At 41.2% G+C, this 60,948-nt stretch overlaps 2 protein-coding genes and 1 pseudogene across 16 annotated transcripts; all 3 read left to right on the top strand.

Annotated features, from left to right (window-relative positions):
• Window positions 1-3,607: 3,607 nt before the first annotated feature.
• On the top strand, window positions 3,608-31,434 carry UPF3A (UPF3A regulator of nonsense mediated mRNA decay). 12 transcript variants are annotated; one of them, XM_053563685.1, is made up of 11 exons: window positions 3,609-4,286; window positions 4,530-4,636; window positions 6,330-6,436; window positions 11,987-12,085; window positions 12,208-12,318; window positions 16,100-16,155; window positions 16,245-16,403; window positions 21,597-21,683; window positions 22,033-22,190; window positions 24,364-24,665; window positions 31,138-31,434. In XM_053563685.1, exons 1-10 carry the CDS (start codon window positions 4,083-4,085, stop codon window positions 24,623-24,625), a joined length of 1,350 nt encoding a protein of 449 aa, XP_053419660.1. In that variant the 5' UTR covers window positions 3,609-4,082; the 3' UTR covers window positions 24,626-24,665; window positions 31,138-31,434. The 12 variants fall into 12 exon arrangements, 7 of the variants coding, with proteins under 7 accessions (XP_053419662.1, XP_053419660.1, XP_053419661.1 ...); XM_053563687.1 differs by lacking the exon at window positions 12,208-12,318 and having other exon boundaries at window positions 3,608-4,286; XM_053563686.1 differs by lacking the exon at window positions 31,138-31,434 and having other exon boundaries at window positions 24,364-28,240.
• Window positions 31,435-32,224: 790 nt separating this feature from the next.
• Window positions 32,225-45,124, top strand: CHAMP1 (chromosome alignment maintaining phosphoprotein 1). Of its 4 annotated transcripts, none has more exons than XM_053563874.1 (3): window positions 32,225-32,372; window positions 37,670-37,743; window positions 41,638-45,124. In XM_053563874.1, the coding sequence occupies exon 3, from the start codon at window positions 41,692-41,694 to the stop codon at window positions 44,134-44,136; it is 2,445 nt and encodes an 814-aa protein (XP_053419849.1). In that variant the 5' UTR covers window positions 32,225-32,372; window positions 37,670-37,743; window positions 41,638-41,691; the 3' UTR covers window positions 44,137-45,124. The 4 variants fall into 4 exon arrangements, with proteins under 4 accessions (XP_053419849.1, XP_053419847.1, XP_053419850.1 ...); XM_053563872.1 differs by having other exon boundaries at window positions 37,633-37,743; XM_053563875.1 differs by lacking the exon at window positions 32,225-32,372 and adding an exon at window positions 32,388-33,006.
• A 5,511-nt stretch (window positions 45,125-50,635) lies between these two features.
• LOC128566814 (52 kDa repressor of the inhibitor of the protein kinase-like) lies at window positions 50,636-59,586 on the top strand (annotated as a pseudogene).
• Window positions 59,587-60,948: the final 1,362 nt, after the last annotated feature.

Below are 60,948 nucleotides of genomic sequence, written 5' to 3'. Positions count from 1 at the left end.
AGGTATGAAAGGCCTGGACAGCATCTTCCAACGGGAGGAGGTTTCTTCTATTGTGAACATCTGTAGTGTAGCCACCCTCAGCAGTGATCTCAGCCAGGACTCCTGGGTCACTTGAAGCCGTTCCATCAGCACCTGCTGCTTCACCTTACACCTCTGTGTCATGGAGATGCCCCTGAACCTCGTAGACCAGCCTCTGCAGCTTCCAACTTTTCTCTGCAGCTTCGTCACCTCTCTCAGCCTTAAGAGAATTGAAGAGAGTCAAGGCCTTGTTCTGGGTCAGGCTTTGGCCTAGGGGAATGTTTGGGCTGGATTGATCTTCATTCAGACTTTCTTCCTATCATTTGTGTGTTCTCTGGGGCTGAAGCGCTTTTAAATTGCCTTCAGGAACTTTTATTCTGCATTCACAATGTGGCTAACTGGGCAGGAAGCCTGGAGTTCTGCCCATCTCAGCTTTCAATGCACCTCTCTCACTTCTGGCCATTATTTCTTCAAACATTTGTTCTGCGCTTTTCTCTCTTCTCTTCTTGGAGTTCCTATATGTGTATTTTGGTACGTTTGATTCCCACAGGTCCCTGAGGTTCTGTTGATTTTTTTTTTTTTAATTTGTGCTCAGACTGAATGTCAATTGCCTTATCTTTAAGTTTGCTGATACTTTCTCTTGCCTTTTCAAGTCTGCTGCTGAATCCTTCCAGTGAAACTTTTTATTTCCACCATTGTATTTTTCAGTTGTATAATTTCTATCTCTTTATTGATGTTCTCTATTTATAGATCACTCTCCTGGTTCCTTTAGTCCTTTGCCCCTTATATCTGGTAGCTCTTTCATCATATTTAACATAATTGATTAACATCTTTGACTAGTAATTCCAATATCTAGGCTCCTCAGTGATAGTTATTCTTTTTCCCCTGTGATTTAGCCATATTCTCTAATTGGTATGCGTACTTTGTAATTTTGTAATGTGATAGCTCTAGAAATCAGATTCTTCCTCGGGGATTGTTTATGTTACTTGTTGAGGGCTGTAGTTGTCTGTGTAGTGCATTTGCCAGATTGTTTCTGCAAATTCTGTATTCCTTGTTGTGTAGTAACTGAAGTTCTTACTATGCTGTCTCTGTGGTTAGCTTGTGACCTGTCAGGGATTTCCTTAAATGTCTGGATCTTTTCTTAAAGATTAAAAAAGTGTTTATGTGTCTAAATTTTCTGATGGATGGTGCTGAGGAACTTGCTATTGCCAGAGAGGGTCAAAACAAAGGCACACATCTTGCTGACTCTTGGGGAACTGCCAGACTGACCAAGAGGCATAATTCCCTAGCTCTGGAGGACATAGTCCCACCAAGAACAGACGGTGCAGATGGTTATGTGGTCTACTCACATCACCCTCTTGCCAAAGGGCTGCAGTTTCTCCATCAAGCCTTCCTGTTTGCTTTAAGAATCTGATTAGGTTATAGGATTATGAAATAGTTGATTCTTGTAAATTTTTTTCCAGCTTAATGGTTATTCTGGTGGAGGAACCAATCCCTAGAGCTTCCTGCTGTGCTGTTTTTGGTGACGTCACTCCTATGTCTTTTTTTTTTTTTTTTTTTGAGACAGTCTTTCACTATCTTGCCCTAATCCTCAGTAGAGTGCTATGGCGTCACAACTCACGGCAGGCTCTTACTCTTGGGCTTAAGCAGTTCTCTTGCATCAGCCTCCCAAGTAGCTGGGACTAAAGGCACCCACCACACCACCTGGCTATTGTTGTAGTTGTCATTTGGCAGGCCCGGGCTGGATTCAAACTTTCCAGCCCCAGTGTATATGGCCGGTGCTCTAACTACTGTACTACAGGCGCTGAGCCCACTCTTATGTCTTTTAAAACTGTAGCTAGATCTTTCAGTAGTGTGTAGATATTGAGGGAGTCATATAAAATTGTATATAGTAGTTGCCAAAATTTAGATTTTCAAAGATGATTATAGAATTTAAGCCAACTAACTAGCAAGTACATTTTGTGACATTTAAAAAGACCAGAATTGAACAGATACTAACGCTAAATTATAATTTTGTCCTACAAAATAAGTGTAATTCACTATTCTTTACAAATTCTGTATCCTATTATGTATAAGATAAAGAGTTTGAGTTTTACCTACTTTCTCACATACTTATTTGCTGTCATCTTTATCATTGTGGGTAAATGTTACAGGTTCTCTTGGCCAGTGTTTTCAGTTTAGTATGTTTTGTACTTTGCTCACATAGTAATAAGATTGAAAATCCATTGTGAAATAAGCAGGTGATTACCAGTAATGATATGTCACAGCTAGATTATGTATTTTTTTCTAGGAGTATCTGAAATTGGCCATTGCAGGACTGACAGAAATGCTCCATTTGTTGAGGTCAGCAACAGTTTTTACACAGTTGTACACATTTGGGTAGTGATTTATTTTGTGAAAAGACATGTTAAAATTTTGTTTCTGAGAAGCTTACATTTTAAAAAGTTGGTACAAGACAATTTTACTAAATCTCTCATTTTAAACCTTTTATCTCTTCACCACAATTAGAAAAAAGAGTCTTTGTGTAAATCCTAGCCAGTAGCTGTATAAGCAGAGAACACACCCCACTCTCTGTCATCTTAATGAGACAATATTGTGTGCTTCATTTGTTGAAAATCCTTTCTTTCAGACTCCTAGTCCTAACTTCAAAGGACACAGTATCCTACTTTTTCTTAGAAAAAAATATAGTTATTATAAAACATTTATTCACAGCATCATTCATAAGGTATTGTGCAGAAATTTTCCAGGCAACTGAAATGCTCCATTAAACAAAACTTTTTATCTCAACCTATCTAAAACGTATTCCCTGTATTTCTATCACCTTAAGCAAGCAGAGTAGTAAGAGCACTCATTTCTTGAGGACCCCATGTGTTACTCCAGAACGCTTCACTCCCCGACACAGATGGGTCTGAGTACTGGTGGGTAAAGCCGGCTCCCAGCCGGTCCCAGCGCCTGTCGCTGACCTGGGTGGAGTCGGCTACAGTGACCTGCAGAGGACCCACACTCATATGTGCTTTTTCATCTTTTTCAATGGCATTTCTGACTCTCCTTTGTCGGCCGCACGTGTGCTATTTGTGTGCCTCCCTCTCCTTAACTGGGGTCAGAGAATCAAGAGGCTGAAGTCAAAACAATTATTTTTAAAATAAGTAAAATCAAAGCGTTTCGTTAGTAAAGTGCTGAGGTTTTCCGTGTTTATTTGGCCTGCCAGAATAAAAGGTTTTTTGGTTTTCTCACTGATCACGTTTCAGCTTCTAGGTTTTCCAAGAGGTGACGACCAGCAAGCCCATAGGCGACAGTGCTGAGCGGGAGGACCCCAGTAGCAAAGTAAGGTGGTTTAGTTCTCGGTTGTTTTGTGTTTTAGGTACTTCTGGAGAAGGTGCTGTAAATGCAAGCCCCTTTGAAACCACACCCAACATGACCAAGATAATATATGGGAAAACGGGGTGGGAGGGAAGATGCATTTAAAAATAACTTGCAGGGCGGCGCCTGTAGCTCAAGGAGTAGGGCGCCTGTCCCATATGCCGGAGGTGGCGGGTTCAAACCTAGCCCCGGCAAAAACAAACAAACAAACAAACAAAAAAAAACATTCAAAAAAAAATAGCTTGCAAGTCATTTATTCTACTCGGAAGTTACTGCCTGAGAAACAAAAATACACAAACGTGAACTCGGTTCTGAGAACGCCTCAGGAACGAGGAGTCTGAGGCCTGAAGTAAAAGCGCTCAGCTAACCCTAACCTGCAGGTTGGGCTGCGAGGGTCCGTAGTACGCTGGTCCCAGACCCAGCCCCCCGCAGCGAGATGGACCCTCCTGGGGCCGACTCCTGGCGGCCTCGGCACCTCGCCCCCTGCCAGAACTCCCTACGGACCGCAAACTTTGGTGCCCCAGCGGGCTCGAGGTCCAGAACAGCGCCCAGAGGGTTTGTGCGCCTAGACCCTACAGGGGGTCACGTTGACGCCGTGGGGAACGGGGAGCGCCCTCGTCCAACGTGGCGGGGGAGGGGCGAGCTCGAGTTCTCGCGAGGTTTCGGCCTCTCTCCGGAGGCGACAAGTCCGCGGCGGACGCGATATGCGGTCTGCAGAAGGAGCCGGAGGCCCGGAGAGGACCGTTGCCGCGCGGAGCCCGTGCGGGACGGACAAGCTCTCAACCCCAGACGGCCAGTTCCGCCGTGAGTCGCCGCGGCGTGAGCCTGAGACACCGCCAGCCTCATCCTTGAGCTGTGGGAGCGGCGTAGGCAAACCTCGCGAGGAAAAGAAGACGGCCCTAAGCAAGGTGGGGGCGGAGAGAAGGTCGGGGCCAGGATGTGTCGGTGAGGCGAAACATCGCGAGAAGAGTGTGGTGTTGCGCATGGAGGGGCAGGACTGCGAGGAAATGGGCGGGATGAGGACTGAGCTTAGGGAGGGGAGAGACTAAGGAGGCGGCCGAGGGGCTGGGGGTCTGGAAGGTCGGGGCGTTGTAGGGGCGGCCTCCCGCGTGGCTGGAGCGGAGCGCCAATGTAGGCTTGCCTTTTCCCAGGTGGTCATCCGGCGGCTTCCCCCTGGTCTCACCCAGGAGCAGCTGCAGGAGCAACTGCGCCCACTGCCCGCCCACGACTATTTCGAATTCTTCTCGGCGGACCTCAGGTGCGGGGGCGGGGGCGGGGGCGGGGTCGTGTCCGTGGTCGCCGGGGGAGCTGTGCGGCTGGTGTGTGGTGGAGTCGTGGGCGCTGCGGTCCAGCCGCGTGCTGCCGGCACCGTCACGGCCCAGAAAGGAAAGTAGACCCGACCCATGTTACTCGGTGGGGCTAGATGTGCAGGGTATTCAACTGTAACGAAAGTGAGGCGGCTGGTGCGCTCTGCGCCCGGTGGTGGGACCCCTCTTTCGGCTTTCACAGCGGCGACGACGCGGCTCCCGGGCCTGGGCGCTTCAGACCTGCCTTTCGCCGAGTACAGAGGCCCAGGCTGGGACTGGAGCAGGGATTTTATCTCCGTCGTCATTATTACCCTTATTTTCATTATTACGATTTGTTGCTTATGGTGATTCTACGAACTTTATTTATTTAGTTTTGCAGTTTCTGGCCGGGGCTGGGTTTAAACCTGCCACCTCTGGCATATGGGGTCGGCGGCCTACTTGGGCCACAGGCGCCACCCTGTATAAACTGTTTTTGTTTTTTTACTTTATTATTTTTATTTTTGGATGAAATAAAAAGAGATGCGGTCTCGCTCTTGCTCGAGTTGGTCTCCAACTCCTGGCCTCGAGCGATCCTCCCCCCTTGTCCTCTAGAGTGCTGAGATCACAGGAGCCACCTAAAGTTTCTTTTTTGAATAAGTACTGTTACAACAAAAACGTCAGTCCTCTCAAAAACATCATTAATAAGTAAACAGCTTTGGTTACAAAATACCATACAGATGATTTTCAAATAACTTAAGTTTGGAAAAACCGGTACGGAGTAACTTGGTTTGGAATCCCCGTTCCTCTTTACTCACTGCTCCTCTCTAGCGCCTAATTTCTCCGGGCCTCAGTGTTATCTTCTGTGAAATGGGGCTTAAAGTTGCTCTGGGGATGGAGATTGGTGACGGTGAGATAGCTAGGAGGGTTTAGTTCTCTTTGTAGACTCCATGCCCTGTGCTGCAGTAGCTACTATTTGAAAATACCCAAAAGCGTTCTCTAGGTCAATGAAGAATCTCTTTTACAGTATAATGTTTCCTTTTATGAACGAATTGTGGCTAGCCTTGTATTCCAGTCATGCATTAGGAGTGACCCTTGAATAAACTTTGGTGTTTTTAACTTGGGAGGACTGTGTTTTCACTCTCTGTGCAGAGGAGAAGCTACCCTTTTTCTCCCAAGTAATTAATAAGATCTCAGTTCATGGTTTATTTTTCTAAAGAATATCCAAATTGCTATAATTAACTGAGAGATGATTCTTTAGTATAAACATTTTACCTGAAGTGGTTTGTTATATCCAGAAAAGGCAAAAAAAAAAAAAAAGGCTAAATTAAAGAAGTCTTGCAGGTCCTCCTGGCTCACGCCTGTAATCTTAGCACTCTTGGAGGCCAAGGCAGGTGGATTGCCCTGGACTCACAGGTTTGAGACCAGCCTGAGCCAGAGCGAGACCCTATCTCTAAAAGTAGCTGGGTGTTGTGGGCGCCTGTAGTCCCAGCTACATGGGAGGCTGCGGCAAGAGAATCACTTGGGCCCAAGAGTTTGAGGTTGCTGTGAGCTATTATGCCAAGGCACTCTACGGAGGGTGTGACAAAGTGAGACTCTTGTCTCAGGGAGGAAACAAAAAAAAAGTCTTGTGTCTCTTACTAATCATCACTTTATCTCTTATTTCAGTCTTTACCCTCATCTCTATTCAAGAGCATACATTAATTTTAGAAATCCTGATGACATCCTTCTTTTTAGAGATCGTTTTGATGGATATATCTTCATTGACAGTAAAGGTTGGCTCATTGGTTTTTTAAACTCTTTATTATATTCCTTAAGTTCCCAGAGACTAAAATAAGATCATAAATTTTGATTATGTAACTGTGATTGTGCATTGATATAAAAATTTTCGTAAATAAAAAATTAGAAAGTCTATGTAATAGTGATAACCAGTATTATCATATAAATGAGTTTCCTAGATGTGAGCTTTACCTTTTTATGTTCCAAAACTAAATTGTGTGATATGAATGTCCTAAAATGTATTATACACTTACATCTATGTCTTTTTTTTTTTTTTTTTTTTTTTTGAGACAGTCTCACTTTGGCACCTTTGTTAGGTAGAGTACCATGGTGTCATAGCTCACAGCAACCTCAGTCTCTTGGACTCAAGTGATTCTCTTGCCTCAGCCTCCTGAGTAAGTGGGACTACAGGGGCCTACCACAATGCCCGGCTATTTTTAGAGACTGGGTATCGCTCTAGTTTGGGCTGGTCTCAAACATGTGAGCTCAGGCAATCTGCCTGCCTCGGCCTCCCAGAGTGCTGGGATTACAGGCGTGAGCCACCACACATCCATGTTTTCATGATTGTACCATTACTCAATAATATGGGGAAGAGGATGTAATCGTGAACCACAGTTACCAGATGTTTACCTCTCTTCTGTTTCCAATTCCCTGTGCTTCTGGGATTAATGTGTTTTCTGTAGATTCTAGTTATTAACTCTTTGTCAGATTCATAACATGCAAATATCTTCTCCCATTTTGAAAGTTGTCTATTTGCTTTAATTGTTGTGTCTTTTTAGCTATGCATAAGCTTTTTAGCTTGATTAAGTTCTATTTATCTATTTTTGTTGTTTTTGCAATTGCCACTGAAGTTTTTTCGTGAAATCTTTCCCCAGTCTGACATCAAAGGTTTTTCCCACACTTTCCTTTTGAGATTTTTATCATCTCATGTCTTAGATTGAACTCTCTTATCCATTGTGAGTCAATTTTTTTTTTTTGTAGAGACAGAGTCTCACTTTATGGCCCTTGGTAGAGTGCCATGGCATCACACAGCTCACAGCAACCTCCAACTCCTGGGCTTAAGCGATTCTCTTGCCTCAGCCTCCCGAGTAGCTGGGACTACAGGCGCCCGCCACAATGCCCAGCTATTTTTTGGTTGCAGTTCAGCCGGGGCCGGGTTTAAACCCGCCACCCTTGGTATATGGGGCCGGCGCCTTACCGACTGAGCCACAGGCGGCGCCCATGTGAATCAATTTTTTTTAAGTGGCGAATGTTGTGGGTCCAGTTTCAGTCTTTTACATGTCATTATCCGGTTTTCCCAGCACCATTTATTGAATAGGGATTCCCCACTGTATTTTTTTGTTTGGTTTATTGAATATTAGATGATAAGAGACTGGTTTCACCTCTAGGTTTTCTATTTGGTTCCATACGTTTATGTCTATGCCTCTATTTTTGTGCCATTGCTATGCTGTTTTGTTCACTGTGGACTTGTGTAACCTGAAGTTTTGGTAGGGTGATGCCTCTGGCTTTGTTTTTACTAAGAATTGCCTTGGCCATGTGGATTTTTTCCTGGTTCCATATGAGACAAAGAACTATTTTTCCCAGTTCTTCAAAGTATGCTATGGTAAATTTTTTTTTTTTTTTTTCAGTTTTTGGCCAGGGCCGGGTTTGAACCTGCCACCTCCAGCATATGAAGCTGGCACCCTACTCCTTGAGCCATAGGTGCTGCCCCTATGCTATGGTAAATTAATGGGGATTGCATTGAATCTATAGATTGCTTTGGGTAGTATAGACATTTTAACAATGCTGATTCTTCCCAACCAAGAGCATGGTATGTTCTTCCATTTGTTAATGTCCTCTTCTATTTCTTTTCTTAGAAAAGAGGTTTCATCATTGTCTTTGTAAAGATCTTTCACCTCCTTTGTTAGGTTATTCTCAGTATTTCATTTTCTTTGAAGCTACTGTGAAGGGTATTGTGTCCTCACTTTGCTTCTTGACTTGACTGTTATGGTGTATACAAAGGCTACAACAGTAGACAAATTTATACCCTGAGACTTTATTTTTTTTATTTTATTTTATTTTTTTTGAGATAGTGTCACATTGGGTGCAGTGACATTATCCTACCTCACAGCAACCTCAAACTCTTGGACTCAGGTGATCCTCTTGCCTCAGCCTCCCAAATTGGTGGGACTACAGGTACCCCTCATGACACTAGGCTAGTTTTTAGAAACTAGGTCTCATTCTTGCTCAGGCAGGTCTTGAACTCCTAAGGTCAGGCAGTCCACCTGCTTCAGCCTCCCAGAGTGTTAGGATTACAGGCATGAGCCACTGTGCCTGGCCTACTCTGAGATGTTGTTGTATTTGTTGATCACTTCCAGGAGTCCTGTGATTGAGTCTCTGGGGTTTTCTAAGTATAAGATCATATCATCGGCAAATAGTGAGTTTGCCCTCTTTTACCCCCATTTGGATGCCTTCTGGGGTCAGGAGACACAAAATACACCTGCTGTTTCTGCTGTATAAGATGGGGGCAGGAAGCCACTATGTAGTTGCCATGGAGCCTGGTCTCATCTTCCTGATTTATTTGATCTCAGTCAGGTTGTCACTCATGCCAAGCATCTTGGGAAGAACCTGGACCTTGGGAAGAACCTGGACCTTCCAACAAGTACCTTTTGGCCACACCAAAGTTTTCCCAGGGGTGTGGGACCCAGCCAACTCTCCCCAGGGGTGGCTGCCTGAGTTTAGCAGCTGCACCAGAGCCAGCCATGTGCTGGGACTCTGGGGACTGGCCCTCCCACAATGGTGGGGTTCTGCTGGTCTCAAAGCTGGGCACCATTTAAGTTCACTCAGGCCCTCCCAAGGGTGCTTTGTCAAGCTCCCAACTCCAAAACAGCAGCAGACGGGCCTTCCCTGTCTCCACCCCTCCACCAAAGGCCAGCTGGCTTCTGTATATACCCAGGTACCTGTCTTCTGTTCCAGTCTTCTCTGCTCCTGGCCTCTTCCTTGGCTCCTGGGGTGCCCCACTGTCTCACTGTGCCCCTGGTATGTTGTTTTTGGGTGGAACAATCTAGCAAGAAGTGGCTGGAGTCTGCTTGCCCCAATCTCACCGAGAATGACTGGTGTGGAGATACCTCTAGTTTGCCATCTCGGCCCTCCCCCTCTTCTCTTCACTGTTGTTTCCACTGTTGTCAATCTGTGTACCTCATAGTTGTATGCGTTGTTTTCTGCCCTCCCTTCTCATTGCCAGCCAACTTTTTCACCCTCCATCCTATGCCCAGTACTGAAATGTTTTTTTCTTCACTCAGTGGTAACAAAGTAGAAAGGATAAAGAATGATTACGTCCTGGGCCAAGACATTTCCTATGAGTGAAATCAAATTTATTTCTTGAACTAATAGACCAGCGGTTCTCAACCTTCCCAATTGCTGCGTTACAAATGGAAAAAAGGGGTCACGACCCACAGGTTGAGAACCACTGTATTAGACCTTTGTGCTGATTTATCCAGTAATGTATTCAATTGCTTTTTTTTTAACTTTTAAAAAGTATTGATAAAATAAGTATAAGAAAATCTATTACTATACTGATTTCCACAGCTGCGGCACCATTTCACGTTCCTGCCAGAGTACACAAGGGTTCCAAGCACTCCATGTCCTCACTATAGCCAACTTAGTGGATTTGAAGTGATAATCTCATTGTGGTTTATATTTACATTTTGCTAGTGATTTTCTTTCTTTTTTTTTTTTTTTTGAGAAAGAGTCTCATTATGTTGCCCTTGGTAGAGTGCTGTGGTGTCACAGCTCACAGAACCTCAAACTCTTGATTCTCTTGCCCCAGGCTCTCAGGTAGCTGGGACTACAGGTGCCCACCACAACGCCCGACTATTTCGGTGTTGTAGGTGTCGTCGTTTGGAAGGCCCAGGCCAGGTTTCAACCCGCCACCTCCGGTATATGTGGCCAGTGCCCTACCCACTGAGCTATGCTAGTGATTTTTGATGTTGAGCATCTTTTCATGTGCTTGTTGGCCATTTTCATACTATCTTTGGGGAAATATCTACTGAAGTCCTTTGCCCACTTTTTAGTTGGGTTATTTGTTGTTTGTTGTTGAATGGTAGGAGTTCTCTGTACATTCTGGATGTTAATCCCTAAATTGGATATATGACTTTGCATATATTTCCACCAGTTACATAGGTGGCTTTTCACTCTTTTGATTGTATATTTTGATGACCAGAAGTTTTTAATTTTGATGTAGTTCTGTTTATCTATGTTTATTTGAGTTACTTGTGCTTTTGATACCATAGCTAAGAACTCATTACAAAACCCAAGGTTTTCTTCTATGGTTTTTCTAAGTGTTTTATAGTTCTAAGTCTTATGCTTACATTTGATTCATTTGGAGTTAATTTTTATATGCCGTATTAGGTAAGGGTCCAGTGTCAGTTTTTTGCATGTAGATATCTAGTTTTCCCATCACTGTTTGTGAAATGACTACCTTTTCCCCAGTAAATGCTTCTGGTATCCTTGTGGAAAATAATTTGACCATATTATAAGGGTCTTCTATGTTCTTTATTCTGTTCCATTGGTAAATGTGTCTATCTTTATGCCAGTACCATGCTGTTTAATTACTGTAGCTTTGTAATAAGTTTTGAAATCAGAGAGTGTGTTGTTGGCCACCTAGTAGGTGCCTGTCACATACCAGGCATTGGGGATGCAGCAGTGAGTGGACACTTTTCCAACTGCTTTCCTCTTGAATCTCGACTTTATTCTGCATAGTGGAGGTCTTCTAGATAAGTGAGACTTAATAATGTCATGGTTACCTGACCATAAGTTTAAAAGTGGTTACTCAGTGGTTCTAGTACTGAGGTAGAAGTGTTCCATTTGTTCATAAAGCACATAGCAGGTTCTCTAAGTGGACATTTCTCTGTATGTTTGTCCCTCCCCACCATGACTACAAAATCAGTTTCTAGTGACTTCCATTCTCAACTTTTTTTTTTTTTTTTTTTTGTGATTTTTGGCCGGGGCTGGGTTTGAACCTGCCACCTCCGGCATCATTCTCAACTTTTTTATGTGCAGCAACTCTTACCTAGAATATTGTATATCCCGTTTGAAGCCTGCTTTAGCTATGGATCTCTTCTAAGCAAAGCAATTTCTTTAGCTTATATAACAGATTGAGAACCACTTAAAATCAAAAAGTTTAAACCTGATTATTTAAAGGTATCCCATAAATTATTTAGTAGTGGGTGGAAAGGTCAGGTTTATTGAGGTACAAATTGCATATGGTAAAATTTGCCCTTTTAAAGTGAACAGTTAGATGGATTTTTGAATGTATTCAGTTAAACCACCATGATGACTTGTTTTATTTAGTAAATGATTGTTCTCCCTGTCACCAGTTCATATTTTGTTTAAATCTTGAGTTTGACATGCTAAGGTTATAGGGTGCTCGAAAATATGATTAAATTATAGTTTTAGCTATAATAAAACGTAATCATTGTTATTCCTAATCTTTAAGCTAGATCATAATTTTCTGAAGTGAATATAATAGAATTTCAAAATGGTTTAGATTATGTTTCCTGTTAAAGGTCTGGAATATCCTGCTGTGGTAGAGTTTGCTCCGTTCCAGAAGGTAGCCAAAAAGAAGCCTAAGAAAAAAGATGCCAAGACCGGGAGCATTGAAGATGGTGAGTTCTTTCCAAATGCTCGATTATGACCTGCTAAGTTAAGTACCCTGATCAAATATAATTCTTCTGCTGTCATTGGGAAAGATTATGTTTATTTCCTTTTTATTTTCTTAAATTTACAGATCCAGAATATAAGAAGTTTTTAGAAACTTACTGTGTGGAGGAAGAGAAGGCCATTGCCAACCCTGAAACTCTACTGGGAGAGATAGAGGCAAAAACGAGAGAACTCATTGGTCTGTTTTGCTCATCTCTTTTTTTTATTGAGATATTTATTTATAGCAGTGGTTCTTCAACTTCCTAATGGCACGGCCCTTTAATACAGTTCCTGTGGGTCGTGACCCACAGGTTGAGAACCGCTGATTTATAGAGTATGATTTATTTCTTTTTTTATGATAAAAATGGAAACTTGTTACAGTTTTGGCAGAAATATGGATTATTTTCCAATTTTGACAACAGAACGTCAAAGTAGCAGCTTGGGGAAATATCTCTGAAGATTTGTTGATGGAGAGCACCTGATTTTTTAGTTATGGTCCTTTTGTTTCAAGGTGTGGTGCTTCAGAGTGAGCAGTGGGAATGATACATGAGCACTCTGTACATATCTAGGAAGGAGCGTCATGCTCTTTGCAGAGAGCCTCTGGGGCCTACAGCAGTGAGGCTGTTCATGTGTGAAGTCATCCTGCTGCTCAAAGAAAATTATAAGTCCCCTGATCAAGCCAAGCAAACTCATGGAGCTGGTAAACCCAGCCATAGGACAGAACCTAATTGAATCTAGCCTTTGTAGCAGTTTCCCAAAAACTGACCGGCAGGGTCTCTTCCCTCTCAGTTGCTGCTCAGGGCCAGACCCACCCATCAAGACTTGTTGACATGACAGACTGTTTATAATTTATCTTCTTATTTGTTGATCTTCCTCCACATAAACTCCTCTTTCATTTCATCTTTCCACTTCCCTGACAGAATTACATTTTCGTCTTTGTAGATGTAGCACAGAGAAGTTCAAGAATCGAGTAAATGTTTATTGAACAAATTAATAAGAAAGGTTAATGCTATTGAAATAGTGCATTAATATTCTTCATTAGCCTAGTAATGAAGTTTTTATGTTTCATACCAGCTGATTTAATATGTAGCTCCAAGGATTTTTAATCACAAAAGTAAATATTGAAATGTGCAGAAGGTACGTTACTTGGGTACTGTCTTAGCTCCTGTGAGAGACAGAATGGTAAATAGGGTGAGAGGCCTCTCCCTTCTAGTGGGTGTGACAGACAATAAACATGGCAGAAATAATCCAGCCAGAGCATTTCAGTTTGTGGTGAGTGCTGCAGATGTATGATGTGAAATAATGGGATAGAGAGTAGCCAGGAAACCCCTTTGAGATGGTAACTGGGCTGTGCTGAAATGGTAGCAGCAACTGTGATAAGCAGAGGAGAGAGGGGCTGCAGATGCAGGCTGGGGCCTGAAGCTTTTGTAGGGCAGGGCACAGGCTCGTGTGGCTGGCACGGGTGGCCAGCATGTCTGCAGAGCAGGAAGCCACATTGTGCCGATGGGTGGACTGGGCAGGAGTTCTGGATATGTTCCCATTACTCTAGCTGCTCCACTCAGCATAGATTGTTGTCACAAGAGGCAGGGCCACTGGTTGGGAGCTGTTTACTGTCCTCTGGGAAGGGCTGCTTGGGCGAGTCTGGCAGATGCAGACTGGGCAGGGCTGACGGATAGATGAGGTTGGCGCATGAGGGAATAGGAAGAATTACTGCTCCAGGGTCTGACTGGAGCAGGTTGCACACGTGGGTAGGTGGGGTCCGTGTTGGTCAAAACCCAGACTCACTTTAGAACAAGTTTAAGAAGAACTGGAAAAATCAGGTTCAATGTTTTTCACAGAGCTTGCCTTCCTGCCCTTCCCATTTCTTTCTCACTTGATTTTAAATGTTCCCTTGTGTAGCAGTTGTCACTTTAGGGCCATTCTGGCAGCACGTTTGACCTGCATTCCTGCAGACATATGTGTCCTGTGCATAGCAGGGCCTCCCTCGATCCCTGGTGCATAGTTGGCCTGTCATAAACACCAACCGAGGGACAAATGTGCCTTCGTGGGTACAGCTCCTCATCCCAGGACTAGGCTGGGAGCCTATTTCTGTGATTTCTCTTTCCAGACACTTAAATTTGAGTCTTAATTAGGCAATTCATAGCAAACTGCCTTTTTCTTTTCTTAGCTTTTGGCCTTTAGTGGTTCTTAGGAACAAATCTAAATGAGGGTTTAGTGGAAATTTTAGTCAACATCAGTGGCAGGGCCTCTGGTGCTGAGCTCGTGTGGTGCGTGTGCAGGTTCTCAGAGGCTTACCAGCCACATAGCCTTGGCCCCACAGCCATCCTGCAGCTGTTGCCTTGGAAGTCTGAGATATTCAGTATAAAGCACACAGCACAGTGCCTGTGTATAGAAGTATGACTCTCAATTAAATTAGCATTCTGCTGCAAGTTTGTGCTTATCTGGTAAGTAATATACTTTTATACCCTTCTTGTGAATCCTGTGGGTAGCAGGATGGTTGTTTTGTAGGAGAGGAGAAAAGGCAGGTGGAGTCTGGAGTCAGCCTCCCTACCCTCACAGTCCGTCAAGTCATCAAAGGTGGTCTTCTCTGCTCCTGGCTGAGGGGCCTTCCACAGAGCACAGAGCAGAACCATAGTTCATTTGACACAATTTGCCTGTTACAGAAGACTGACCTTTTAGTTAAGCCAATCAGCTGTACTCACCCTATGCCAGAGTTTGTGATCAGCATAGGAGACCCCTGGGGAGAGTGAGTTCTCCATGGCCACTCTGTCTATATCCTCATCAGCTCTTCTCTATGCTCTCTGGCCTAGGGTGGAGCTCTGTTCACAAGGTTGTTTGTTACATGATGTCAAGGTATCAAGTTAGGTGTCCCTGACCAAAGGCTTTCCTGTAATTCCTGTTTCTAATCCTAAGAATTTGAGAAATATCATGGCATTTTTCATCCAGGGATTCATCCCAGACCCATTTGATCAGGGTCCTTAAAGATCTGTAGAGCAGGCGCAGACCATCTTCCAATTCCCACGTGTGTCCTCAACATTTGCCATCATTGCAGTGAATGCGGCCTGGGTGCCCAGGTCAGACTGGCAACTGGGGCCCAAAAGGCAAGGATTAATTTAGAGTTTATGGAAACTTTCATTCTGGTAGTTGGTACCTTTTTGTTGAGTAGTACCAGCAGTGCCATGTGGAGACATTTTCTAAGTTCTCTGTGTCACCCTGATTGTATGGAGTGTATATTATAAAAAATTACAGGAAAATCCAAGCTGATTGAAACATTGAAAAAAAAATTGTCTGGAAAGTAAAAAAGGAAAAAAATCAGTATATATTGAATTTAAGTAAATGTATAAATATGTTACTTAATGATTTAAGATAACTGCAAAAAATTGAAGAGATATTCATAACATTTGGGAGTTTAATGCATTGTATTCATTTTACTTTTATACACTTTTATAAGTAATATTTCAAGACTCTCTGAAGAGTCAGGAATTACATTTCTACTATGTGTAAAATTATTGGTACCTTCAAATTACTCAATTTTATGGTAGTGGAATAAAAATCCCTCTGGATATGATATTGCCTGTGTAAATTTTAAAAATAATATTGAAGAATAGGGAGAAGGGGGAAAGGGAGGGGAGGGAGGGGGATTAATGGGATTACACCTGCAGTGCATCTTGCAAGGGAATATGTGAATCCTAGTAAATGTGGAATGTAAAGGTCTTAGCAAAATAACTAACAAAATGCCATGAAAGCTATGTTAACTAGTGTGATGAAAATGTGTCAAACGGTCTATGAACCAAGTGTATGGTGCCCCATGATCATACTAATGTACACAGCTATGATTTAATAAAAATAAATAAATAAATAAATAAATTAAAAAAAAAAATAATATTGTTCCCCTAATTATCTTAAGGATTAAATTGAAAAAGTATTTAAAGAAATCTTATTTTAAGAGTTAAATACAACATGCAATTTTTGTATTTTAGCTAGAAGAACTACACCTCTTTTGGAATATATTAAAAATAGAAAATTAGAAAAGCAGGTAGGTCTGGCCTTTTACCTGGTAAATACCTTTTCTGCTCTGCCATTTCCATCCAGGCAATTTATACATGTATTCTTCTGTGTCTTTAGAGAATTCGAGAGGAGAAACGAGAAGAGCGGAGGAGGAGGGAGTTAGAGAAGAAACGCTTGCGGGAAGAGGAGAAAAGAAAAAGAAGAGAAGAAGAAAGGTGTAAAAGAAAAGAGGAAGATAAACAGAAGAAAACTACTGAGAAAGAAATAAGAATTAAGGTAATTTTGAGAAAACATTTATTTTTTTCTAGAAATAGTTCAACAATACCACTTAGTATTTTTGCTCTTTAAAAATTTAAAAACATTTTCAATTAATCTAATCTTTTGTTCCTATAGTTCCTTTTCCCCCCATACTACAGTGGTAGTTTTCTTTTTTGTTTTTCTTTGAGGCAGAGTCTCACTCTGTCCCCTTAGGTAGAATGCTGTGGGGTCATCATAGCTCACAACAACCTCAAGCTCCTGGGTTCAAGTGATCCTCCTGCCTTAGACTCTGAGTAGCTGGGACTATAGGCGTCCACCACAACACCAGTTAGTTCTTTTATTTTTACTAGAGATGGGGATCTCCCTTTGCTTAGGCTGTGCTTGAACTCCTGAGCTCAAGTGATCCACTTGCCTTGGCCTCCCAGAGTGCTGGGATCACAGGTGAGAGCCACTGCTCCACAGTGGTAGTTTTCAGATGTATTCCCTGAGCCTTAGGAGTTCCTGGGACATAGTGTTGGGAGGCAGAGGTGGATGGGGCAAAAGAACCCTGCCCTCCAGGGTTATGGAGTAGGGACCTGGCATAGATTGTTCTTGTTGGGTTTCTTTTTTTTAAATTATTAATATTAAATCATAGCTGTGTACATTAATGCGATGGTGGGGCACCATACACTGGTTTTATAAACAGTTTGACACGTTTTCATCACACTGATTAACATAGCGTTCCTGGCATTTTCTTAGTTATTGTGTTAAGACAATTATATTCTATGTTTACAAAGTTTCACAGGTACCCTTGTAAGATGCATTGCAGGTGTAATCCCACCAATCACCCTCCCTTTATTGGACTTCTGCTTACGTTTTCCTGACTAAACAACTACTAGCTCAGCCTTTCTATATGAAGGATGACTTGTAGAACTGGGTTTCATCATTTATTTTATGGTGGCAGGAATGGGTTTCTATGTCTCTTGTCTGCTTGTTCTTGTGACTGATGCAATCATGTACAGGGTGGTGTAGATCACAGAGAGAATTCTGCTTTGTGTAAAATGCAGTGGCCAGAGTTGGGACCAGCCCTTACCTTCTCAGTACTCTGCGCAAATGATCTAAGTCAGGGGACCTCAAACTTTTTAAACAGGGGCCAGTTCACTGTTCTCAGACCGTTGGAGGGCTGGACTATAGTTTAAAAACTATGAACCAATTCCTATGCACACTGCATGTATCTTATTTTGAAGTAAAAAAGAAAACGGGAACAAATACAATCACGCTGCCACATGTGGCCCACGGGCTGTAGTTTGAGGACCCCTGATTTAAGTAAGCCTTGATTTCAACATAATGTACATCTTACATCACTCCACAAAGGATTTAAGGTACTTTATAGCAATTCAATAATATTACATAATGTAAGGGGGGAAAAATGTGAGGACTTGGAGAAAGGAGATTAGGTGAGGAAAAGGTGGGAAAGAGATCATTGAACTATAGCTTTCTTTCAGATGTTCTTGGCAATCAAACATTTAAAAGTTGGCCAGAAATTTAGTAGTTCTTTAAGGAAAGTAAAACTTCCTAGGGCTTTGCTCTAAAATAATTTTTCTCATGGATTCACTAGCAATGGAGAGAACTTTTTTTAAATAATACCCCTACAAAACACATAACCATTTGTATCAGTTAGGATTGGCTAGAATATGCTGCAGTAACAGGTAGTCTCCAAATCTTGTTGGTTTGGTCTAACCAAACTTCATTTATGTTCGTGTTGTGTGTCCATGCTATTTAGAATATAGCATTATATTTTTATATTTTCACATATACAGTTAGAATCCAAAATAAGCCAAAGAAATAAAACAAATTTAAGTAAGTAAAAGTTTGGGATCCTTTATATAGAAAAAAGAAATCAGAACATGTAGCAAGAGAAGTGTTGCCCTTATCCAAATCTGATAAAGTCTTGATGACAGATTAGACCCAGTGACAATGAGTGACCACAGCTGTCCTGAGGATAGTCTGGGATTCTGCCCAACATTGTAGGTGAAATTTGCCCGTATTGTCACCAGCTCCAGGTGTAGTGTTGAATTAGCATTCAAGTCCACTGTGGGGATGTCTAACTTACAAATCACTTGGAGAATTGAAATTCTTTTTAAAACCTATGAAGAAATGCCACATTAAGTATCAACTGCCTAAAGATGGAAGGACAGAGAGACACCTTCACTCACATCTGTTAATAAAGACAGCACCATACTGGAGAGAAGCCCAGCTGTGTCCTGTCCCCCAGGGCTCTGGAACTTCTCACTGTGCTTGCTTATGCTGAAGTAAGAAATTAGGGAGTAAAATTTCTGAATACATAAATTGTAGGTTGTAGGTGATATGTATCTAGGAAGGTTGCGTGCTTTTTCACATAAAGCCTTTTAAAAAGTTACGTGTCAACTGGGTGCTATGGCTCACGCCTCTAATCCTAGCACTTTGAGAGGCCAAACCAGTGGATTGCTTGAGCTTACGAGTTTGAAATCAGCCTGAGCAAGAACAAGATCTTGTCCTGCTAAAAATAAAAAAAAACTAGGCTTGGTGTCAGTAGCTGAGTAGGGTGCTGGCCACATACACCAAAAGTAGCAGGTTCCAGTGAGCCCGGCCCGGGCCTGCTAAAAGAACAATGACAAATGCAGTCAAAAAATAGCCAGGCATTGTGACTGGCGCCTGTAGTACCAGCTATACTTGGGAGGCTGAGGCAAGAGAATTGCTTAAGCCCAAGAGTTTGTGGTTGCTGTGAGCTGTGACGCCACAGCACTCTTACTGAGGGCGACACAGTGAGACTCTGTCTCAAAAAAAAACCAAAAACAAAAATAAAAAACTAGCTGGGCGTGGTGACAGGTTCCTAAAGTCCCAGCTATTTAGAAGATTGAGTCAAGAGGATCACTGGAGCCCAAGAGTGTGAGGTTGCTGTGAACTATTACACCACAGTACTCTGGCCTGGGTGACAGAGTGAGACTGTCTCAAAAAATAAATAATTTTTAAAAAAAGGTTATGTGTGTGTCACCAGTTTACCCGTATGTCATGGAAGCCAACATGAGCATGAATGTGACCAGCGCATGGAGAGTGCACAGCTGAGAACACAGCTGGAGAGGAACACACCTGAGGGTGATGGCCACCGTCCCCAGCTGCTGGCCCTGCTTCCTTTTTCCAAAATACCTTGGCTGGGTCCAGCTGAGACCTCTGTCCTGTTGTCCCCCACAGGGAAATTTCCTCAGGTACACCGTGGCTGCTCCTTGGCAACGGGTCTCTGTCCCTGTCTTTTCTCCACAAAGAACCCTCCTGGACCCCTCCTTTTCCTCTCTCTGTAACCATTTTATCATGTTTGCAGCATACAATGAGCTTGAGGTTATCTTGTTCCTGTTTGTTTCCTTTTTAATACTTTGTCACTTGCAGGCCATTCCCCTCCTACCACTGCTGCCCCAACTAGAATTTCAGCTTCCACTTCCTGCAGTGCAGGGTACGTCTTTCTCATTCACAACCACCTTGTTGGCACCTCATGCAGGATCTTAGTCCCTGGTTCCTGGCACACAGCTCCTGAGAATCTGCTGTGCGATAAAGAGCGTCTTGTGTGCCAGTGACGTAGCTGGGAGCTGGGGTCCCTGCACTGCTTCAGGATGGCGCTGGGCTCGAGAAAGACCAGGCAGGATTTGAGGGTTGGGTATCGTAGTACCCCCAGACCCCAACCAGAGAAGGGTTGGGGGGAGGGAGCAAGCTGCAGTGGCCAGTGATTTTGTCATTTGTGCTTAACGTGACGATATGTCTGTGAAAAAACTTAATAAAGGGGCTTTTGGGTTGGTGAGCGCTCCAAGGCTCTATGAGGGTTACAGCATGGAATCTGAGCACCCTAATCCCTCCTACCCCACCCTAGGCTTCCCTTTCACATTCATGAGCTTATATCCTTTATAATAAGCTGGTAATTACAAGGAAAGTGCCTTCCTGATTCGTGTAAGCCATTCTAGCAAACTGTCAAACCTGAGGGGAGACTGTGGTTGTACCGGTGACACCCTGGGATTCGACACTGTTGTCTGCAGTGGTAGCTGTCTTAATGGAACTGAGTCCTTCCTTATGGGGTCTGATGCTGACCCCAGATAGGCAGTGTTGGAGCTGCATTGAACGTGTGCCCCAGCTGGTGTTGGTGTGAAGTGTGAGCAAAGACACCTCATGTTTGGGGTTAGGAGTGTGAGGAGGAGCCTTTCCTAGTGCATGAGACTTTCGGTGACTGCATGGCCACATGCAGATTCTTTCTCTTACCTGTGGCTTTCATCTGTTACAAATACATTATTGTTGTACAAGAAAGATGGACAGTTACCTGTAAGAACACTAGTTGACAGATTGCACAGAAGGATGTGGTGGGCTGACATGGCGCAATGAGAAATGGTCCCTGCTGCCCTGCCTGTGTGAGTTTCATCCTTAGATGAACTCATTTAGTTGACGGTGTCTGTGCACAGCTCTGCTACACTGCAATTTGAAAACAGAATTTTCAGAAGTTCCCTTCTGTTTCTGTTCCACCAATGATGCTACCTATGGTGCTATAGTTCTGGAAAGTATGCAGCCACAAGCAGGGGAGGCTGGGATGCAAAGACACAGCAAACCAGTATGTCGCAGTGGCTTGCTAATTCTGATTCATGAAAGAGAATAAATGTTTTGAAAACATTAAACTTGCTAGGTGCAGTGGCTCACACTAATCCTAGCACTCTGGGAGGCCGAGGCAGATGGATTACTTGAGCTCACAGGTTTAAGACCAGCCTGAACCAGAGAAGACCCTGCTTCTAAAAATATCTAGGTGTTTTGGCAGGCGCCTGTAGTCCCAGAAACTCGGGAGACTGAGGCAAGAGACTCAGTTGAGCCCAAGAATTTGAGTTTGCTGTGAAGCTACGACGCCACAGCATCCTACTGAGGGCGACAAAGTGAGACTCTGTCTCAAACATAAATAAGTAAATAAAATTTATATATAAAAGAAAACGTTATTCTAAAAGTCATCAGTGTAAAGCAGCCTTTTTAGAAATGTTTATTTTTTCCTTATTGCATATGTAGTACTTGTTTATTTTAGGAAAACTACACCAAAACAAAATGTCTCAGTTCTGCCCCTGGAAATAATCACTGTGCTCTCTGCAGACAGCCTCCCTCAGTCCCTTGTGTGTTAACATGGGAATAGAAAGGGAATCCTTGTGTTCTATTTTGTAACATTCTTTTATTCATTAGCACAGGGGTCCTCAAACTGCACCTGCGGGCCACATGAAGCGGTGTGATTGCATTTGTTCCCGTTTTGTTTTTTTACTTCAAAATAAGGTATGTGCAGTGTGCATAGGAATTTGTTCATAGTTTTTTTTTTTTTAAACTATAGTCCGGCCCTCTAACGGTCTGAGGGACAGTGAACTGGCCCCCTGTTTAAAAAGTTTGAGGACCCCTGAATTAGGGTATCATCTTCATCACATTAAGTTTCTCATGACTCCAAAATATTTTTTTGACTGGATGTTCCACTCAGTATTAAACCAAAAACCTGGTTTTTGGACCTTTAGCTTATACTCTTTCGCTGCTCGAACACTGGGCTCAATATTGGTTTATATTTTTAATTATTTATTCAACAACTTTTATAATATGCTCAAAGTAATATTTTGCTAACATTATAATTTCTCAGCTTCTTAAGAAACTGGAAAAGGGAGAGGAACCAACCACAGAGAAACCAAGAGAAAGAGAAGAAATTGATGTTGAAGATGGAAAACATGAAGCCCGTGCTGCTTGTGCAGTCGGGAAAGCCAGACCCTTGGAGATCTGCCTGGAGGAGCCCAGGGAGAAGTGAGTGTGCTTTCATGCTCACACCCTCGTCAGCCCAGGGAGAATCGAGCATTCCCTCGTTCTTATGGCCACAGTAGCATCAAGTCCTAGGGACACACCCTTTGTCAGTATGAGCATTTATATTTCACAGTATTCTCAGAATCCAAAGTGGTACTAGGATATACTGGTCCATGTTTTTCTTATTGTTCAGGCCAGGAAGTTGGTGAAGTTAACAGTTCTTTTGAATCCGGGAAATGTCTCCTGTTATTTTCTTAGCTGTTGCTTTTTACCCTCTTCTTTCTCCCGTGAAGCCTTCCTCTTGTACCTGTTACTGCATGTCAGGTCTACAGGGTCTGTCTCCCCAGTTGTCTTCCTTTGTCATTTTTTATTGATTGCCGTTTTTCTCCCCGTTGGCAATATATTTCCTATTTGCTCTTCCAGCCTCTTTTACTTTATCTACAGAATCCTGTCTTTTAGGGCTGGAAAGCCTTTCTTGATAGAGAATTTTAAGTTTTAAGTGCTGTAATTTTTTTTAAGCTGTTCTCACACACGCCCCCAGTGGTGGCCTTGGCATGTCAGTCCTGCACCTCTGTGGTTCTCCTTCCCTCTGTCCTTTGTTGCTCATGGGGAGTGTTGCTGTGGACACAGCACGATCTGCCCAGTGGGCTGGATGCTGGTCAGGAGGGGCTTGTGGGCAGGGCCTGACCCAAGGCAGTTGCCTATTTGCTGCCTCTGGACACCCTAAGTGTCCTGGTACCTGCGGCCACTTTGTTCAGAAGGGTGGTATGAGGGGATTTTATTTATTTTCTTTTCTTTTTTTTTTTTTGTAGAGACAGGGTCTCACTTTATGGCCCTCGGTAGAGTGCTGTGGCCTCACACAGCTCACAGCAACCTCCAACTCCTGGGCTTAAGCGATTCTCTTGCCTCAGCCTCCCGAGTAGCTGGGACTACAGGCGCCCGCCACAACGCCCGGCTATTTATTTATTTTATTTTCTCTTATTTTTGAGACAGAGTCTCACTATGTTGCTTTCAGTAGAGTGCTGTGGTGTCACAGCTCACAGCAACCTTAAACTCTGGAGCTTAAGCAATTCTCTTGCTTCAGCCTCCCAAGTAGCTGGGACTACAGGCGCCCTCTACAATGCCCGGCTATTTTTGGGGTGCAGTTGTCAATTATTGTTTAGCCAGGCCCTCGCTGGGCTTGAACCCACCAGCTTTGGTCTATGTGGCTGGTGCCCTACTCACTGAGCCACGGGTGCCAAGCCAAGTACGAGTGGATTTTAGTTGGGAGGGTTAGTGGCTGCCAATTCCCAGAATCACAACGATTTGAATTGATTTCTTACTGCCTTTTTTACAGGGCCGTTGAGAAAGTATTTTTCCCTATTTGGGGGTTTTGGTTTATTTGCTGTTTTTATAAACTCAGTTTACATACAGTTATCAAATTCATGACCTTCTAGCACTGTGTTTACATTACATATGTTTCTCTTACTGTTTAGGGCAGGGCAGGGCAGGGCAGGGCCTGCTGCTACACTCCTGGCACAGTTCACTTTGCTTGTGGATCTGTAGTGTCTGGTGGGGTGGGGCAGTACACCATCTGCAGTGTAAGGACTTTTCCCCAGGCTATGGAGGGAAAGAGTTTAAGAACCAGATGAGTTAAGCAGCCATTCATTTATTTACTATTCATGTAATATTTTAGTATGTGCATAAATGTAATTAATCTAACATCATTAAATTTTAGTTAATTTTAGCTGTGCTTAGAGCAGAAAATCAAACTGTTAGTACCAGATATGCATCCTGGCGCATGCACTTGGCCTCCTGGGACAGACACTCATATACTTTTAGTTTCATTTACTTTGAGAAATTTCAGTCTCATTACTTTGAGAAAAAGGGGAAGGGGGACATTATATTTACCTTGGGAAGTTATTGAGAAGTAGAAATAAAGTATCTTAGCAGTAAAGCCTATCAGTCATTCTAGTAATGGCAAGTTCTGTTGTTACTGTTACTATTTACTTGTCCATCTTCCCATCAGTTTTCTGTTGAATGCCTGCTGTGTGCCAGGCACTGTGCAAGCTCAGCAATGCAGTGCTGAGTATGGCTTCTCTGTTCCCTGCATTTAGGGAATTTACAGTCTAGAAATTAAGATAGGTATCAATAAACGGTGTACGTAAGGTCTCTGGTCCTTTGTATTGAATCACAGGTCACAAAATGTCAGTGACAAAGAGCACAGGGACATGGACAGAAGGTCTCGAGAAAAAGAACCGGAAGCACAAAGACAGCTCACGGACGACAACAGGAAGCACAGAGCTCACCGCCAGCTGGGCGGGCTCTCAGGGAGGAGTGAAGATGAGCCAAGATGGGGGAAAGCGTCTGCCCCAGACAGAGAGAAGGAGGGAGGGTGGCCAGCACGGCAGCGCCCCCGGGGAAGTCGCAGAGAGAACCAGAAGAGGGCAGAGGTGTGATGACAGTCCTGCACCCAGACAGGGACAGCTGAGAAATAAGGTCTTTATTAAACCCTAAAAGAAAATCTCTCTTAAGATCCAGTTTTGTGCTCTGGTGGTGTGAGGGGTACTTGTGCTGTCTTAGGGAACCTATGGCTTTGAGGGGGTCAGTGTTCACTAGAGCAGTTACTCCTGAAAGTCAAATCCTAAAATGATAATGGAAGTCATCTTAGAGATTCAAGTTATTTTTCACCAGGAAAAAGGATTTTATTTGGTATAAAACTAGCATGTTTATACCATTTGCTTGAGAATAAAGTAAGTTCACACTTACCCTTAAAGACAGTAAGGAAAATATTGACGAACTTTCTTTTACGTTATTAACAACAGTCTGATTATTATTGAGTAATCAAATGCCCCACAAACACCCATAAGTTGAATTCTGTACAGACAGTGAACCCACTTAGCCCAAAAAGCGGCTTCTCCTTCAGAAGTTTGAAGTTAGTTTTTGTTCAGGTCACTTTTTCCCAAAGAAGCATCACAGATGGTGTCATCTCCTGGCAGGGCCAGCCCAAACCAGGGCTCCCTGAGTTGAGGGGTGTTCAGGGCTCCAGTTCATACCTTCCTCCCTGGCCCTGACCCCTGCAGCCCCTTGTCCATTCTCTATCTCTGAGCTTTTATCATTTCAAGAATGCTTTCTACATGAACTAAAACTGATATTAATATTACTAATCAGCAATTTCCACATGGATTAGTCCTGCCTCCCATCTCACACTGGGGAACTGTGAATGTCCTCTTTTTAGAAAACACTCACTGCCCTGTTACTAGATTCCTGAAGGTACAGGAATAAGAATGAGGACTGAATAAAGTACACAGAGAGCAACAGCTGCCAGGCCTGAGGAAGAGGATGAGTATTCCTGAAGACCAGCACCAGAGTTCAGCACACAGACACACATCCAGAAACACACTGTACAGAGTCATAGACACCCACACAGACACACACTCACGAGGAGTATCATCTTGTCATATTTCTCATAATAGGTTAATAGTTAATTGTTATAAATTAAGTAGACAAGAGAATAATTTTTTTTTTTAGAATAATTCTTTACTAATAAAGTGGATCAGTTAATTGTATTAGATCTATACATACTATAATCCAAACTGCTTTTATTCTTTCTTGCAGGAAGCAATTCCTAATTGATTTTTCATTTTAATTATACTTCTAAAATGTGTATTAATGCAGTAATTTCAGTAGAAAAATTAAATTTGGTTTTCTATAACAGAAAAGCAGCCTGATTGTGGCTGCTTCATTTAATGGTTTGAGCACATGCAAACACTCAGCGTTCTTATTCTCTACACATACAACAAAGGACAAAGCCTGATGTCTGAGATTGAGATTGGGGCTCCTTCCCTGATTCTGTCAGGTCACCACTTCTTGCTGCATTTCAGTTCACATGCCTTCACCCATTCCCTGACTCAATTCAAGTTTGGCCCCTGGAATCTAATGTAGATTCAGAAAACATCCAGGTAAGGAATTGATAAGAACACATTCAAAAGAGCAGTGGTTCTCAACCTTCCCAATGCTGCGATCCTTTAATACAGTTCCTCAGGTTGTGATGACCCCCAACCATAAAATTATTTTCATTGCTACTTCATAATTGTAATTTTGCTACTGTTATGAATCGTAAGGTGAATGTCTAATATGCAGGATGTATTTAGGCGACCCCTGTGTAAGGCTCATTTGACCCCCAACAAGGTCGCGACCCACAGGTTGAGAACTGCTGCAATAGAGTCTTAAACCTATTTGAGAGTCTGTAAGGGCCTAGTTTTAGTACAGTATTCTGTGAGAGTTATTTCTATTTTCTTCAGTTACTTTTGTTCAGGGCAATATACTAAGAGACTTCTAAAAGACAAAGATTTCAGCTTTGGAGCAAGCATTATTCATCTTGAAATATTTAATATTCTATAATTTAGAGCACAGACCTACTTTGACCTACAATACCTTTGTTTACACAATTTCAATTCAAAATAATGGCAGAGGGTGTTTGACATTTTGTTATTTTGCTGATGTTTCTCCACAGAAGAAACAATGGAAGGATTCAGTCATGGCCCATCATAATCTAGATTTTTGCTTCCAAGAGTTGGTTTAAGTCAGAAATTCGTTCAGGGTTCAATTTGGGTAGATCTTTAGGGTAATTAACTTACTCTAACACTTTCAGAAATAAACTAATGGAGTCATTCATATTAGGCCCTGCCCCCACAGCGAACCCTGTTTCATATCTCAGACTCTTAGAAATTCTTGACCTGTAAAGCCTTAAAGTTCAGAGAACAGAAAAAGTTGCTTGTTTTTACATTTAACATTTACAGCTTACGAAGTGTGTTTCTCCCCCCACCCCCAGGGATGGGGTCTAATTGTCTAATTATGTTTGTTGTGTAGTCTGGATCATATAGTAATTCTATTTTTAATCTTTTTGAGGCATTCCATATGGTTTTCCACAGCAGCAGCACCATTTCACAATCTCGCCCAGGTGCACAGGGCTCTAAGCACTCCACATCCTCACCAATACTAACTTTGTTGTTTTTCATGGTAGCCAGCTGGTGGGTTTGAGGTGGTATCTCAATTGTGGTTTAGAGCTGCATTTCTCTAACAATTATTAATGTGAACATCATTTTATATGTTTGTTGGTATTTTGTATATGATCTTTGGAGAAACACTCAAATCCTTTGCCCATTTTAAATCTTTTTTTTATTGTTGTTGAGTTCTCTATATACTCTGGTATATATGTATACCAGATGTATGATTTGTACATATTTTCAGATGTATGATTTGTAAATATTTTCTCCCATTCTGTGTGTTGCCTTTTTCCTGTGTTGATAACTTTTTTTATTTATAGTACATTTTATTTTCATTGATATTACATATTTCATTTAACATAATTTCAAAGTAGGTCTGTGCTGTAAGATAAGCAAAAGAACAGATATCCTAAACTCCTAAGAGATTCTCTGATGTTCTCTGTTGCTTTTTATAGATGGCTTTTATTATGTTGTGGTAGTTTTCTTCTATTCCCAAATTGTTGAGACTTTTTGTCATAAAGGGTGTTGAATTTCGTTAATTCTCTTGTTAGTCTTTAAATAGTTAGTAGACTTGAACAGTAAAGCAAGCAGACAGGGCTTTTCCTTGTTTGGAGATTTTTGACTATCGATTTAACCTGCTTACTAGTTATAAGTCTATTCAAGTTTCCTATTTCTTTATGGTTTAGTCTTGGTAGGTTTTCTATTTCTACAAATTTGTCCATTTCATGTAGGTAACAATTTATCAGCATCTAGTTATTCATAGTGTTCTCTCATAATTTTTATTTCTGTAGAAATCGATATAATTGGCTTGGCACCTGTAGCTCAGTGAGTAGGGCGCCAGCCACATATACAGAGGCTGGCAGGTTCAATCCGGCCTGGGCCTGCCAAACGACGACAACTACAGTAAAAAAATAGCCAGGTGTTGTGGCGGGTGCCTGTAGTCCCAGCTACTTGGAAGGTTGAGGGAAGAAAATCGCTTCAGCCCAAGAGTTTGAGGTTGTTGTAAGCTGTGAAGCCATGGCAGTCTACCAAAGGCGACATAGTGAGACTCTGTCTCAAAAGAAATTGATATAATTTTCCCACTTTCAGTTCTGACTTAGTAATTTGAGTCTTCTCTCTTTTTTTCTTAGTCTGTGTAACCAATTTTATTTATGTTTTCAAAGAATAAATGTTTGGTTTTATTGATCTTGTTTATTGTTTTTCTAGTCTTTCATTTATCTCAGCTTTAGTCTTTATTATTGCCTTCCTTCTGCTTAGTTTGTTCTTCTTTTTCTAGTTCTTTACCTTGTAAAGTTAGGTTGTTGATTTTCTTGTATTTTAATGTGTTTGTATAAACAGCTCTATGAACAAATAAAATGTTATTTTCACAAGCCCACCCCTGCAGTATTATCTGTTTCTCCCTTCAATTCTGTCATTTTTTTTTTGCTTTGTATATTTTTATGGTCTTCTATTAAGTTTGTCAATGTTTATGATTCTTATACATTCTTACTATATGGAAAGTCTTATATGTAATGTTTTTCCTCATCTCTTGTGACCTTTTTTTATCTATAGTCAATTTTGCTGGATATTCATATAGCCATACCTGCTCTCTTTTGGTTATTATTCGCATGGAATAACTTTTTCCAGCCTTCCACTTTCATTCTATTTGTGTTTGGATCTAAAGTGAATCTTTTGTAGACAGCATGTAGTTGGATTATTTTTTATATACTTGCCAGTCTCTATTTTAATTAGACTATTTAATCCACTTATATTTAAAGTAATTACTGACAAGGAAGGACTTTTGTTACTTTGCTATTTGTTTTCTATATGTCATATAGTTTTTTTGTCCCTCATTTCTTATTAAAAAAAAGTGTTCAGTTGATTTTTTTTTTGGTACTGAAATACTTAAGTTCCTTCCTCAAGTTTTTTGTACATATAGTATAGCTATTTTCTTTGTGGTTACTAGAGGGAATTACATTTAACATCCTGAAGTTGTAATGTTCTAATTTGAATTTATACCATCTTAATTTCAATAACACAAAAACTTAGCCCATCTAACAGCTCGATCCCTATCCCTTTTGGTTGTTGACATATTTATACACTGTGTGCCCCAAATTTGCCTCTTAGTTACATAGAAAACAAAAAATAGTTACAGACTGTAGTTATACTAATAGTAGGTTTCATAATTGCCCATGTATTTACCTTTGTAGAGGTTTTTATTTCTTCATTTGGCTTAAAGATATTGTTCAGTATCCCTTCATTTCACCCTGCAGGATTCCCTCGAGCATTTCTTACAGGGCAGGCCAAGTGGTAATAAATTCCCTCAGCATTTTTTTCTTTTCTTTTTTTTTGGAAACAGAGTCTCTCTCTGTTGCCCCAGGCTAGAGTGCCATGGTGTCATAGTTCACAGCAATCTCAAACTCCTGGGTTCAGGTGATTTCTCCTGCCTCTTCCTCCCAAGCAGCTGGGATTGCAGGCGTCTGCCATGATATCCAGCTGATAGTTCTATTTTTAGTAGAGATAGGGTCTCGCTCTTGCTCTGGCTGGTCTCCAATTCCTGACCTCACCGGATCCAGCCACCTCAGCCTCCCAGAATGCTAGGATTACAAATGGTGAGCCACCACTCCAAGCCAGCATTTTTTTTTCTTCTTAATCTAGGAATGTATTTATTTCTTCCTCATTTTTGAAAGACAGTTTTGCTGGATATAAGATTCTTAGTTAACATTTTTAAGGATTTTTTTTTTTTCTTTTAGCACTTTGAATATATTGGGCCACTGCTTTTTTGGCCTCTAAAGTTTCTGAGGAGAGATCCAAAGATAATTTTATTAAGGATCTCTTGTATGTGACAAGTCATTTCTCTCTTGATGCCTTCAAGATTCTGCCTCTGTCTTTAGAAAGTTTGATTATAATGTCTCAGTGTGAATTTTTTTGACTTCATCTTAGTCCAAGTTCTTTGAGGTTTTTGTATGCTAACATTCATGTTACATCAAATTTGGGAAGTTTTCAGCCATTATTTTTTCAGGTATTGTCTCTATTCCTTTTTGTCTCTATCCTCTTTCTGGTACTCCCATAGGGCTTATGCTGATCCACTTGATGGTGGCCCACAGGTCCCTTAGGCTCTGTCTACTCTTTAACTTTTTTCCTCTTTCTGTTTCTCAGATACAGTAATTTCAACTTTTTTATCTTCAAGTTCACTGATTCTTCTTCCTGTTCAAATGTGCCTTTGAACCGCTCTAGTAAATTTTTCACTTCAGTTATTATAATTTTCAGCTTCAGAATTTCTCTTGGGTATCTTTTAAGGTTCTATATCTCTCATGATACTGCTATTTTGCTCATACATCATTTTCTTGCCATTCTCCACAGCTCCCTTTACTTCTTTGAGTATACTTAAGACAGTTAAAACCAAAAGAAGAGAAGGGTCTCAAAGATATATTTGTATACTCATGTTTATAGCATTATTCATAGTAGCTTAAATGTGAAAGCAAGCCTAGTGTTCAACTGATGAATGGATAAGCAGAACATGGTACGTCCATACAATAGGATATTATTCAGCCTTAAAAAGGAAAGAAATGCTGGAAGATGCTGCAACATGAATGAACCTTGAGTACATTGTGCTAGGTAGAATAAATCAGTCACAAAGAGTAAAAATGTGTATGATTCCCTTATATTAATAGTCAAACTCAGACACACCAAAGAGAAGGGTGGTGCCCGGAAGTAGGGGGAGAGGGAAATGGAGTTAATGTTTAATGATGTAAAAAGAAAAAGAGTCTCAGGGCCACCTCCCTTCACCCCAACTCTTTCTGTAAAAAAAGAAGGTCAAGCCTCAGCAATCTGTGAAGAGCTGGCCCCACACATCATTCATTAAGGAGATTCCTTCTGACCTCCAATAAGCAAGGACATACAAATTGTACCTATATCTAGCCCCTAAAACTAAAAAGTCTCCAATTCCACAGTAATAATGAATTAACAAATTTATCTTACAGGTAACAGAACTTTAGATAAGACAGAATTAGACATTCTTCCACCAACCCTGGAACATCTACATAATTGAAGCTTCCTTCATTCTTATGTTATAAATAAAATGGGCCCCACAAGAATGTACCCACTTTGCCTCATCAGCCCTGGCCCCTGCATTTTCCCCTTCTCTCTGTGCCTTTAAAGTGCTGGCGGTTCCAATTTACCTACACAAAAAAGAGCCACAGTTTGTTGTTTTCCCAGGAATGCAGTCAAAATCTTGGATTAATAAACCTTCATTCATTGAGATTTTTTTGCCTCTGACATTTATTTGGGTCACAATGGATATAGTTTCAGTTTTACAAGATGGTAACAGTCAAGGAGGTGGATGATGGTGGTTGCTACACAACGTTATGAATATATTTAATACCACTAAACTGTATGCCTATAAATGGTTAAGATGGCAAATTTTATGTTACATATATTTTACTAAAATAAAAAAAAAAAAATTGGTAGGTGTAGTTAAGTAAACCAGTTTCACAAAGCGTACAGACTTGCAATATCAAAACTAGAGGTGCATGAGTTTTAATTAGATTCGTGGTAACGGTCATGGAAACTGAAAAAAAATGGAGAGAAGTTCTAAGGGCTGGGAATTGTGGAGGACGGTGGGTGACTAGAAATATTCACCATTTGTTTTGGATTTTCGTCATGGGCATTAATGGCAGTGGTATCAATAAGAATGTATGGGGCGGAGTCTCATTGTGTCTTTTTTTCTAGTAAATTCATTCATACAACAACAACAAAAGGCAAGAAAACGAAGAGAGCAGCAATGAGACCCCAGGCCGGAACGAGCAACGCCCACCCTATCCTGACACCAACGCACAATCCTCCGGAGCTTGCCGCTCAGGAGCGCGCAGGAGGCGAGGCGGGCGCGTAGTACGTATTTCCGGGGCGGGGCGGGGCGGGTGCGTAGTACTTCCTCCGGAGCTCCTCGTTACTCCTACGCCCTCTCGGCACAGCGGCGCCACGCAATCGGCTATCTGATTGGTCCGCGCGGGAGGGCGCGCGACGCCAAACTCTCCTCCCGTCAGCCCCGTCTGTTCCGCGGTCGCGCGCACGCTCGCGCGCCTGGAGCCCGGCTGCTGCGCCCAGTCGCCATTCGGGAGGCTGCCGAACCGCTGGGCCCTGCTGACCTGCCCGCGATTGCAAACCCTGCCTTTCCCGCGTCCTTTGGTCACCCTGACACCGGTCGTGGCCGGGGCTGGTGAGGAGCGGAAGCAGGCGGGGAGGGGCGTGGTCGGGCCGGTATCCGGCCGCTGACCTGGTCGTGCTGGGTCCGGGAGGGGAAGCGGTTGGTTCGAGGACGGAAGGGCCTGGGCCGGCCGCTTACGGCCAACCCGCCAGGCGGGAAGGACTAGCCCCCGGAACCGGGCGGAAGAGGGGCGAGAGCGCCCCTTTGTGTGGGGCGCGTCGCGGTAGGCCCGATGTCAGTCGCAGCGGAGGCGGGAAGCATTTTGTTTAAAAGCCTGCTGGGAAGTTGGGAGCCCGCAGCAAGGAAGGCGTTCTTTCTCTGTTAGCCCTGGATGCAGTTTCCCTGATCTGCATCGTCTTCTGCCGTTATTATTTTAAAATCCAGTAGACAGCTCACAGAATGGGAGAAAACACGTGCAAATCTTAAATCTGATAAAGTTGTATAATGCTTAAAGAACTACAACAAAAAGAAACCCAGTTCAAAAGTGGCAAAGGATGTGAATAGATGCTTCTCAAATGACCAGTAAGTGCGTGAGAAGATGCTCAGCCCAACCAGCCATTAGGAACATTCAAATCAGAACCACAGCGAGGTAACATCTGACGCCTGTTAGTGTGGCTATTAACAACAACAAAAAAAATTGGAAATAGTAAGTGTTGGGGATGTGGAGAAATTGGGACTCTGGCGCGTTGCTGGTGGGAATGTAAAGTGGTGCCACTGCCTTGGAAAAGTTTACTGGTTCTTTAGTGCGGTTCCGAGGTACATACCCGAAAGAATTGAAAGCCAGAGTCAAACAGATATTTGTTCACAAATGTTCATAGCAGTGTTAGTCACAGTTCAGTTGGCTGTCAACAGTGGTGGTGTATACGTACAAGTTGTGGAATATACATATGGAATATTACTGATAACTTAAAAAGGAATGAAATTCTTATACATGTTACAATATAGGTGAACCTTGAAAACATTAAGTGGAATAAGACAAAAAAAGGACAAATACTGTATGATCCTACTCAAATACAAAAAGTAGGATGGAACTTACCAGTGCTGGTGGAAGAGTGGAATGGGAGTTGTTTAATAGATACAGGATTTCTGTAGTGGTGAAAAACTCTAGAACTTCGTAGGGGTGATGGTTGCACAACATTTTGGATTACTTACGATGTCACTAAATTGTGCTTTTTGGCTCACGCCTGTAATCCCAGCACTGTGGGAGGCTAAGGTGGGAGGATTGCTTGAGCTCAGGAGTTCAATGCTTGTCTCAGCCAGAGTGCGACCCGGACTCATGAAAAAAAAAAAAAAAATGGAAAAACCCAATCCCAGCGGCTTAGGAGGCTGAGGTTGCAGTGAGCTGTGATGCCACTGCACTCTACTCCTGGGCATAGGGTAGAACTCTGTCTCGACAAAAAACAAGAAAAAAAATCGTTAAATGTGCCAGCCTGAGCAAGAGTGAGACTCTTTCTACAAAAAATAGCCATGTGTGGTGGCACACATTTGTAGTCCCATCTTCACAGGAAGCTGGCACAGAAGGATTGCTTGTTCCTAAGAGTTTGAAGTTGCTGCCAGCACTTTAAAGGCACAGAGAGAAGGGGAAAATGCAGGGGACAGGGCTGCTGAGGCAAAGTGGTTACATTCTTGTGGGGCCCATTTTATTTTTAGGCAAAACTGCAGTAAAAAATTAGTGGTTGTGAGAAGCACATGGAAATTTTAGGATAGTGAAATTATTTTGTACCATACTGTAATGGTGGATACATGACATTATACATTTGTCAAAACCCATAGAAATGTACAAAATAAATAATAATGCTTCATGTTAATTATGGATTTAATAATCAATATTCGTTCATCATTTGTAACAAATGTCTCACAGTAATGCAAAATGTTAATACAGGTTGAGTATCCTTTATCTGAAATGGTTGGGACCAAAAGTATTTTTTATTTTAAATTTTTTTGAAGTTTCTAAATATGTGTATGGTACTTACTGGTTGAGCATCCCTATTCCTAACCCGAAAAACTGAAATTTTCAATGAAGGTCATACTGGCACTGAAAAAGTCTTAAGATTTGGGAGCATTTTGGATTTTGGATTTTCAGATTAGGGATGCTTAATCTGTAATAGAAACTCTTGGAGAAGGTGGAAGGTGTATAGTAATTCTTGTACTTTCTGTTAAATTTTTCTTTAAACATAAAACTATTAAAAAATATTTTGTAAAAATCAGCTAAAGTACACAAATACTAATATGGATATAGACTGATAGAACCCATCTAGCTTTAAACATGCTCTGTGTATTGAATTTTAATTAAAAAAACTGTACATCAAGTGTATTTTAAAAGACAGTCAATAGTGTTAGACTTCAAGGAAGAAATTGAATGGGAAATGGAAAGTAGGTGTGATATACCAATTGAAATAGCATTGTGTTAAAACATACAGGTCAGAGAGCACCGGTTTTTAGAACTTAGTTTTTTAGACAGAAGATGTGGTCTGTAGAAGCAAAAAGTAGAGAGAAATTTTTATTAATCTCAACTATTTAGAGTTACTTTTATAGTTAGGAGCTCTGAAATTTAGGAAGAAAAATTGCTGGAATCTTAAAAGCTGAAAGCAATCTGAGCTGTCTAGGCTCTGCCTGGAAGCTGAATTCTGGAACTCAGTTCTGTAACATCTCTGCAGATAATTCAGCCACTGTGGGGAAGAGAGCATTGTATTACAATAGAGATCCAGAATCAGGAAAATGCAGTCTTGTGTTGCTTCCTCTGATCTTATGATCTTTAACAAGTCACTTCTGTTCCTCTGCATCAGTTTTCTGAGTTGTAAAATGAAGAGTTTGGATTCTTCAGGATCCGTGTGTCTTCTAAAAAAAAAAAAGTTTGAATTGAGGATCCTTATAGTACTATCTATACTGGTTATGTACTATACTTCTAATTATGGCTTGCTTCTACCTGACAGTGTCTTGTTCTAGTTCATGATGGAGTAGTTCCTAAAACTGTTGAGAGCTGTAATCTGTTTTCCTGCTGGCTCTTACTGTTTCTTAGACATCTTACATATTATCCATAATTCTTCCCCTTTTGAAGTTAAATGTCTGTATTCATAAATGATATGTTTTTAAAGGCCATCCTGCTTGCTATGTTAAGTGTCCTTCCTTTAGAAGAGCAGGTGTAGTGATCTACTGGGATACTCTGCCCAGTGCAGAATATGGCATACAGTTCTCTATAGTCCTGTGTTCATCCACTTAATATGTGGATTCTAAATGTTTAAGTTTCATCTTGTTGATTTTGACTTATTATGCAGACTTTTAAAAATCTTACTAAATTCTACTATATTAATTTGATCATATCTAGAAAGAACCTGGGCAGATAGGCAGAACTTTTTCTGTTATCAGAAGCTGATCATTTGCTTGATATTTAGCAAACTATTTAATGACAGGGTTGAGTTTCTTCAACTGTAAATTGAAGTTTTTTAAGTAGATTGTCCCTGAGGTCTTCTCCTGTCTCCAAATCTCATGATTCTGAGAGTAGATGGTCTGCTCTAGTTTTAATGTCCTGTGACTTTGAGGTTGGGTCTGTAGTCTTCATGAGAGAATGTCAGAATTGACAAATACTTTCTGAGCACAGACTGTGTGAGGGATGTGCAGGGATTACAGAATGAATGAATGGACAGTTCCTCCTTTCTGAATGCACACAGCCTGCTATGATAGCCACACTGGAAGTGTGTGCACAGCTAGGGGCCCAAAGTAGAATGGGTGGGAATAGGGAATTGGTCAGTACAGTGGACCCTTGAACAACCCAAGTTTGAACTATATGGTCTACCTGAGAATGAGACCTGGGTATATGGACGGCTGACAATGTTATATGCAGGTTCCTCAGGACACACTGTGGGACTTGAGTATGCCCAGATTTTAGTATACTTGGGTGAGCCTGGAACCAATCCTGCTTATACCCAGGGAGGATTGTACTTGAAATAACATCCTGCCTGGAGGAAGGAATTTGCCTGAGGGCTGGGTGGAGAGGCAGGTAGTGTAAAGTAAAGGAAATACTTAGGCAAAGGCCCAGAAGCTTGAAGAGTCGGAATTACAGGTAGGTCAGCATTTTGAGAACAGCATTCTGGTCACAGGCCAGACTGTGAAGAGTTTTGTCTGCCATGTTTAAAGTTCATGCTGTAGGTATTTTGAGGAATTGTGAGCAAGCAAGTCACATTAGGCGTTTATGTTTGGAAGATGACTTTAGTAGCAGCTCGGTAAATGGAGTGGAAGGAAGGGAGGGTATCAGGGAGATCTCATGTCAGAACTGAAGCAGTGACAAAGCTCAGGGAATAGAGGGAAGGGTAGATGAGCACACTGGAGTTTATAAGAAGTATATGGTGATCACAAGTATCTTGTCAACAAGCTTACCCAGGCCTTGAGGCTTCTCTTGGAAATGGTTGTAGGAAGGGAAGAGACTAAAGCAGTCTCTCTGCAGGTCTATCCTTTCTTCCTCCCTGTTAGGACACCACCATCCTCTTCCTCTCTTAGTTTTTTTTTTTTTTTAACACCTTGGTCCTGTTGACTGTATTGCTTCTTCTTCCACTGCATGTTAATTTGCTGCTCTGCTGTGTTCTATTGACAATTGACGAAAGTCCATTGTGGTTACACTAGCAGTCTTTTGAGTGTTGACCAGAAAAGTGGGTAGGGTACCAAGACTGTGCAAACTGGGGATTACGTAGGTGGGCATGATTCTATATGGATTGTAAAAGGGAAGTTAGACATGGGTAGTATTAGGGGTGGGGTCTGTTGTACTTTTGGTGTCATTTCATTAAAGTAAGCATCCAGGGCCGGGTATGGTGGTTCATGCCTGTAATCCCAGGACTCTGGGAGGCCAAGGTGGGTGAATCGACTGAGCTCATGAGTTTGAGACCCATCTCTAAAAATGGCTGGGCATTGTGGCGGATGCCTGTAGTCCCAGCTACTTGGGAGCCTGAGGCAAGAGAATTGCTTGAACCCAAGAGATACAGGTTGCTGTGAGCTATGATGCCATAGCACTCTACCAGGGGTTGGGTTACAAAGTGAGACTCTGTCTCAAAAAATAAATAAATGAAGTAAGCATCCAGGCTTATTATACAGGGTGAACATTAAGTTTGTGTGTAAATTGCACATGAACTTAATGTTTATCATTTATTGGAACCCTCTCACTTTTGGAGGAGGTGGGATGGCAAGAGAAATACATAGGATTCCATTATAAGGGGCACAAATTATCACAGAGGTTTTAATTTTCTTTATCTTTCTTTCTTTTTCTTTTTTTTTTTTTTCCTAGGTTCAACTACTCATCTTTGTTCTTCTTTATTTACTAGAAGTTTAATCAAATAGCTATGTAGACTGCCTGGCCTTCAAAGACCACTTTCTAAAGCATCTTGAAAGACAACTGGTAAGTAGTAGAGAAAGCATGTTGGGCTTTATTTTCTTCACCACTTTAAATGTATTAGACTTCTTAAGTGTTATTATTACAGTAGCATTTCTTTTCATATACTTTTGATTTGCTTTTAATATTTGTCTTTTTTTAATGCTAAGGAGAATATGATGAGAAATTATTTTTTAAATGCTTGGACTTCTTGAGAAAACACTACAGACATGTACATGCCTATATATAGTGATGTATGAATGTGTGCTAGATGTACATGTCTGTTGTAGATTTGGAATATAAGAAGTAAATTCTGTAGCATTCTTTTTAGATTTTTTTTTTTTTTTAAGTATGAGATTGGCCTGAAAAATTAGAGGACATTGCAGGGGTAGGGAGTGACACACAAGTCTGACTCAAACCCAAAAGCCTGTACGTTAGTCTCTGTTCTGATGCCCGATATGACATAACCCTCTTCAATATGACCTTAGCTGTTTGTTACAGCCACGTGTGGCCTGATGGCTTATTGAGATGTGTCTTCTATTTTCCTCTAAAGTCTTCTAGTCTTATTGAATATCAGGCTCTGAGGTAGATGGTTAATTCATTAAGAGATTCGTCTTCAGCATTAAAATACTTTTTTTTTGTTACAGTCCTTCTATCTCTAAAAACAGTATTGTAAAAGGCAGGGTAACTGCTGGGGTAAGTCAGGAATTAATGCTTTCTGAAGAAAAGCATTTGTTTCTTCAACTGCCTATCACCTTTTTAGCTTTAGACCAGTGGTTCTTAACCTTCCTAATGCCATGGTCCTTTAATACAGTTCCTGTGGGTTGGACCCACAGTTTGAGAACCGTTGCTTTTGACCAAAAAAGGGAGGGGGGCAAATGACATACTTACATAGGTTATAGGAGACAATGTTAGTAATAAGTTATCAAAATTAGAGATGTTATTAAAATTTTTAAATTAGTGTAATTAATACAGGGAAACCATATAGGTATATTTCTTATCTGTGCTATTTTTTGAGGAGCAGTAAAAAAAAAAAATCTTTACTCAGTCATTACCATTAGCACAGAGCACATTGCATTTTCTTAGAAGTGGTTGGTACTTTGCTAATTATGGAGTGCAATTTACCGAGAAAAGATTTTGTGGTCTACTTTACGAGTAAAGTCAATATATATATGTTAGTTATAGAATCTGTTTTAGCATTTGTTATATCTCAAGCTGAGAATAGCATGCCCCAAAATTTAAGATAGAAGGGGAAAATGGTGGAAAATAGAGATGGAAATGTTGAAGGATTGGTGAGAGTCCAGAGTAGAATGTGTATGTGTGAAATTTTCACAACATTGAAAAAAAAGGATTGTGTAGTTAGTGTTGTTGATACAGCTGATTTTGGATAAAAAAAATAGGCTGGATTCCTACCATGTGGATTAAAGATACAAATGTTAAGAATGAATGAAATTGTTAGAATCAGGAAAAAACGCTAAGTGATTAAAAAAATAATGAAGTAGGAAAACATGATTTTAAACCTACATCATAAGGGAAAACAGTATTAAGCTTTTAGTTCTTACGTAAACTAATTGAGTGTGATAAACACACATATAAAAGAACTGCCATAAATGAAGAGGAGACAAACGATAAACTAGGAAAATATTTTTAACAAATGAGCTGATTTCTTTTATATACAAAGACTGTTTACAAATTGGTATAAAAGCAGACAAAGGAAAATGAACCAGCACTTCATAGGAAAAGAGACACATGGCTAATAAGGAAAATGTTCAGTCTTTCTCAGTAAAGAAAAGCACATTAAAACAATAGCGAGTTGCTGGTTTTCACCTAAGTGGTAGCAAACATTATACTCCATGTTGGTGAGGGAGGTAGGGAATTGTCCCTCACATATATGCTGTTGGTATGTAGTAAGTCATACATATAAGCAGTCCCTGGCTTATAAACAAGATGGGTTTTGTAGGTTTGTTCTTACATTGAATTTGTATATAAGTTGGAACAGGTACATTTACCTATGGCCGGTAATAGCCGCTGTTCATAAATGTGACCAGTTGGATGTCTGTAACTTGGGGACTGCCTATACTGCAAGTTCTCAAGAGTTAGGTAAAATGTCTCTTTGTTGAATGCAAATGGCCTTTGAGCTAGGTAATCCATTGTAGGAACTTTGCCTGCAGAAATACCCTCACTTGCAAAAATAGGTACCAGGAAATGTAGTACTTACTCCTTATGTAAAAATGCCCTGGATAAATTCTTTTTTTTTTTTTTTTGCGATTTTTGGCCGAGGCTGGGTTTGAACCCGCCACCTCCAGCATATGGGGCCGGCGCCCTACTCCTTTGAGCCAAATGCACCGCCCATGGATAAATTCTTAAATGAAAGCAAATTGCCAAGTAATATGTTTAATGTGATCCTATTTGGTTTAATGTGTGTGTGGATTTGTATATGCCTAGAACATTTCTTCAGTGACAAGTACACTGGGGACTGATAACTATGTGAATATCTGGTACTGTGCGAATGAGTGTACTTTTTTTTGTAGACAGAGTCTCAGTTTGTCACCCTGGGTAGACTGCCATGTGTCATACCTCACAGCAGCCTCAAACTCTTGAGTTCAAGTGACCCTCCTGCCTCAGCCTCATGAGTATCTGGGACTACAGGTGCCCGCTACAGTACCTGGCTATTTTTAGAGATGGAGTCTCACTCTTGCTCAGGCTGGTCTTTAACTCCCAGAGTGCTTTGATTACAGGCACGAGCCACTGTACCTGGCCAAATGAGTGTATTTTTAACTATGAGTTTCTGTAACTTTTATCGTAAGAAGACGGGCTTAAAAATTTTAAATGTCTTTTCTGGCAACTAAGTTCCAGCTTCAACGGTATCCTCTCTGAATTACCCTTTGCCTGGTCTAGTCCTTCAGTTCCTTTACAGCTTTCAGGATCTCTACTGGAGTCTCTTATTCTGAGGAGTCTTCCCTGAGAGTCTCTCTGTGTTGCTCTCAGTTACTCTTACCTCCCAACTCATGTAAACACCACATTGCAGGGCAGTGCTTTAAACTAAATGCCTAGAACAGATAGAACACAAAACTATTTATTAAATGAATAAATAAAATGCTTTATATTGGGATGGATAAAACATATAAGATACTGATAACGAATCAATCCAGCCTCATGTTAAAAAAACAAGCCCATCTTTTCATAGCTGGATTTAGTCTGTTAAGTGCTTTCTTTAAAGTATTTAAAGTTTCTTGATCAGCCTTCCATAGCCTAGATTTAATTTTGATATTTACTCATCTTTGTATGCTGATGACTTGTGGATTCAGAGTTTGAGAGTTGAAGTATAAAGCACATACGAGAGAGAGTCCTAGAGTCAACCTTGAGCCATTGGTGGTCACATAACCTGGACCAGAGAAATCACTTAAATTCTCTGGACCTTAGCCTCTTCATCTGTTAATAAAAATAATACCTTGAGTCATATTGCTAAAAAGGTTAAATGAGATGATAGATATAAAACACCTAGCAGAGTGCCTGGGCCTCAGTAAAAAGTATTTCCATATTGCTTTTCTCTTCTTAACCTTTCTTGTTTGTTTGTTTGTTTGGAGTCCCACTTTGTCACCCTTGGTAGAGTGCTGTGGTGTCATAGCTTACAGCAACCTTGAACTCCTAGGCTTAAGCGATTCTCTTGCCTCAGCCTCCCAAGTAGCTGGCCACAACACCTAGCTGTTTTTTAGGATGAGGTCTTGCTCTGGCTCAGGCTGGTCTCAAACCTGTGAGCTCAGGCATGGCCACCACGCCCACCTTCCTCATAACCTTTTTAGAGATATTTTCTAATAAGACATACCATTCTAGATTCAAAAGCATACAGTAATAGAATAGGCTGACAGCATTTTACTGAAAACTGTTTAATGAAAATGATTTATTTCTACTCTTTTGCAGTAATACTGAAAGTTTTAAAAGATTGTAATCGTGTGTGTTGTAACAGAAGGAAGAATGGAAGTATTCCAGGAGCTTCGTAAACCATCAGCACGTTTAGAATGTGACCACTGCAGTTTCAGAGGCACAGACTATGAAAATGTCCAAATCCACATGGGTACCATCCATCCAGAATTTTGTGATGAAATGGATGCTGGTGGGTTAGGTAAAATGATATTTTACCAGAAAAGTGCAAAGTTATTTCACTGCCATAAATGCTTCTTCACCAGCAAGATGTATTCTAATGTGTACTATCATATCACATCTAAACATGCATCCCCAGACAAATGGAATGATAAACCCAAAAGTCATTTGAACAAAGAAACAGACCCTGTGAAAAGCCCTCCTGTTCCTGAACACCAGAAAATGCCCTCTAGTGCAGTGGGACTCTCAAAACCCATACCTGCTCTTTGCATAGAAACACAGAAACTTGACCCAGTTTTGTCTCCAGAATCACCAAAACCTACTGTTATTCCTCTGGAGCCTCAGAAACCTGCCCCTGTTACTCCTGAGCTACAGACACCTCCTCTTCTTTCTCCTGAGCCTTCAAAACCTGCCGCTGTTTCTTCTCCTGAACTTCCAAAACCAGTCCCTGTTGTTTCTGAATCTCAGAAGGTTGTCTCTGTTCCTTCTCCAGAACCACAGAAGCTTGCTCCTGTATCTCCTGAGCCAGTAAAAGCTACTGTTACTAATCCCAAACCCCAGAAACACTCTCATTTTCCAGAAACATTGGGGCTACCTTCAGCCACCTCTCCAGAGTCACCAGTTCTAGCTACTTCCCCTGAACCTTGGGGGCCATCCCCAACTGCATCTCCAGAATCTAGAAAGTCAGCCCGGACTGCCTCCCCTGAGCCAAGGAAGCCATCCCCATCAGAGTCTCCTGAGCCTTGGAAGCCATTCTCTGCTGTCTCCCCAGAGCCTAGGAGACCAGCCCCAGCTGTGTCACCAGGTTCTTGGAAGCCAGGGCCACCTGGATCCCCTCGGTCTTGGAAATCCAGTCCTGCAGCAGCAGCATCAGGACCTTGGAAGCCAGCTAAACCAGCTCCCTCAGTGTCTCCTGGACCTTGGAAACCAATTCCTTCTGTATCACCTGGACCTTGGAAAGCAACTCCCTCTGTGTCACCTGCATCTTGGAAATCTTCGTCAGTCTCACCTGGTTCCTGGAAAACTCCTCCGACATCTCCTGAGTCTTGGAAGTCTGGCCCACCAGAACTCCGAAAGACAGCTCCCACATTGTCACCTGAACACTGGAAGGCAGCTCCCCCAGTGTCTCCTGAACTCCGCAAGCCAGGCCCACCCCTGTCCCCAGAGATACGTAGTCCAGCAGGATCTCCGGAGCTCAGGAAACCTTCAGGGTCACCAGACCTTTGGAAGCTTTCTCCTGATCAGCGGAAAACCTCTCCTGCTTCAGTTGATTTTCCTGAGTCCCAGAAAGGTTCTCGTGGTGGTTCTCCTGATCTCTGGAAGTCTTCCTTTTTTATTGAAGCTCAGAAATCCACCGTCTTCCCTGAGACCCGAAAACCAGGTCCTTCTGGGCTGTCTGAGTCCCCCAAAGTGGCCTCAGATATCTGGAAGCCTGTTCTTTCTATGGACACTGAGCCTAGAAAACCTGGCCTGTTTCCTGAGTCTACCAAAACAGCCCCTCCTGCTTCTCCTGAACCACGAAAACGTGCTCTTTTTCCAGAGCCTCGGAAGCATGCCCTTTTCCCTGAACTTTCCAAATCTGCCATATTCTCAGAATCTCAGAAGGCAGTTGACCTTGGTGATGAACTACAATTAGATGCCATAGATGATCAAAAGTGTGATATTTTGGTTCAGGAAGAATGTGTTACACCTAAGAAACTCTTAGAAGACACTTTATTTCCTTCCTCAAAGAAGCTCAAGAAAGACAACCAGGAGAACTCAGATGCTGAGCTTAGTAGCAGTGAGTACATAAAAACAGATTTGGATACAATAGATATTAAAGGCCAAGAATCAAGCAGTGATCAGGAGCAAGTTGATGTGGAGTCTGTTGATTTTAGCAAAGAAAACAAAGTGGACATGAGTAGTTCAGAGCAGTTCAAAAATGTACTACAATTTACTGAAGAAAAAGAAGCTTTCATCTCTGAAGAGGAGATTGCAAAATACATGAAGCGTGGAAAAGGAAAGTATTATTGCAAAATTTGTTGCTGTCGTGCTATGAAAAAAGGTGCTGTTTTGCATCATTTGGTTAATAAACACAATGTTCATAGCCCTTACAAATGCACAATTTGTGGAAAGGCTTTTCTTTTGGAATCTCTCCTTAAAAATCATGTAGCAGCTCACGGACAAAGTTTACTTAAATGTCCACGTTGTAATTTTGAATCAAATTTCCCAAGAGGCTTTAAGAAACATTTAACTCATTGCCAAAGCCGGCATAATGAAGAGGCAAATAAAAAGCTAATGGAAGCTCTTGAACCCTCGCTGGAAGAGCAGCAGATTTGATTTTAAACACAATGTAATTACCTGCCATATAAAGGTGTCTGTTGAAACCATTCTTTGAAAGTAAAGCTGATGAAATAACATAGTTGGCCAGTAGCTGTTAGTGTGTATGATGTACCCTGTCTCAGTTGTGTTACAAAGGACAAGCATTTGGTTATTTTTTTCATGGTCTCTATGTGGCTATAGAAATTAATAAATTTCTACTGTATATTCCAAATGGATAAAAGTTTTTCATTTATGTTTGAATAATAATATGAAGGTGTAGGCATTCCATTTAACAATCAAGAGCAAGTTGTACTAAGACCATCTAGTTTAAGTATTTGTGTGTGAAACTAAATTCAGATAATAGAAATTTTTAGTTGGAATGTTTAAAATTAGGCATGAAAACTAAGTTTGAAAAAATTTTGTTCTCTATTTTTAAATCATAAGAGTTATTTTCTGTTTGATCACGTAAAATTAATTTATAAATCTTAAACAGTTTTAGGTGTTCATTAGCTTTTATGTCATGGAAAATTGGAGTCTCAGGGTTGCAGGTTTTTGTTAATAGGGAAAATTGAGTAAGTGTTTAAAATAGTTTGCACCCTTCTACAGGAGACAAAGAGAAAGGTGAGTGTGATTTTAGTTAGGTCTTTCTTGTCCTTGTCTTTAATGGAGTCTTCCATTCTGTATCTTATTCTAAGATCTGGCCATTCACTTTCCTGCCAGCTCACAATGATAGATGGTCCTTAATTGCCAAATGTGTTTGAGCTTGTTTGTCCTACTCCTGGGCATTACCTGTTACGGCTTTAGACCAGAGTAATGAGTAGGAACTGAAAGTCTTCCAGATTCACAATAGAAAATTTTATAGTCGTTTCTGTTTGAGAATTGTATCAATTTTATGTTTATCATAGTTCTGTTACTGTAAATACCTTGTACCTGTTCATGGATTATTTTCTTCTTAAAAATTTTGTCAAATGTGTATCAATCAAATTTAAAAAAGGCTTTCATGTCACTGCTTTCACATGTGTTTTGCGTGATTTTCATTGTACAATATTAAAACTAGTTTTAACATACCAGTTTTTACATCTGGAGCAGTGTTTACTGAGCTGTGTTTTCCCTGAGTTCTGTGGTCCAGAAAGGTTAGGGAAACACGGTATACTAGGCACTCCCAAGTGGAAAATCTCACCCCTGTACATTAGCATGTTAAACGTGGTTTAATCCCAGCTGTTGCCTATCATGCCTGCCTGCCTTAAAGACATTTAGTGTCACACAGTATTCTAATGCATAGTCAGAATTCAGATACTGTAGTGGGTTTAAGTTAGCTCTTTGCAGACATTTTTGAACAAAAAACATTTTTGGTGTATTTTTTTTGAGACGGAGTCTCACTTTGTTGCCCTTAGTAGGGTGCCGTGGCATTATAGCTCACAGCAACCTTAAACTCCTAGGCTAAAGTGATTCTCTTGCCTCAGTCTCCCAAAGCTGGGACTACAGGTGCCCTCCACAACACCAGCTATTTTTAGAGATGTCTTGCTCTGACTCAGACTGCTCTCAAACCTGTGAGCTCAGGCAATCCACCCGCCTCAGCCTCCTAAGTGCTGGGATTACAGGTGTGAGCCACTGTGCCCGGCCTGGGTTTTTGCTTTGTTTTGTTTTGGAGGGGGGCATCCCTATTAAAATGCCAGTTGGAAATAGTTGATAATTGGGTAGTTCTGGGTGCAGTCTGGAAGCTTCAGTTTGGTCAGCACAGGCAGTAAAGCACAGTGAGCAGCTGCTGCTTTGGGTTACTTGGCACCTGGAGAAGAAGGTTGTCCTGGGCAGTGATGTCATCAGGTGGGATGGGCAAGACATCTTGGATATGTAGTTGTCCTTTTCTCATCTATACAGACTAGAACTATTTCCTGTATTTCCCAGAAACTCCTGAATCCCCCAGTCTCCAAATCAGTTCTGTCACAGAATTATTTTCCTTAGGGCTTCACCCTTGTTGGTGCAGACCAGTGCATCCTCTGCTCCAGGTGGAGCCGTCTAGATCACATGACATGTCATCTAGGATGGGGATGGATTGCCCAGGCAAGTAGTGAAGTTGCATGTGTAGTTACTTCGTAAGGCCTTGACACTAAACTACTGTGTCCGTGGCTCACCTCCTTGTTAATTTCCTACTTTTTTCTCTTTTTACTTCCAAGATTAGGGTGAGCTGTACAGTTTCTTTATCGTGCTTAATTTAACTGGATAACTTTGGCTACTGCATCTTTTTCTAAACAGTATGACCAACTCAGTATGTTTTCTTTCCCTGTAATTACTTTTTTTTGAGACTGAATCTCAAGTTATCACCCTGGGTAGAGTGCCTTAGTGTCATCGGAGCTCACAGCAACTTCATACTTTGAGTACAAGCAATCCTTTTGCGTAAGCCTCCCGAGTAGCTGGGACTACAGGCATGTGTCACCATGCCAGGCTAGTGTTTCTAATTTTAGTAGAGATGGGGTTTCACTCTTGCTCAAGGTTGGTCTCAAACCCCTAAGCTCAAGCAATCCATTGTACCTGGCCACAAATATTTTTAATAAACTCTTCAATTTATTGATTTTGTACAATGCAAAAGGGAAGGAAAATTATACCATCTTTTTTACTCTACCTTATGGACCTGATGCCATTGTTTTTTAAGTCACCAATTTAAATTTCAATGTTAGCAGATTATGGATGCTTTCAGATTAAATATTGGTATAGATTCTATAACTTCAATTTAGATGAAGACAGAAGGATGCTTATCAAATCAGGTCTGTAAGCATCATAGAACAAGCAGGGGTTTCTTTTTAAGTTGAATTACGGCCCCAGTTTTAAAAATCCCAGAAGTCGTACCCTGCTCATGCATACTATATATGTGATCACATGGTGTATTAGTTTTCTTTAGTCACAAATTATGAAAGTTGGCTTAAAACAAATGTTCCATAGGTCACTGGGGTAAAGTCAAAGTATTTGATGGCCACTTTTTTCCCCTTGAGGCTCTAGGAGAGAATCTGTTCTGTTCCTTTACCTTTTACAGCTTTTAGAGCAGGCGTTCTCAAACTTTTTTAAACAGGGGGCCAATTCACTGTCCCTTAGACCGTTAGAGGGCTGGACTATGGTTTAAAAAAAAAACTATGAACAAATTACTATGCACATTTCACATATCTTATTTTGAAGTAAAAAAAAAAAAAAAAAAAAACGGGAACAAATACAATCACACTGCCTCATGTGGCCCACGGCTGCAGTTTGAGGACCCCTGTTTTAGAGGATGCCTGCAGCCCTTGGCTCTTGGTTACCTTCCTGCTTTTTTTTTTTTTAATTTTTGGGAGTGCAGGTTTTGGGGAGGAAAGAAAATGGGAGAAAGCAGCTGGTGGGGGTGATGGAGCCCTTCCTACATCTTTGAAGTTGGCACAGATCATCTCTAACCCACCTCAATCATCCACCTCTGACTCCTGTCTCCCTCTTCACTTAACACTTGTGATTGCATTCAGTCTACCCAGATGATTAAGATAATGTTCCCCTTTCAAAGCCAGCTAATTACCAACTTTAATTTATCCTTGCTTTGTAAACTGCCATAACCACAGGTTCTAATGACTGGAACTTGAGTATTTTGGGGAGGCCATTCTGCCTACCACACCTGGGTTTCAAAGTTATGGTTTTAATTCCTCAGCTTGGATTCCTGTAGGGATCAGGCCACTTTGGGTTTCTGTGGCAATACATGTTTGCACTGTCTCAATGGTCTGGGCCTCATCACTGCAGAGATGGTGCAGTTAGACGGTTCACACTCTGGCCTCAAGTGTCAAACCCACACACTTAACCTTTTGCACAACAAAGCGAGGTCTCTAGAATGCTGATTTTATGTTGCATTTGCACTACAAAATGAACCCTTAAACCCCAGTTACTGCCATCAGCAAACTATCCCCCCCACAGCTTTCCTGCCCCACCCCAGCATCTTAGAGACCATCTGTATTATTATCCCTTCTTCCCCCAGCATATAACAATCATACTTTTCCCTGTTAAAGGCCCACACTCCTTGCTTGTTGCAGGAAGATGAGGCCCAATGGAGAGAAAGAGCACCCAAACACCATGTTTTTAAGAGGAAGGGCTTTATTTACCAGCCGGGAGCTTACGGCATAGAAGAATTCCAAATGGCCACATTCTGACTGGCTTGATCTTTCCCTTTTTGTCGACAGTCAAAAAGTTCCAACCCACAGGTACCCTTCTCATTGGCCAGTTTGAATCAAGTGGGAGATGCTATTCCAGCCCCTACAAAACTACAGGATTTCACGGAACTTGGAAATTTCCAAGTTAAGTTTGGAATTTCCAAGTTTGGAAGTTAAGTTTACAAATTCCCAAGAGCTGAGTCACCATGGAGAGAACCCTGCAGGTGTATCCTTGTGGTCTCCTTGAGAAGACGTCACCTTTCTCTGGTATCCTCTCTCAGCTAAGCCTGGCACCTTTCTTTTTGCCTTTCAAAGCTACTCTTGCCTAAATGCCTTTTATTTTCCAAATTGGGAGAAAATAGCCTGCAAGATTGAAATGGACCTCATTTAGGAGCACTACTTTTTGTATTGTAAAGTCCCCAGACCCTTCTCTACAGTCACGCCTATACTTGAAAATACTGTGCGTATAAAATCTGATGTTTCACCTGTGATTTTGGTCAATTGGTAGCTGAGTTGGTTTGAGTACAGTGTCCATTAGTTGTGGGTCACTAGGGGGGGAGGGTCCCATGAAAGTGGCCAGATGACTAGGGCAAATTCACCTCCACTCCTGGAAAAGCAATGCAATGCATGTCTTAATGGCATTGGATTATTTCTTTCTTTTGCATGCAAGAAAACATGGTTAATGTAATTGCATGTACAGGCTCAATCTAGCTAGAGCTGTGCTGTTGAGTGCTGAGCACTTGAAATGTGGCTAGTCTGAAATGAGATAGGTATGCTGTGAATACCAAATACATACTAGCTTTCAAAAACTTACAGGAAAATGTAACATTTTGTATTATACACTGAATCCATACTATTTTGAACATACGGGGTTAAATAATAAAAATCTTACACTTTTTAGTATAACTAGAAAAATTAAAATTACACAAGTTCATATTCTATGATTATTAGACAGAGCTACTGATGAGGCAGAGTAAAATTTCCTCTTGCAGTTTTATTTACACAAAGGTTTTTGTTTGGGGGTATTCTTCTTACCTAACTGTAATGGGTAATTTTGTGTCAGCTTGGCTAGGCCATGGTATCTACATCTTTGGCCAAACATTCTAGGTATTCTTGTGAATGCATTTTGTTTTTCTTAGCTAACATTTAAACCAATAGACTTTAGATCAGATTATCCTCTATGATATGGTGGTCCTTGTCATATCAGCTAAAGGCCTTTAAAAAACAATTGACCTTCAAAGAAAAGGGAGTTCTGTCAGCAAACAGACTTTAGACTCAAGCTATAGCGTCAGCTCTTCCCTGGGTCTCCAGCCTGCCCAGGATAGTTTGGACTTACCAACCTCAATTGGGCAAGCCTGTTTCTTAAAAATCTCTCCCTCTGCTTCCTTTCTCTCTCTGTCTCTTTCTCTTTCTCTCTTTTTCACACACACACACTATTCCATTTCTATGGAGAATATGTTGTGCCCAGATCTCGAAATCCCCCACAAAGACCACCAGGGAGCTGAGTCCGATGCAAAAGCAAAAGGGCCTTTTATTGCAAGTTTGAACTTGGGCTTCTGGGGACTCCATTGCAACGGATCCAAGCCAGGAGCCCCGAGCTCTGGAGCAGGGGGTTCTTATGATCCTGTGCAGCAGGTGGGCGTGCATAGCTTGAAACAAAGGGGGTGCTTCTGGATTGGTTAGGTGGGAGATCCCTGATTGGTGGGCGGTTGTCTCATGATTTCAGGGAATTGCCTGGGCTTGTCTGGAAAGTGGAACTTACTAAGTGAAATGGCAGGGAAAGCAAAACTTAACTCTTGAAATGGCGCTGTTCTGGTTCTTTCAAATACTAATACAGATTTGGGTACTAGGAGTGTTTCTAGTGGAATCAAATCCTAAGGATGAGTTTTCAGTTGATTCTGTAATGTGATTAGATAAAAACACACTATGGACTCTGCTCAGCACCCGAAGATTAATGGTTATGGTGCATGCACCGAGGCTGGAGAGTTCAAGCCTGCTAAACAACAATGACAACTGCAACAAGAAAATAGCGGGCCATTATGGTGCATGCCTATAGTCCCAGCTACTTGGGAGACTGAGGTAAGAGAATCACTCTAGCCCAAGAGTTTGAGGTTGTTGTGAGCTGTGACACCACGGCACTCTACTGAGGGCCACATAGTGAGACTCTGTCTCAAAACAAACAAAGAAACAAACAAAAAAACCCACTAAGGACTCTATTCCCTGTAGTGAAGAGAGTGCTGATAGTCAATGGCAGTGTTTTTCAACCTTTTTTATAGAAGTTGAACCCGGCTTCCCTCCCTGGTGGGCAGACTGCCCTGAAGAGGTGGGGAGGGGAGGGCTGAGCCACCAGCCAGCAACCTACAATGCCAAACTTCTGCACTGCCCCCAACTGCATGCTGAAGAGCACACAGTTCCACCTGTCCTTCTTCAGGTTCCCTTGAGATCCAGTCAGATGTCAGAAGTAGGTGGAGAATTGTAGGAGAGCAGTATGCCAAAAGTGTATACCAAACACTTTGAGACCTCTATGATCTGTAGAACTAGCCCTTATAGGATAGTTCTTCGAGATAATGCAGTGCCAACAATATTTGATTTTACCAGTCATTTGAACAATCCATGTGGTAGAGAGAGAAAACAAAAGAATTGAGTGAAATGGGTACTTGTAGCTCAGTGGTTAGGGCACTGGCCACATGCTCTGGGCTGATGGGTTCGAACCGACCTCGGCTTGCTAAGAAAAAAAAAGAAAAAAAGGTCAGCAACTATGGTGGGCACCTGTAGTCCCAGCTACCAGGGAGGCTGAGGCAAGAGAATCACTTGAGCCCAAGAATTGGAGATTGCTGTGAGCTATGATCCTACGGCACTCCACCAAAGGGTGACAAAATGACACTCTGTCTCAAAAAAAAAAAAGAAAGAAAGAAAGAATTGAGTGAAGGACACTGAAACAGAAAAAAAATGATGCAACTTCTGAACAGGAACAAAAACAAAGAAACCAATAACAGCAACACTCAGAACCCCAGTGCAGAATAGGAGGGTGAAGAATAGGATGAGAACATTTTACCTCTAACCCTGGAAGAAAAGGAAAACAAAGAATACCTAAAAATTTCTATTTGTAACCTTTTTTTTTTTTAAATTAAATCATAGCTGTGTACATTAATGCAATTATGGTGTACAATGTGCTGGTTTCATATATAATTTGAAATATTTTCATCACACTTTTCAACATAGCCTTCATGGCATTTTCTTAGTTATTGTGTTAAGACATTTATATTCTACATTTAGTTTCACATGTACCCTTGTAAGATGCACCATAAGTGTGGTCTCACCAATTACCCTTCCTCCACCCATCCTCCCTCCTCCCCTCCCCTTCCCTTCCCCTCCTTTTCCCCTTTCCCCATATTCTTGGGCTATAACTGGGTTATAGCTCTCATGTGAAAGCTATAAATTAGTTTCATAGTAGGGTTGAGTACATTGAATACTTTTTCTTCCATCCTTGAGATACTTTGCTAAGAAGAATATGTTCCAGTTCCATCCATGTAAACATGAAAGAGGTAAAGTCTCCATCTTTCTTTAAGGCTGCATAATATTCCATGGTGTACATATACCACAATTTATTAATCCATTCGTGGGTCTATGGGCACTTTGGCTTCTTCCATGACTTAGCAATTATGAATTGGGCTGCAATAAACATTCTGGTACAAATATCTTTGTTACAATGTGATTTTTGGTCTGTATATATACCTAGTAGAGGAATTGTAGGATCGAATGGCAGGTCTATTTTTAGATCTCTAAGAGTTCTCCAAACATCTTTCCAAAAGGAATGTATTAGTGTGCATTCCCACCAGCAGTGTAGAAGTGTTCCTTTTTCTCCACATCCATGCCAACATCTCTGGTTTTGGGATTTTGTGATGTGGGCTAATCTTACTGGAGTTAGATAACTCAAAGTAGTTTTGATTTGCATTTCTCTGATGATTAAGGATGATGAGCATTTCGTCATGTGTCTGTAGGTTGTGCGCCTGTCTTCTTCAGAGAAGTTTCTCTTTAAGTCCCTTGCACACCCTGAGATGGGATCACTTGTTCTTTTCTTGCTAATACTTTTGAGTTCTCTGTGCATTCTGGTTATTAAACCTTTGTCGGAGACATAACCTGCAAATATCTTCTCCCATTCTGACGGCTGTATGCTTGCTTTACTTATGGTGTTCTTGGCTGTGCAGAAGCTTTTTAGTTTGATCAGGTCCCAGTAGTGTATTTTTGATGCTGCTTCAATTGCCCTGGGGGGGTCCTCCTCATAAAATATTTGCCCAGGCCAATTTCAAGAGTTTTCCCTGCACTAGTATTTGGCAATACTCTTCTAGTATTTTTATAGTTTCATGTCTTAAGTTTAAATCTTTAATCCAGTGAGAGTCTATCTTAGTTAACGGTGAAAGGTGTGGGTCCAGTTTCAGTCTTCTACAGGTCGCCAACCAGTTCACCCAGCACCATTTGTTAAATAGGGAATCTTTTCCCCACTGAATGTTTTTAATTGGCTTGTCAAAGATCAAATAATGGTAAGTAGCTGGGTTCATCTCTCAGTTATCTATTCTGTTCCATACATCTACCTCTCTCTTTTCGTGCCAGTACCATGCTGTTTTGATCACTATCGATTTATAGTATAGTCTGAGATCTGGTAGCGTGATTCCTCCTGCTTTGTTTTTATTTCTGAGTAATGTCTTGGCTATTCGAGGTTTTTTCTGATTCCATATAAAATGAAGTATTATTTTTTCAAGATCTTTAAAGTATAACAGTGGAGCTTTAATAGGGATTGCATTGAAATTGTATATTACTTTGGGTAGTATGGACATTTTAACAATGTTGATTCTTCCCAGCCATGAGCATGGTATGTTTTTCCATTTGTTAACATCTTCAGCCATTTCTTTTCTTAGAGTTTTATAGTTCTCTTTATAGAGATCTTTCACGTCCTTTATTAGGTTAACTCCCAAATATTTCATCTTCTTTGTCACTACTGTGAACAGAATAGAGTCCTTGACTGTTTTTTTCAGCTTGACTATTGTTGGTATATATAAAGGCTACCGATTTATGAGTGTTGATTTTGTAACCTGAGACACTGCTGTATTTTTTGATCACTTCTAAGAGTTTCATAGTAGAATCCCTGGTGTTTTCCAGTTATATAATCATGTCATCTGCAAAGAGCTAAAGTTTGATCTCTTCTGACCCTATATGGATACCCTTGTTCGCCTTTTCTTCCCTAATTGCGATGGCTAAAACTTCTATTACAATGTTACAGAGCAGTGGAGACAATGGGCAACCTTGCCTGGTTCCTGATCTGAGTGGAAAAGATTTCAATTTAACTGCATTCAATACGATATTGGCTGTGGGTTTGCTGTAGATGGCCTCTATCAGTTTAAGAAATGTCCCTTCTGTACCAATATTCTTAAGTGTTCTGATCAGGATAGGATGCTGGATATTATCAAGAGATTTTTCTGCATCAATTGAGAGAATCATATAGTCTCTGTTTTTTAATTTGTTTATGAACTGAATTGTATTTATAGATTTACATATATTGAGCCAGCCTTGAGACCCTGGGATAAAACCCAGTTGGTCATGGTGTATAATTTGTTTGATGTGTTGCTGGATTCTGTTTGTTAGGATCTTGTTGAATATTTTTGCATCAATATTCATTAGTGATATTGGTCTATAATTTTCTTTTCTTGTTGGGTCTTTTCCTGGTTTGGGGATCAAAGTGAGGTTTGCTTCATAGAATGTGTTGGGTAGTATTCCTTCTTTTTCTATATTTTGGAACAGGTTGAGTAATATAGGTACTAGTTCCTCTTTAAAGGTTTGGTAGAATTCAGAAGCCATCTGGTCCTGGGCTTTTCTTTTTAGGGAGATTTTGTATAGTTGATGCTATTTCAGAACTTGATATTGGCCTGTTCAACATTTCCACATGATTCTGGTTAAGTCTTAGAAGGTGATGTTCTTCCAAGTATTGGTCAATTTTCTTCAGATTTTCATATTTCTGAGATAAAGTTTCTTGTAATATTCATTAAGGATATTTTAATTTCTAAGGTGTCTGTTTTTATTTCATCTTTACCACTTCAGATTGATAAAATTAGAGATTTTACTTTTTATTCCTGGTTAGATTAGCCAAAGGTTTATCTATTTCATTGACCTCTTCAAAAAACCAACTTTTTAATTTATTGATATGTTGTATAATTCTTTTGTTTTCTTTTTTTTAAAATTCTTTTGTTTTTAATTTCATTTAATTCTGCTGTACTTTTGGTTATTTCATTTCTTCTGTTTGGTTTGGGATTAGAATGTTCTTCCTTTTCCAGTTGCTTGAGATGTCCCTGTACGTTGTTAACTTCCTCTCTTTCTGTTCTCTTGAGGAAGGCTTACAGTACTATAAATTGCCCTCTGAGGACTGCCTTTGTGGTATGCTAGAGGTTCTGGTAATTCGTGTCTTCATTATCGTCTTTTTCCAAAAATTTGGTAATTTCCTTCTAAATTTTGTCTATGACCCAGCTATCATTCAGCATAAGGTTATTTAGCTTCCATGTTTTTCTATGAGTATGCAGATTTGCTGTTATTACTGAGTTCAACTTTTATTCCATGATGGTCTGAGAAAATGCAAGGAAGAATTTATATTCTTTTAAATTTGCTGAGGTTAGACTTGTGACCTAAGATGTGATTGATTTTGGAGTATGTTCCATGGGCGATGAGAAGAATGTGTATTCAGTTTTGTTAGGATGAAATTGTTCTGTAGATGTCTGTTAAATACAAATGTTGAATTGTTATGTTTAAATCTAAAGTTTCTTTGTTTAGTTTCTTTTCTTTTTTTTTTTTTTATTGTTGGGGATTCATTGGGGGTACAATAAGCCAGGTTACACTGATTGCAATTGTTAGGTAAAGTCCCTCTTGCAATCATGTCTTGCCCCCATTGGAGGATCTATCCAACACTGCCAAAGGAGTGTTAAAATCTCCAACTATTATGGTGCTGGAGGAAATCAAGTTGCTCATGTCTGTTAGAGTCTCTCTTATAAATTGAGGCACATTCTGGTTGGATGCATAAATATTAATAATTGAAATCTCATCATATTGAGTATTACTCTTAACAAATATGAAGTGAGCATTCTTATCCTTCCTTACTTTTGTTGGTTTAAAGCCTATTGTATCTGTGAATAAAATTGCAACACCTGCTTTTTTCTGCTTTTCATTTGCCTGGAATATAGATGACCATCCTTTCACCCTGAGTTTATATTTATCTTTTAAGGTAAGATGAGATTCTTGTATGCAGCAGATATCTGGCCTGAGTTTTTAAATCCAGTCAGCCAACCTGTGCCTCTTTAGAGGACAATTTAAGCCATTTACATTAATTGAGGATAATTAGAATTTTGGGTATCGCGTTTTTTGAAAGTCCAGTGGACATTTTTAATCCTTTCACCACTGTGGAAGTTGGAATTTGATCAAAAGTTTCTGAGTGAGTTTACTTTTATGATGGAGGATTGCACTGGTCATTATGGAGGATAGGTTTGAGAAAATCCTGGAGAGCTAGTTTAGTTATGGCAAATTTCTTCAACATGCGAATGTCATTAAAGTATTTAATTTCTCCATCATAAATGAACTCAGTTTAGCTGGATACAGGATCCTGATCGAAAGTTATTTTGTTTTAGGAGATTAAAAGTTGATGACCACCCTGTTCTAGCTTGAAAGTTTCAGCAGAGAGATCTACAGTCATTCTAATATTCTTCCCCTTGTAGGTTATAGTTTTCTTACGTCTGCTTTCAGAATTTTCTCCTTAATGTTAATTTTAGTGAAGTTCATTATAATGTGCCTGGGGTACGTCTTATTCGGGTTGAGTTGTGCTGGGGTTCTGAAACTGTCTGCTATCTGAATTTCAGAATCTCTTGGCATGTCGAAAGTTCTCTTTCATTATCTCATGAAGAAGAGCCTCTGTGCTTTGCAAAGCAACTTCGTCACCTTCAAGGTGAATGTTTGTTTTCTTTTAATTATCCCAGAGTTCTCTGAGAGAATGATCCATTTTTGTTCTCCATTTCTCTTCCTCTTTGAGTGTTTGGGAGCATTCAAAAGCTTTGTCTTCAATGTCAGAAATCCTTTCTTCTGCCTGTTCCATCCTATAACTGAGGGATTCTACTGTATTTCTCATATCTTTTGGGGTTGCAAATTCTTGTCTCAATGTGTCAAAACCTTTGGTGATTTTGTCTTTAAATTCGTTGAATTCTTGAGAGAACTTCTGAAATGCTCCTTGAATTTCTAATTCCAACTTTACCTCTATTCTAGTAATCTTATTTGCAATCCAAATTCTGAATTCGATTTCTGACATCTCAGCCATCTGTTTATGAACGGGATCTTCAGTTGTGTCTGCCATATTGTTCCTAGGGGTGGTTGATCTACTCTGGTTATTCATGTTACTGGAGTTTTTCCCACTGATTCTGCCCCATCATTACTTTACACCATTTGGCTAGATGAGCAGATAAGGAGAACTTGGGTTGGGGCCTCCAGGAGTAGTGATTAACCAGCCCTTTGCCCCAAATCTGGGACTGGTGTCTATACCTTTTCCTCTAGAGCTTTGCCAAAGACCCATAGTGCTATGGCCTGAGAAACTGGGGACCTACTTGGTGTGGCAGGGTTAAGTAGCTCTGTCTTGTTTTCAGCTGGTCTCTGTCCTACCCTAGTGAATCAGTTACTCTGGGTTGAAGTCTCAGCTGTGGAGAAATACCAGCAATTAAGTCACCCTTTCCCCCACAGGCAACAACTGGAAAAGGAAAATCAAACCTTCCCACAACCACACACCCAGGGTACCACTTTGGATAGTCCTCGGGTTATTGGCCCAGTTCAAGAGGTCCAAATCAAATGTCCCTGTCAGCACTGGTCTCAGGTGGGAGAGTTCAAAAGGTCCCCGGCAACTAGATAGCAGGGGTCTGCTGGCAGCTCAAGTATGACTTGCTCCAGTGCTCCGTGAGGTCAGGAGGACCCACCCAGCAAATAAATTAGTCTGGGAAGTTTGATGCCTCCTTCTCCACCGTGTACCTCTGTCACACCCAGTCACTGGTAACCCCACAGGGCTGTGACCCAATTCCCTCCAATGAGCAGATGCAGCAGGTTTGTGCCTACCTGAGTCACAGGGAGATCTATGTCTCCTCAGCCAGGCCACCACTCTCTGCCACTAGCTGGCAGGGGGAGGGGAGGCATGACAACCTTGGGTGCATAATGGAGGCTGGGGCAGTTCACTCAGTTCTAGCCCCGCCCCTGATTGATGTTGTTGACAGAACAGAACAACTTTGCCAAATTTGTTTCCATCCTGACTATATTACCCTGCGGATCAGACACGGTTTGAGTTCACAGAAACTGCGACTCAGCCCCAGTCTGTGCCACTGCCCAGCCTCAGCTGCAGTCTGTGTTGGGGCAGACACGGTTAGAGCTCACACTCAGCTGTCAGTTCCAGCCTCTGCCTGCCTGCCTTTGTCTCAGCTATGATCCCGAGGGCCAGGTGCATCTTAGGCTCAGTAAAGCAGTCCTCTGGGTCAGCTTCAACCTGGGAATCTGCCATCTCTGCGCTTGGCCCAGGCTGGTACCACCTCAGGCATACCCTTTACTCATGGGGCCTGGGTTTCCATCCTAGATCTGTTCTACCAGTGGCTGCCACCAGAGAAGATGTCCAGCTTCCTCTGGTTCCCCAGAGAGACAGGGAGTATCCTTCCAAAATATCCCCAGGGGTGTGAGCCCCATTGCTCCCACCACCGTGGCTGTTGCTATGTGCCTCGGAGCACTGCCTCTCCTGCATGGTTCTCTCTCCATTGACTGTCTTCTTCTTACTCCTGTGACACAGAATCAGCACAGACCAGCAACAGACCATGCTCTGTCCACACCTCTTGAGAAAATGCCCAAGAATCTGGACTCAATGGGGGACAGGCTTCCATACCTCAGGGTGAGAGTGGAGTGCTGGGAGTTCAGAATTACAGGTAGAGAATATATACAGTTTTATGCCTGGCAGAAGAGTGCCATGGCACCCTAGGGAGGGATGGAGGTCCATTTTTTAGAGGGTCTCTCCTGTGGGATAAAATGGGAGGATGTTTGAACTCTGCTCGCTTGTTTATCTGAAATATACTGTGAGCCATTCTCATGGGGGAGGGTACTCCCATCTACTTGGCAATGGATTTTGTATCTTTTTTTTGTATCCTTGGGGTGGCAGCTCGCCTAAGCAGGGTTGATGTGCATTCTTCAACCATCCCTCTTGGCTCAGCTCCAAACCATTGGTTTACTTGCTAAACTTCTGTCCTTTAACTCTCCTTCTGGATGGGAGCCTCTGTGGAAAGCTAGCTCCACTCAGCCATCTTGCTTCCACCCCCTATTTGTAATCTTGATGCTTATGGAAAAACAGAACATACCTCTAGGTGGAGATGAGGCTGATGAACTCCTAGGAGGTCTCTTTACATCCTGATAACTTTCAAGCACTGCTGGAAGGCTGGATTAACTCTGGTGAAGTGGTCCTGAGAAGGCACTTTGAAACAACAGCAGTACACATGGCTTTGTTAAAAAACACAGCAGAAACAGATGCTAGAAATCTGTGAGAGCTGTATTCGGGAAGAAATTCTCAGGGAAGTGAGAGACTCATACTTCTTTCCCCTTATTACAGATGATGTAGTGGACATAGCAACAGAAAAGTACCATCGTTGTCTATGATGGTGAGGTTCATGGATGAATCTTATAGCCTGAGAAAGGAATTAGTGGGCTTCCTACCTTATGAAGCCAATGCAGAAAATTTTGTCTGTGAAATTTCATACTACTGAGAAGTGGGGGCTAAATATGGAGTATTGTCATGGCCAGGCTTACATTTTCTGTCCAGTAGCTTGTCTTCCAAAATGAAAGTTGTTGCTTCTAGATGTCTGGATAAATATCCCCAAGCTATTTACACACTTTGCTCTTCCTGTGCCTTAAATATATGGTTGGCAAAATTAGTGCCTGTTATGGGAGTATCTGTTGCATTGGAATAATTGAAGAAGTTTTTTCTTTTTTCCATTGATCACCACAACTGCTTTTAGAACTTGACAATGTAATTTCTGATCTTTTTTTAGAATAGTGAAGAAAGGACTAAGGAACTGAAGGAAATTTGCCATTCTCAGTGGACAGGAAGGCATGATGCTTTTGAAATTTTAGTGGACCTCCTGAAAGCCCTTGTTTTATGTTTAGATGGTATAGTGATGCAACTATTACATGGAATAATTGTATAGCTGGCCAAGCATTTGTCCTCTGTAGTGCAGTAACAGATTTTGATTTCATTTGTACTATTGTTGTTCTTTAAAATGTCTTTTTTTTCACAAGGGCCTTTGGGAAGAATCTCCAGGGGCAAACCTCCCGTGTCTTCTTTACAGCCAAGCTTGACTGCAGTACAGCATTCTACTCATTGAAGTGATGGAAAATATTGACATTTATCATGAATTTTGGATTGAGGAAGCCACAAATTTGGCAACTAAACTTGATGTTCAGATGAAGGTCCCTGAGAAATTCTTCAGAGCAAGGTAACTTGGAATCTGAACTAACTTCTGAGAGTTACTATAAAGAAACCCTAAGTGTTTCAACAGTGGAACACATTATTTAGGAACTTAAAGATACATTCTCAGAGCAAGACCTCAAAGCTTTTAAATGCTTATCTCTGGTACCCTCAGTCATAGGTCAACTTAAACTCAATACACAGAGGAACACCATGATAAAATGTACAGAAGTACTGACATACTCTAAGCCAATCTTCATTGTTGGAGAATCAAATGGGAACACAGAAGAAAAGATATTGAGCTTCCGTCCATCATTTATCAAGTCCTTCACCTGCCTAATATCAAGTTATTTCTAATGTGTATGCATTACTGAAGGTCCTGTGTATTCTTCCGGTGATGATGGTTGAGAATGAGCATTATGAAAATGGATGAAAGCGTCTCAAAGCATACTTGAGGAACACTTTGACAGACCAAAGGTCAAGTAACTTGGCTTTGCTTAACATAAATTTTATATCTGGATTTAATGGTGGACACATATATCAAACTCGATACAACTAAGAGCTTTCTGCAGATAATTCAGAAACCATTGAAAATACCTAAGAGACTTTAAATATTTATAAAGTCTTTCTCTTGTATTTGATATTTGAAAGAAGAACTGTAGGTATATGTAGGCCACTTAATCACTGAATAACTTTGCCTATAGGCTTCCATTGAATACTTAAGCTATTGGTAATTTACCTATTTCACTCCCCTCCCTTCTGTTGAACTCTCATGCTTTGAAGACTGATCTGTTATTCCAGAATTCCAGAAGATAGCATTAAAAGTGCCATGTTTCACTTTTTTGTGATGTCTGCTACTGGCACTGTTAAATTGTTTTAGTTAAGTCATTTTAGACATAACATTTACTATCATAGTGGACTCACGTCAGGTATTGAGTTGTCAATTCTTTGAAGAAATAAATTTTGAGGAAGTATGATAGGAAGGAATACATTCATAAAATGTTAAAATGAAGACAGTAATTGGCCTTTGACTAGTAGAAGTTTTAAATATGTTGTTAAAATCTGTAAACAGTTAAATTATCAGAGAAAAGCATGTGAGCTCATCAAATGAGGATTTCAGTGTACCTTTTGTCTTTATCAACTGAACTTAAGGGAACAAGTGACAGTTAAAGT

Source organism: Nycticebus coucang, chromosome 15 (assembly GCF_027406575.1).
Source record: "Nycticebus coucang isolate mNycCou1 chromosome 15, mNycCou1.pri, whole genome shotgun sequence".
In the NCBI taxonomy this organism is placed as follows: Eukaryota; Metazoa; Chordata; class Mammalia; order Primates; family Lorisidae; genus Nycticebus; species Nycticebus coucang.
Note: the sequence above shows the minus strand (reverse complement) of the source record. Positions and strands in the feature narration are given on the sequence as shown.

What these genes read in the sequence shown, in the direction of transcription:
- CHAMP1 (XM_053563874.1), top strand. Translation starts at nt 41,692, where the DNA reads ATGGAAGTATTCCAGGAGCTTCGTAAACCATCAGCACGTTTAGAATGT.
- UPF3A (XM_053563685.1), top strand. Translation starts at nt 4,083, where the DNA reads ATGCGGTCTGCAGAAGGAGCCGGAGGCCCGGAGAGGACCGTTGCCGCG. An exon ending in AAAAACGAGAGAACTCATTG is followed by an intron (nt 12,319 to 16,099) that starts GTCTGTTTTGCT and finishes TTTGTATTTTAG; the next exon opens with CTAGAAGAACTACACCTCTT. An exon ending in AGAAAGAAATAAGAATTAAG is followed by an intron (nt 16,404 to 21,596) that starts GTAATTTTGAGA and finishes TTTATTCATTAG; the next exon opens with CACAGGGGTCCTCAAACTGC.